The following is a 72089-nucleotide window of genomic DNA, read 5'->3' as shown; positions in this document are numbered from 1 at the left end:
AGCTTATCATGTCTCTAACTAATCTTTTACCACTTCCATCAGCTCATTCCCCACAGTTACAACCTTTTGTACCACCTACCCCACCCTATTAGATTGTAAGCTCTTCTGAGCAGGGCCCTCTTAATCCTCCTGTATTTTATTGTATTATAACTGTATTGTCTCCCTTTTATATTGTAAAGCTCTGCGTAAACTGTTGGCGCTATATAAATCCTGTATAATAATAATAATAATAATTTCTAGGTCTGTCAGAATTTTTGAAAAAAGAAGTCCGATGAAGCCTACATGCGATTGGAATAGACGATGAAAAGCTTCTGTCGGACTTTTTCTGTCGGATATTGCGCTCATGTGTACAGGGCATTAGCCTCACTTTGATATTGAAGCTATGTGTGGTCGTGTGACTCATAGGAGTTGATTTACTAAAGGCAAATAGTCTGTGCCCTTTGCAAGTACAGTTGCTCCAGGGCTTTGTAAATTAGGGGCAGCTCTGCTGACGTCTATCATCCATGTGCAAGCAAAAATGCTGTTTTTTATATTTTCCTTGCATGTGATTGTGTATTATTTGTATAGTGAAGCCTCTCCTCATTTACTGGTTGTTTGCCACCCCTGCCAAAAAATAAACCACCAGCCGCCACTGCTGTTAGACAAGACAATTTGGTTGGTTAGCAGGCTGGTCTGTAAGTTGTGCCAGGAATTTCTTTGGTTTTGTTTTGCATGCATTACCCTTCCATGTGCTGCTTGCTGCAAATCAGCATAAATTATTATTTTTTTGAATTACTATGTTACTTATTCTTCTAGAAAACTGCATTACTTTGCTGTTGCTATTCCCCTAACTGTTGATAAGGGAAACAACATTTCAGAGGTCTGCATTATGGCAGTGACATTTGAAGACACTGGGGTTGATTTACTAAAAGTGGAGAGTGCAAAATCTGGTGCAGCTGTGCATGGTAGCCAATCAGCTTCTAACTTCAACTTGTTCGATTAAGCTTTGACAATAAAACCTGGAAAGTGATTGGTTTCTATGCAGAGCTGCACCAGATTTTGCCCTCTGCAGTTTTAGTAAATCAACCGCACTTTCTGCTAAAAAATAGGGGATCTTAGTTCAACCTAGCTTTTCAGCTTCACCAAATTTTGAACATGGTCCGACATTTGCCCATGAAAAGGCACTGTCTAAAAAGCTGGGGATTGTAATGCTTGTGTCCTCTGAATTGTTGTACACTCTGCTGAAGATATGGAATATATAGTATAAACTGCAACTCTACTTTGGGAAACTGAGGTTCCCCTTTATTATATTGGGCAGCACAGTGGCGTAGTGGATAGCACTTTCACCTAGCAGCAAAAAGGGTCACTGGTTCAAATCCCAACCATGACACCATCTACCTGGAGTTTGCATGTTCTCGCTGGGCCTGCGTGGGTTTCCTCCGGGTATTCTGGTTTCCTCCCACACTCTAAAGACATGCTGGTAGGTTAATCAGATCCTGTCTAAATTGACCATAATATATGTATGAATGTAAATTAGGGACCTTAGTTTGAAAGCTCCTTGAGGGTAGGACTGATGTGAATGTACAATGTATATGTCAAGCACTGCGTAAATTGATGGTGCTATATAAGTACATGAAATAAATTAAATAAAATAAAAAATTATATTACCTGTTCCATACATAAGTTATTTAAATATGAAATGATTGTGCAGCATATACTGGATAAGCAGACATAACTCTGTGTGTCTCCTAAGTATTACATGAAAAGTCTTTTTTACATCTTAATAAACATATACAAGAGCCATCAATTTTCACACAGCACCGCATCTTGAAAGGCAAAATTTTCATAATATTTACTCCATAACTGTTGAGTGCAGAATGCAGACCCACAGATATCTGAAAGACCATATTCATCAAAACCCCATGAACAGATGGCTTCCCAGTTTGCTACTTTAAGTAACATAAAATGCAATGTGAATGTCATTTTGATTGCACTGAATATCCGATGTATTTTTATTCCATAAATTTGTTAGGAGGAAATCTGCAAAACATTATTGTCTTGTTCCAATATAACCTTATATTACTGTTCACATTTTATGCTTCTCTAGTGACTTAATAGTCTCCATACAATATGTTTTAAATGGTGTCTAAAAAGTGCTTGCTAATTTTAACTAATTCTTGCTAGGAATATGAAATACTGGGTCTGATTTATGGAGGTCATAAGCTTACTCACAGGCCATCAATCTCGAATGATACAGCAGAGATACCTTTTATTGATTTACTAAAGGTAACCATGTTGTACATGTGTCTGAAAGTCATGTTAGTACTTGGCAATAGGGTTATGCAAAAATGATACAGGCAACTAAATTTATATATACTTCTAGACTTTTTCGGCAATAATTGATCTTGTATCGCCACTTACACCTCACGATTCTCTCTGTTGGCCAGCCAGAAAAACTATTTCATGAAAATACCAATAAGGTGGCTCAGGAGGCTAAAGGTTTGGGTCCAAATTCAGTTGTCTGTGGATAGACTAATCACTTTAAAGTGGTTTTCACTGATGGTAGCCTCTGCTTATGACTTTTTTTTTAATGTTATGTGCTTCAGTTGAATTGGCCAGAGTCTGCCTGACTGGATCTAAATTGATATTTAGTTTAGGTAGATCCTCATATTACATAATTCTGTTAAATCTAAAGGAGATTATACAAAGGTTGTATAGTCAAAGTATAGCATGTGTGGTGAGTTTTTATTATGTAACTATCTTAAAATAGAGATCTATTATAATATAGTTTCAACATGACAAGCCAGGGAGGGATTTAAGCGATTGGAGGAGAGGAATTATCTCTGGACCTTTACTTTCTGAGACTCAATTTCCCCACTAGCAGTGGACTGGGTTAAGAATGAATCTGTCCTCTAGGATAGTTTCTGCCCTCCCCCAATCAGTGAACTGGATTGGGGAGACATGGAGTCATCTGCCCCTGGTACGATCTCTGTGATGTAATTTCCTACCCTGAAAGGAGCCATCAAAATAGTAATATAGAGGAAAGTGTTGTGTGTGTGCACCCCTGTGCAGGTTGCCAGACCAGAGATTTAACAATCATGGGTTGGGAGTAAATATACTTAAAGTGGATGTAAACCCGATACATGAAATTTGAGTTGGGCACATACAGTATCTCATGAAAGTGAGTACACCACTCACATTTTTGTAAATATTTTATTATATCTTTTCATGTGACCACACCGAAGAAATTACTCTTTGCTGCAATGTAAAATAGTGAGTGTACAGCTTATATAACAGTGTAAATGTACTGTCCCCTCAAAATAACTCAACACAGAGCCATTAATGTCTAAACCACTGGCAACAAAAGTGAGTACACTCCTGTGAAAATGTCCAAATTGTGCCAAATTAGCCATTTTCCCTCCCCGGTGTCATGTGACTCATTAGTGTTACAATGTCTCAGGTGTGAATGGGGAGCAGGTGTGGTAAATTTGGTGTTATCGCTCTCACTCTCTCATACTGGTTACTGGAAGTTCAACATGGCACCTCATGGCAAAGAACTCTTTGAGGATCTGAAAAAAAAGAATTGTTGCTCTACATAAAGATGGCCTAGGCTATAAGAAGATTGCCAAGACCCTGAAACTGAGCTGCAGCACGGTGGCCAAGACCATACAGTGGTTTAACAGGACAGGTTCCACTCAGAACAGGCCTCACCATGGTCGACCAAAGAAGTTGAGTGCACATGCTCAGCGTCATATCCAGAGGTTGTCTTTGGGAAATAGACATATGAGTGCTGCCAGCATTGCTGCAGAGGTTGAAGGGGTGAGGGGGGTCAACCTGTCAGTGCTCAAACCATGAATACCAACATGTACTGTGACATACTGAAGCAGAGCATGATCCCCTCTCTTCGGAGACTGAGCCCAGGCCAGCAATCCAACATGATAACGACCCCAAACACAGCTCCAAGATGACCACTGCCTTGCTAAAGAAGCTGAGGGAAAGGGTGATGGACTGGCCAAGCATGTCTCGAGACTTAAACCCTATTGAGCATCTGTGGGGCATCCTCAAATGGAATATGGAAGAGGACTCCAGTGGGAACCTGTGAAGCTCTGGTGAACTCCATGCCCAAGAGGGATAAGGCAGTGCTGGAAAATAATGGTGGTCACACAAAATATTGACACTTTGGGCCCAATTTGGACATTTTCACTTAGGGGTGTACTCACTTTTGTTGCCAGCGGTTTAGACATTAATGGCTGCGGCTGAGTTATTTTGAGGTGACAGCAAATTTACACTGTTATACAAGCTGTGCACCCACTACTTTACATTGTAGCAAAGTGTAATTTCTTCAGTGTTGTCACGTGAAAAGATATAATAAAATATTTACAAAAATGTGAGGGGTGTACTCACTTTTCTGAGATACTGTATATCTGCGGTGTTTTCTTATCTCTCTTCAAAGCTCTATGTCCCGAAGCTGTCCCCTGCCCCGTTCTTCTGTAATCAGCCTGATAACTCTTGACAAGTTCTCTGTCACATTTGATAAAAGCAGCCTGAGTTTTGTGTTGGGGAGGATGCTATAAATAGATTAGCAGAGCCCTGAACGATTCAAGGGACAGAGCTGAAAGTCTCTACCTATGAGGAGAGAGGGAAGCGAGAGAGTGTGTATGCCTTTTCTCCAATCAACTGTCTTGGCTATATTCCCAGGCTTCATTGCAGTGCTAACCAGGAAGAGAAAATCTGCTAACACCATGTGCACTTTCTAAACAGTATAGAAAGGGGAAGACAGCACATGTAAAACTTATATAGGGAGATTTGTTTCAGCTTTGTGTATCATCTGAGGCTGTTCAATTCACTTGGTATATGTGAGGGTTTACATCCACTTTAAGGTCTTATTTTATTACATGGTATAATTATTATTATTAAAATAATAATAATGAATATTTATTACTTTTTGCGATTCGGCACTGCGTCATTTTAACTGACAATTGCGCAGTCGTGCGACATGGCTCCCAAACAAAATTGACGTCCTTTTTTCCCCACAAATAGAGCTTTCTTTTGGTGGTATTTGATCACCTCTGTGATTTTTATTTTTTGCGTTATAAACAAAAGAATAGTGACAATTTTGAAAAAAACACATTATTTTTTACTTTTTGCTACAATAAATATCCCCCAAAAATATATAAAGTGCGCTCCTTTCTCAAGCTACCTTGAGAAAGGAGCGCGCTTTAAGGGTAGCTTGAGAAAGGAGCGCGCTTTACTGCGCATGCTTTGAAATGCATCACTTTACGGCAGTACAGCCACTATACTGAACTCTGCACTCCAGCCCTCTCTGTGACTGTCCAGCCGCGCTCTAAGCCTCGTTATGGATCCCCCCCGAATACCGGAAGTCTCCTGTGGATCAGGATGCCAGCAGCATGGAAAAATAGAGCCTAATACCATCCAGACAGCAGAGATCATTTGTGACTACACTGAACTCCCCTGCGCTTGACATACAGATTTGTACATGTGAGTGTTTTAATGCATCTTTGCTATTAAATTTAAACAGTCTTACTAAGAGGCACCTGTTGCTTTGTTTCCTCTCTTCACATATCTGGAGTGGCTTCAACTCCCCCTACAAAGCTGCCCTGCTAATACAGACTGCGCATCTTCACATAGAGCTGTATATGCTCAAAGGACTATCATATGAACTTGCATTGCTTATCACCATACTATAACCTGCGCCACTTACCTTTGTTGTTTTTAAAAGATAAGCTTCTCTGCTTCCCATCCTCAGCAGCTTAGAGAGACCGCACCTGATGAGGTACAGGTAGCTGGGCAAATAATCTGCAGCCAGGTGAGAGGACCTCCACTGTCAGAATCCGCACACACAGTAATCCAGGTGCTTTAGATTCTTATAGAGACATGTTACTGAGCCACAGAGACATTGCAGTGAGAAGTCTATGTTTGTGCCATTTTCATAAACTGTTTTGTATTATTCTGTAGTTTATACATGATCTTTGCTATCCTGAACACGTTTTGTATTATTGCTTCTACTTTTGCACCTGTATAGTAAAAAAGTTAGTTACACCCTGTCTGATCATTTGGTTGATTACCTATTCTAGTAAACTGTCACAGGGGGTGGTGAGACAGTCGTGTAGTCAGTGCAGCACAGAGCTGTCTTTGTTCACTCCCAGCAACTGGATAGGAAAGGTAAGCATATGTGGCTGAGGAGGACAAAATACATTAAAGCAGAGTTTCACCCAAAAGTGGAACTTCCGCTTTAAGTACTCCTCGCCCCCTTACATACCACATTTGGCATGTCATTTTTTTGGGGGGGAGGAGTGGATGCTTGGTTTTGAGTGGGACTTCCTGTCCCACTTCCTGCTTCTCCCTACGGGCTGCCTAGGGGGAGAGGAGGAGTCGTCTAGGCGGCCCCTCCCTCTCTGCAATCTTTTGGGACAAGTGACAGGTCTCAGAAGATTGCCTGTCCACTGGAAGAGAGCAGGGCGACTCTCGCATGTGCAGTGCACGCCCGGCCGTAAAGCCGCAAGCTGTCACGGCCAGGTGCCCACAGTTTCAATGGAGGCGCCAAGGAGAGGAGGGGGAGAGGTGCGATGCCCTGTGCGGCCACATCGCTGGACCGTTGAACAGGTGAGTGTCTGTTTATTAAAAGTCAACAGCTAAACTTTTTGTAGCTGCTGACTTTTAATAAACACAAAAAGCCTGGAACTCCGGTTCATGCCACAAAAACGCACTCCAGAGCTGTTCTGAAAGGGGGTTTCTGCATGCGTGTTTTTAACACGTTTTTGGTGCATTTCTGTTGTGTTTGTATACGTTTCCGGATGCATTCCAGATGCTTTTTTTCTTCTTTTTTCCTGTTTTTTTTTTTTTCACTATACTGAAGTTCAGTGCATTTTTGATTCATTCCGGTGCATTCCAGTGTGTTTTTGATGCGTTCCAGTACAGTCCCGTTCAGGAAAAAAACGCAACATATGCTACTTTTTTTTTCCGGAACTGGAACACCCTAAAACTGACTGCACTGGTGTGAACTACACTATTGGAAACCATATAACCTATTTTCCATGCATTTTCGATGCAGAAATTAAACGTACTGGACTGCATGTGGTGTGAACTAGCCCTAAAGTAAAACTTTAGCAAAAATAAATAAAAAATTCTAACGGGAAAATGCTAACCTCAGTAAACACTGCCTGGTCTCACAAGGTCACAAATTACTTTATGTTGTACACTGAGCTGTGGATTGGGATACTATTTTATATTTAGATGACAAAAAAAATGGAAGGAAGAAAAGAAAAGATAAGAAAAGAATAGAAAAGAAAAGAGAAGAAAAGAAAAGAAAAGAAAAGAAAAGAAAAGAAAAGAAAAGAAAAGAAAGGATAAGTAAAGAAAAGAAAAGAAAAGAAAAGAAAAGAAAAGAAAAGAAAAGAAAAGAAAAATAAAGACAGGTATATCACTCTATGTAGCATGTCTCTATTTTTCAGCCTCAGATACAAGACAGTGAGTGCTAACCTTCTGTCATTCATGCCTCAGTGACAAACAGCCATGTAATTGAATTTCTTTAGTATTGGGTTACAGTTCAAATCATACAAAGTACTACAATATATTTATACCACACAGAACAATAGCTGTGGTAGTCTTAAACAGGGCTGTGCCAGAATTTCTAATGCCAAATAAATTTCTGAGAATTGAAATCATTTGGTGACAGATTTCATGATTAAATGGCAAATGTTATTGCTACAAGTTGCGAACATGTTGTGAAGATTAAACCACCTGCACTATAAGCTACAAACCCCACAACAGATCCCCTTATAAAGAAATCATTCAGGCGCCTAAAGCCTCTGGAGGCTAGTTGGAGTTGGGCAGATGGTCTGAAAGCTTTAGCAAGTGAACAGATTCCTAAACAAATGCTTGGAATTTAGTGTTACCATTGCTGGAAACTCACAGATTGTTCATTCTCAATGTGTGAAATATATTTGAAATAAAGTCACACTTTGTCTTCTTGAGAATAAATTATTAACGTTATTTCAGGTCTTTAAATTAAACAACAATTAATAGACATACCAGAAATATTAAAGAACATAAGGATTTCATTAAGAAACATAACTATGACAAGAAAATAGATATTCACAGAAAATTGCAAAACAATCAACCAAATCTATTTACTGCATAGATGCTGCTTTTTACTTAAAATTGTATCTGGGCATGTTAACTATTGGATATTAGTTTTACAGTAATTAGCAAAACTAGGCTAATGGAATACCTTTGGGCTTGTTCTCAATAAAAACATACACTATATTGTCAAAAGTATTGGTAGGCCTGCCTTTACACACACATGAACTTTAATGGCATCCCAGTCATATGCCCTGTACACACGATCGGACTTTCCGACAACAAAACCGTGGATTTTTGTTCAAAGGTTGTTGGCTCAAACTTGTCTTGCATACACATGGTCACACAAATGTTGGCCAACAATTACGATTGTGGGAACCTGGGAACGTGGTGACATACAAGACGTACGTCAAGCCGAGAAAAAGAAATTTCAATAGCCAATGCGGCTCCTTCTGCTTGATTCCGAGCATGCGTGAACTTTTGTGCGTTGGACTTGTGTACACACGATCGGAAATTCCGACAACAAACTTTTGTTAGCGGAAAATTTGAGAACCTAATAGCCAACATTTGTTGACGGAAAGTCCAACAACATATGTTCGATGGAGCATACACAAGGTCGGACTTTCAGCCAACAAGCTCACATCCAACATTTGTTGACGGAAAATCCAGTCGTGTGTAGGGGGCATTAGTCTGTAGGGTTCAATATTGAGTTGGCCCACCCTTTGCAGCCATAACAGCTTAACTCTTCTGGAAAGGCTGTCCACAAGGTTTGGGAGTATGTCTATAGGAATGTTTGACCAATCTACCAGAAGTGCATTTGTGAGGACAGACACTGATATTGGACAAGAAGGCCTTCGTTCTAATTCATTCCAAAGGTGTTCTATCAGGTTGAGGTTAGGACTCTGTGCAGGACTGCCAAGTTCCTGCACCCCAAACTAGCTTACCCATTTCTTTATGGACCTTGCTTTGTGCACTGGTGTACAGTCATATTTGAACAGGAAGGGACCATCCCCAAAATGTTCTCACAAAGTTGGGAGCATGAAACTGTCCAAAATGTCTTGGTATGCTGACGCCTTAAGAGTTCCCTTCACTGGAACTAAGGAGCCAAACCCAACCCCTGAAAAACAACCCCACACCATAATCCCCCCTCACACCAAATGATTTGGACCAGTGCATAAAACAAGGTCCATAATGACATGGATGAGCGAGTTTGGGGAGAGGAACTTGACTGGCCTGCACAGAGTGACCTGACCTCAACCCAATAGAACACCTTTGGGATGAATTAGAGCAGAGACTGCGAGCCAAGCCTTCTCGTCCACATCCGTGCTTGACCTCACAAATGCACTTCTGGAGGAATGGTCAAACATTGTAAAGGCAGGCATCCCAATACTTTTGATATTATAGTGCACAATGCCTTGAAAAAGTATTCATACCCCTTGACATTTTCCACATTTTGTCATGTTAAAACCAAAAACGTAAATGTATTTTATTGGGATTTTATGTGATAGAACAACACAAAGTGGCACATAATTGTGAAGTGGAAGGAAAATGATGAATGGTTTTCCAAATTTTTTACAAATAAATATGTGAAAAGTGTGGCGTGCATTTGTATTCAGCCCAACATTTACATTTTTGGTTGTAACATGACAAAATGTGGAAAATTTCAAGGGGTATGAATACTTTTTCAAGGCACAGTGTATATCATATTTTCTGGGGGGTTTTCAATGTAGGCAAAATACAGAAAAATGTAAAAATAAACTGTTTTTAATAGAACTTGGTCCCACAAGTTCTGCATGCTATGTTTTATGTACACTCTCCTGTAGCTTCCCATTCGAGTTGGCTTAAATGAGATCTTCAAACATACATTGCATTGTGAAATTTTTTAAAATGCATGGCATTGCACCTATGAACTGTCATCTTTCACGATCACAATTCTTGCAGAGGAAAGCTTTCATGACTTATGATTTTGCATCTTGTCATGGATGCAAAATCATGAGCCCAGGTTAATATAATTGGTAGATATCTCATCTCTTGGCTTCCAAAGTATATCAATTTCCATCACATTCAACCTCTCACAAATAGGGATGAACTGCCCTGGGTTCGAATTAAGCCAGGTTCAGTAAACTTTAAAGAAGTTTGGATGCCAAGCTTGAGCCTCATTGAAACCCATGGGAGCCAAATCTGTTCAAAAATTACCATTTTCTGGGCTTATAAACAAGGGTTGTCAAAAAATAACATGGGAGACTGCCCTGGGGAACATTTACCAATGCAAAAAAAAAAAAAAAAAATGCCATTCAGCTGGGAGTTATATATATATATATATTTTTAAATACTTAAAGTGAAGTGAACTTACAGCAGAACTTCACCTGCTTGTTTGCACCCCCCCCCCCCCCCTCCACTGCCACATTCAGCACTTTTTGGAGGGAGTGGGTTTTGACAGGTACTCACTCCCACTTCCAGTCAGATGTGTTATGATGATCTGAGCCTGACGTTCAGCCTCCCCTTCTTCCCCAGCAGCCTTCTGGGACACATCACAGGTCCCAGAAGACTACAGAACCATTCACAAAGCACAGAGCGACTCGCACATGTGCAGTAGGAAATAAGCCACAAGACTTCACTTCCTGTTTTCCTTACTTGCTATGCCAGCCCCCGCACCCAAATCCGATTGAAGAATCAGCTCGGGTAAGGACATCACTGGATCCCTGGACAAGTTAGTGTGCTTATATTAACCTCCCTGATGGTATGATCATGTCAGATTTTTGCATCTCAAAGCGGTATATTGTTTCGCATGGAAATTTGGCTTTTTATATTGTAGGCCTGTAATTCTTAGGAATAGCTCACTTAAATCTGTCCAAACAAGAGTCTAGTAGACATCCCAGGTATGATAATGTTTGAAACACGAAATCATAAATTACAATATAGTAAATAACTAGTAATAATTATAACAAATAATAATGTAATAATACAAAAAATGTATTCAATAATGTAATCAAATTAAAAACACTGAAATTTGCTCAGTTGCAGAATTGTCGCTATTGATACTTTCAGTGTTTGATGACAAATTTCCCCACAAATCACTATCGCTCAATTCTGCAAGTGATTCTAATTTATTATCGCTGTTTTCTAGCTGGTCTAAAACTGCTTTTGACGTAAAGGGACATTTTTTGGTTGCTATGGACAATCTCCAGTTTCCAAGCAGAAAGAACAGTATATATCATATAAAACTGCAGGCAGAGCACTGGACAAACCACTAGGGACAAAAGGGAGGTGAAATAATTTGATACAGTAATGTAATCTGTAAGATTACAGTGTACTGTGTGTGTTATGTTTTTTTCACTTTTTAAATTTGCCGCTGGACTCTGTCTCTGTGCTCACAGGGAACGGAGCCCTGCACAGTGATATATTGAGCGGAGGACACAGCCCTTAGACACAGCGGCAGGACATCGCAGGTTCCTGGGGACAAGGTAAGTAACTTTCCCTGGATCCTGCGATGCAATCCTGGGGTTACCGCTTTTGGTAATGAAAATTCACCCCGAGCCACACTCGGGATTACCACCAGTGAGGTTAAAAGTCAGCTACAGTATTTGTACCTGCTGATTTTTAATTTTTTGGGGGGGAGCCTAGAGCTCCTCTTTAAAGTGAAACATTAAAAATGCCCAAGTCCTTTAAACAAAATGCCTGGGGGTGTCTGCCTCCGAAAGGGTGCATCTTTGTGATCTACAGAAAGTGGTGCAGCACCACTGACATTTACAAAGTAAAAAAGTGTTTTCAAAATATTAACAAATAATGTTTCCCAACTGGCTGCATCACAAAGACCCTCCAAAAGGTCTGTGCTGTGTGTTTTGGAGGACCGTTGGAGATGTCTGTGTGCTGTTTTTATTTTTTATTTTTTTTTACAGTAATTAAAGAAGCTGGCAATTTGCAATACCCAAAGGTTGGGACTTTAAATGAGGCACCTCCTACACTGAGACTTGGTACTTCCATCCCTGTTTAATTAGAAAATAAGGGGAATTGGGACTTTAAATGAGACTTTCATTGGGTATCGGATAAGTAAATCTAATTATCTAATAAATTATATATACATATATATCATAGCAGAGAGTCCCAGAGAGAGCCGGGAAAAGTTCTGTTTGGGTTTTATACGTCTCCCAGGCTCCTCTCATATACATTCAGGGATCTCTGATCCATGCTCCAGTTCGGGTCTTGGTCCTCTCCCCAGGCCAATTTAAACTCACCTGAGACAGACAGCCAGTGCTCTTGGCCTGGGAACCTCAAACAACAGGTTGGTAAAAGCTATTAAACTGTGTATGTGGAAGCTGACAAGCTGTAGGCTTGCTCAGCCTGGTAGTTACGATCTGTAGACATTGTATAGTTACTGCTGTGACACAGCTAGGTTTTTGTTTGGCTATTTTTGTTCCTATTTGTTTTTGGAACACTGTACAGCACCTGTATATAGACTTGTATATATCACAAATAAACACCGCACTGTTTGTCACTACCTCAATGGATTTGGTATCTGTGTCTGAAATACTACTCATCCCAGGGAGCTTTGTACCTGCTACCTGTCCCCCAGGTTACAATATATACACACAATTCGCTCTGAACAATACCACCTCTTATATGTCATCATTCCACGTGTGTGTGTGTGTGTGTGTATGTATGTATGTATGTATGTATGTATGTATGTATGTATATTGTGTAGTAGTCAGAGTCTTCACTTGGAAATGCGATAATCCTAACTACCAAGACCTGAGGTGTGCCTTGGCCTGGCTGGTCAGTATGCCTAAAAGAGGGCATACCCTGAATGAATAAGTATGAAATGTAAATGAATTGATGAAAGAGTGGGGGAACGGGTGGGTGGGAACCCAGAAATGAACCAACAAGGATTTAATGGAGGAGGAGGAGGAGGAGGAGGGGTATATATAGCCCTCAGACTCCTCCTACTAATATAGGCTAGCCTGCGGCCAGCCTTCTAACTTGTAGTCAGAGTCTTCACTTGGAAATGCGATAATCCTAACTACCAAGACCTGAGGTGTGCCTTGGCCTGGCTGGTCAGCATGCCTAAAAGAGGGCAAAAAGAGACACAAAGTAGGTGTGATGTGAAGCTACAATGAAGGGTCAGCAACAACCATCAGTCCAGAAAATAGCAAATGCCCGGATGACTATAGGAAGGAAGGGGGCGTATGTAACTGCTAAAACAGGAGGATTTCCAGCGCCCCATGTACCTGATGATAAAGAAGGGACCCCCTGTTCGGGACCTACAAAAGTTGCCTCCGATCCTGACGGATATCCAGAAAAGGGGTTTAGGATATGAGCCTAATTAGGAAAGAAACTTGGACATGAGAATGAACTGTTTGTAGTGAGAGGACGCATGGGGAAAGGGAGAAAGAGCTGACCAGAGGAATATTGCAGAGAAGGACATGTACTTGATCTGACACCGTTACTGTGGTACAGTAATATGACCACCAACCCCTGGCTTGTCCATCTATACTAACTATGGGGAAATTGTAAGCGTAGTAAAAGGGGAACTGCTTAAGTCAGGAAGTCTGACCGTTAACTGGTAGCCGGCCAAAGAGAACATCCCTGACAAACTCTGAATATGCCTAACCTGGCATAGAGAGGGTGAGCTGCAAAAATGCACAGGCTGACAGGAGTTTGTAGGGGCCTGAAATGGTGGTCACCTTATAGATACTTGATAGTATTGGCAGATGAGGCCAAATTGCAGAGGCAATATGCAGTGAAAGCCCAAGACATGAACCTATGAAACCTTCCCACCCTTGGTAAAAGCCCACAGAATACTCTGGATAAAGAACCATGGGCAGATTGAACACCTGTGACAAGGCTAGCCCCCAGTACCACATGCCACTGTGAAGAAATTCCAACACCACCTGCCGGCGCCCTGAGAAGAGCAGGAGCCGGGGTCGCAGCTGACACCTCCGCTCTAGCCGAGCGGGCTATGAACCCCTCCATCCTGACTAACAATTGTATCATGGACTTTGAGAGCGCATTGAGTACCGCATGAAAACAGGAATAAGAATCATGCATGGAAACATATAATGCGCTGGTGGATGGAAGATGTTGGGACGGAGTTGGGAATAACAACCTAAAAAGTACTGCACCCCCAGGCTTAGGCCAGGAAAGGAGTACACCAGTAATAAAACTCAGCTATGAGTTTGGTAAGGTTTCACCCCTTGATGATGATGATGGACTGCTGCCATGCACTGAACCCTCATGCGGCGTAGGAGAGATGAATGTGTCTTTTAGCTTCTGAAACACGCGACATGCCCTAATCCAAGGAAACACAAACTAGAGAGATGAGAACAGACAACCAACAACACCCCATATGTACCTGACAAGTATGAGGATGTAGGTGCAGAAATGACAAGTGAATGTGAACCTAATGACACTACCCTAGTGTATGCAATGAGTGAGCCTGAGCCACCTGCGGCGCCATGTCAGGTAATTAAAAACGAACACTCAGGGCTGAGGTACCCACAGACCGTGGTGGGTAGTAGTAAAGGTGTAATGGTGAACGTGCATGTGTGACGTATGGAATATGGGCGAGAAGATTGTGGGACGACAATCAATTAAAAACGAAACCTCAGATCGTATGGATCCGTAGACGTGACAGACCCTGGATGTGAGCACTAGCTAACAGAACTGCTACGACAGGGATGCTACGACAGGGATGCTACGACAGGAATGCTACTACAGGTAGCAAACTAAAACCCTCAGGGCTAGCGTACCCACAGACCGTGGTGGGTAGTTGTACAAGCATAATGAAATGAATGTGCATCGTAAGATGTATGTTATGAGCGAGGAGATTGTGGACAACAATCATGGACATGAAACCTCAGCCCATATAGAACTGTAGACGTGACAGATCCTGAAATGTGAGCACTGCTAACTAAACCCAGGTGTACGAAGAACACTGAACGAAAAGGTACGATGACATGGAAACAACGAGGATGAAACGGCTATTAGTGTATGCCATGGCTGTATGGCACCGGCAAGCCACGACAGAACATGCTGGACATGACTGCTATGACAGAAATGCTATGACAGAACCTGATGGACATGAACGCTATGACAGAAAAGCTATGACAAGACAAACGCAAAGACAGAAACGCAGACCACGCTGGCAAGAACCGCTATGACAGAACATGGCAAGACAACCGCTGAGGCTGGACCCGCTCCGACTGGACCATGCAGCGACTGGATTGCGCTGCGATTGGATCACGCTGCGACCGCACCGGCTATGACAGAACATGCTGTGACTGGAACACTATGACTGAACACCTTGTGACAGCACCTGCTGCGACGATGCCCACTGACTGTGATACGCTATAACATCCCTCCTCCGACAGAACACTCTGTACAGGAAAGCTACGACTTGACACGCTGAGACTGACCACGCTAGGACAGCACCCATGTGACAGAACATGCTACGTCTGGCATGCTATGACTGAATACGTAGTGACAGCCCCGCTAAGACAGAACACGCTATGACAGGAATGCTATGACTGCAAACATGACAGCACCCGCTGAGACTGAAGAGCTAAGACTGAAGCACTGAGACTGAAAATACTGTGACTGAAATGCTTTGACTGAAAAAAACCGCTGTGACAGAACCTGCTAAAGCGGAACCGTCATGACAGAACCGCTGACCATAGTGACAACCTGCTGTGGCAGACCTGCGGACAGAACCGCTGAGGACAGAACATGCTGTGACTGAACACACTATGACAGGAACACGGGCAAGGAAACGTGGAGCTGAACCCCCCCAACCAGCCCCCCTTCGTTGGATCCCAATACCAAACAGTACATACCTACGGGATGGATAACAGAAAATATTTATTAGTGCAGTGAGAGAGGTGAGTGAGCGGGTGCTCCCCCCCCACGTGAGCAACGGGAGAAGCATGCGTGCAGCCCCCTGGTGAAACCAGATCTGCACAGGTTGAGCTGGCGAGCGCCTCACACATGTACATACACCTGGACATGTAGGTCTGTACACCTGCATCCCCTTCTGTTCTGATGCTGATGATCCCACATGAATCCGGGGTGGACAAAGAAGACAAATAACATTAAAGTAAAGCAGCCTCCCAAGTATTCGCCAAGCCTTGCTTACAATGAATGTGATCTTTATATGAAGCTTATAAATTGTCATTTACCATTACCACAAACCATACTCCGGCATAGTACATCTTCTATAAGCCTCGCCAGTCCCGTCACACCACATCTGCATTACTACAGTGTTTAGGTGTAATTACACACTGTGTTCATTCTGCAGCGATGCCAATTGTAGGGAGAGAGGAGCAGGTGGACGGCCGAACATCCCCCACGCCCGACGTGAGCATCGGGAGAAGCGAGCGGGTAGACCCTCATGGAGCCGGAACTGCACAGGGAGAGGAGCTGGCGAGCGGCCAGACGAGATTACACCCCCCGGCGTGAGCACCGGGAGAAGTGGGCGGGCGCCCCTCACATGGAACCGGATCAGCACAATGAGGGTAGCAGACGGGCGGCCGAACACCCCCCCTGGTGTCAACACTGGGAGAACCGGGTGGGCAGCCCCCTCTTGAAGCCAGATATCCCTGGGATGATGAGAAGGTGGGTGGGCGGGCGGTTTCCCCGGTGGTGCCCGGCGTGAGCACTGAGAAAGGAACCGCCGCCGCCACCACTGTAGCAGCCGACCTTCACTCTGCAAGGATCCGGAAGTGACGTGAGTGGGCGTAACCCTAGCAACGAGCCAAACCTCCACCCCCTTCTCAACCCAGAAACTATCCAACGATTTAATGGAGGAGGAGGAGGGGTATATATAGCCCACAGACTCCTCCTACAAATACAGGCTAGCCTGCGGCCAGCCTTCTGACATATACACACACACACACACGACAAAAAATGTGTGTATAGTCCCCCCTCCAAAAAAAAAAAAATAGAACCACACGCACAATAAATAAAGTGTGAGGTCCCCCAGGAAATCCATACTGGATGCTTAATTCTGGTATGGTTTGTAAGAGCAATCCCCATGCAAAGAGAACAAAAGAAACTTTGGGTCCCCCTAAAAATCCATACGTTTAATTTGAGCATGCAAAACCTGGCTGGCCAAAAAAGAGGGGTGAGCATGAACCCCCCCAACCATACCAGGTAACATGCCTTCAACATAGGGAGGTGTCTTGATGAGGTTGAGGAGCATGTTGATAAGGACATCTCTGGCCTGGTAGCTGTGGGGGATGTGGGTGGAGGGTTTATCAGAATCTTTAAGACCCCTTTAAAAATAGGGGGTTCCCCAGATACCACCCCCCATGTGCTTCATTGTAAATCCATCCTCAATCATCATGTCCACCACCTGCCACTCATCCATCACTCGCTGAGGATAAAACCCGGTGCACACAACTGATACCGATGCTACACTTTGCCAAATTTCAGCTGCCTGATTTGTCGTCAGCTATATAAGGGAAGGGATGGTGACATTATTTGACATAACATGGCCATATTGCACTTTCCAGTCTTTAGTAAATCATCCCCAATATGTATGCGGCACCAGAACAAAAGTTACAGAAAGAGAAAAAAGTATTATTTTGAGGTTATTTACATTTCTCTTCTGGCTTCTTTGTATTTGTAAAAAACAGTATGGGGACCTCTAGTGACCCCATAACCCCCCCCCCCCCAAACACAAACAGACTTATTAATGATGCTTAGCTCTGCCCAAATGGGCTAAAAGGTTAACCAGGAGCTCATTCCTAGTTGTAGGAAAAGAGTCTAGCCTTTTTATTTTTAAATTCCACTCTTGATTCCACTCATTTACCATGCCACCATTTACTATGCAGTTAAACATTAAAAATGTCACGTTCTAAACAGCACAATATGTTGTATTTTTTCAGCACAATATGTTGTATTTTTTTGCAGGATAGTTCAAGTCAGTAAAAACTGTTTCAGAGCAATCCTCTCGTATCGTTTTAGCTTGTCTGTCAGCAGGAAAAGACCTTATGTTTATACAAGATGGACAGCAAGATGTTCACAAGGGTAAACGGTGAGATGTCCTGCTGTGTTTTCTCAAATGGTGTGCTTCTTAGCTGTGCTGACTTGTAAATATTTACTAACTCATTGCTAAGCCAGAAACTTGCATTCTGTGTATGCGCAGAGTGCACAACTCTCTGTGCCATCTTCCTTTTTGGCAATCCATCAGAACCAGAGGAAAGCTGTTGACAAAAAAGTACAAGAAGTCAAGTACAAATGAGTGCAACATTTACATCCGAACAATCTGTGTACATTTTCAATCTGCTTTGTAAATAATCTGCAATAAACAAGATGAGACCGTGTTTACTTTTTAAAATATTTTTCAACTTGTACATGATTGTGCGGTTTTTTAAAATTATCTTTTTAGATTCAAAGTTTAATGCAATCCCTTTTTCAAAAGCAATCTGGAAACATTCTTAACTTTTTCCTTAAGGTTAGGGCTACACAGGCGATTTTTGGAGTAGGTTAATTGCATTACTAAAATCTCATGAGATCAGTTTTGTTTCAAATCCAATCAGCAAAAAAATACAAGCCATGCACATGATAAAGTCTATAATTAAAAGATAACTACACCTTTTCCCAATTAAAGGATGACTACACCTTTTGCAAAAAAAAAATAGAAAAAAAGATCATAATAAATGCACATATATTTGCAGGAAAAAAATATGCATTTATGCAATTCCAGGCTCCTTCTGTCATCTCCCTGTCGTACCGAGGAATGGACTTTCAGTTACAGAGCTGGAGGTATTGTCATTGGAGAATTACAAGTCCATCTGCCACAGTGGAAGACAGGAATTGTAGTTCATTCATTCACAGATCTCTGTGAATGAATGATGTGGCTGTGTGGGTTATTTGGGGGTGTGGGGTTCCATTTGCATAATGTTAAATGGTATACCCTGAATGTAACATGGAGCAAAAGGTGGAGGTAGCCTTTAAGCAAAAAGTTTTTGGATTGTAGCCCTAAAGCTGTCCATGCAGCACAAATGGATGTATCTGCAGTGCTGGCTTTTGTATTCTAACCAGTGGTGGCGTTCCATTAGGGGTGCAGGGACACCGCCCTCTAATCCATGCGCCCAGCCCCTAATCTACATGCATGCCGCCAGATGCATAGATTTAAATGTTTTTGGTTTTTTTTTTTTCGTTTTTGAAGCACATGATTAAAGCCTGAGGCTCTAATTGGCTTAAAAAAAGAGTGGACTTGGGGAGCAGAGCACTGCGCCCTGAGCTTACCCAGTTATGTGACATTAATAATGTCTTCCTGCTTCTCCTCTCAGCCAATCAGAAAGCGGGTCCTGAGGCCTGATTGCCCAGGGAGTCTTAGGACTCCCGGCCAATCGGGTCTCAGGACCCACTTCCTGATCTGCCAGGAGGAGAAGCAATGGCCCGGCTCTTCCCTCGACAAGCTGCAGCAGGAGGAGGGGCAGCTTCCAGGATCCCTAACCCAGATCCAGTACCACCTTCTAAGGTAAGGACTTGGGTGGCCACCTTCCTGTCTGACCGCCTTCCTGCCTTCCTGTCTGACCCCAAAAAAAATTGAGCACCAGCCGCCACTGACTCTGACAGCTGGTATCAGTGGCCTTCAGAATACAAGAACAACGGCTGCATCTGATTGGATGCAACTGCTGTTTGTCCAACAATTTTCTACCGAGCATCTTTGATATTTCAAAGGATGCTGGGCAGGAAGGTGTCATTGGAAGAAATGGGAGAGTGAGAGTGCAACAGAGGACCAGGAATGTGATCCTAGTTTAAATGTTTGGTTTTCTTCAACACAGGTAAGTATTAAATCTCTTAACATACTAAAACGGTAGTAAACTTTCTCCTATAAAAAAAAATGTTTCCCTGCAAGGTAGAATCATAATTTGCTAGTATGCATCACATGCTAGCACATTATAAGAGACTTACCTTAAAACAAAGCCCACCAGTGGCAAACTATTACCGCTGATAGGGCTTCCATCTTCACCTGGTCTTCCTTCTGGGTTCGCGGGCTCTGGTCTTTTGAATGGCTGAGCCCCGATGACGTCACTCCTACGCATGCTCACAGGAGTCACTGCCGCGGCACAGAGCTCTGAAGGGACAGCATTAGTATGGTGCCCCTTCAGAGCGCATGTGCCAGTGACGTCACCGGCTGCTGCTCACTGGAATATCTCCTAAATAGTGCACAGTTAGGAGATATTCATTTTACCTACAGGTAAACTTGTAGGTAAAAGTAAAAGAAAAGAGTTCACTACCACTTTACCTCTTATATATATTTTTTTTAATCACAGCCATGTACGTTTTGGCTTTAGTGTTTAGTGCAGAAAAATCTCTGCCACACATATAAAAAAAAAATATTAAAAAATAAACATTGAGTGGAAATATTCATGTTAATAAAATCCACAATGCTTTATCTATACCCAACAAACACCACTCAAGCTTCTTATGCACAGTAAAGCATGACATCTATTATCTGATAAGATCTATTGCTCAGTTGGACTCATGAGTCTTAACAGACGTGTGCAAAACCCCACACGATTATTGTCAGATAATATATGTTGATAGGTTATGATATGTACCTGTTTTACTACAAAAGGCAAATCTCCTTCAATATAGATCAGGTCAAAGTAATCATAATATAACATCTCTTCCCCTGTTGGCAAGCATTGTGATTGTTAGGGTTTTGAGTACATTTAGATTTATATGCTACCTTGATTGTGCAATGACAGACTATTACAAATAAATTGTAAACACAAGTCCAGTGAAATGTTAGATTTTGTTACACAATGTGGTTGATTTACTAAAACTGTAGAGTGCAAAATCTGGTGCAGCTGTGCATGGTAGCCAATCGGCTTCTAACTTCAGCTTGTTCATATAAGCTTTGGCAATAAAACTTGGAAGCTGGTTTCCATGCAGAGCTGCAACAGACTTTGCACTCTCCAGTTTTAGTAAATCAACCCCAATATCTTATTCAAATACCTATACACTATATTGTCAAAAGTATTGGGATGCCTGCCTTTACACGCACATGAACTTTAATGGCATCCCAGTCTTAGTCCGTAGGGTTCAATATTGAGTTGGCCCACCCTTTGCAGCTATAACAGCTTCAACTCTTCTGAGAATGCTGTCCACAAGGTTTTTGAGTGTGTCTATGGGAATGTTTGACCATTCTTCCAGAAGCGCATTTGTGAGGTCAGGCACTGATGTTGGACGAGAAGGCCTGGCCTGGAGGAACTTGACTGGCCTGCACAGAGTCCTGACCTCAACCTGATAGAACACCTTTGGGATGAATTAGAGCAGAGACTGTGAGCCAGGCCTTCTCATCCACATCAGTGCCTGACCTTACAAATGCGCTTCTGGAAGAATTCTCAAACATTCATAGACACTCCTAAACCTTGTGGACAGCCAGAAGAGTTGAAGCTGTTATGGCTGCAAATGGTGGGCCAACTCAATATTGAACCCTACGGACTAAGACTGGGATGCCATTAAAGTTCATGTGCGTGTAAAGGCAGGTGTCCCAATACTTTTGACAATATAGTGTATATTTTGGTGGCTGTAATTTATTGTGCAGCACTTTTTTAAGAGAAAAGTGTCAAAGTCATTAAATCGTGTTTTCATTAAATTGTGGAGTTATATGTGCATTAAGGAGTCAAGTCATCCGGAAACTTTTATTTTGGTTTATGATAGATCCAAGAAATGTAAATCTGAACTCCAGGAAAAAGAGCTAAATACACAGATGAAACACATACTGTATAAGAGTTGTTTTACCTGCCAAAGAATTTATATGGCTGACCATCCAGTCCTAAAATGTACCCCTGACTTTTCTCTGTTGCAGAAGTAATGTTATACCGGAATGCTCATTTTGGTTGTTGAGCTGAATAATTCGATGGAGGGTAACTGTAGCTTGATGTTTACTAAACAGGTGCAAAGTTGGAAGCAATGACGTAAAACAGGTTCAGGATTTCAACGGGCATACATACATAGTTACTAAGGTTGAATAAAGACACCAGTCCATCCTAAGTGAGTGTGGGTGCGCATCCACAATTGTCCCTATCCCTGTACATTGTGTCTCATTAAGATGCTCATCTATTGTAATATTATTTATTTAAGGTACCCATATAGCGCCGTCAATTTACACAGTGCTCCACACATACATCGCACAACCACATCGGTCCTTACCCTCAAGGAGCCCACAATCCAAGGTCCCCAACTCACATTCATATACTAGGGCCAATTTTGGACAGAAGACAACCTACCAGCATGTCTTTAGAGTGTGGGAGGAAACCGGAGTACCTGGAGGAAACCCACGCAGGCACAGGGAGAACATGCAAGCTCCAGGCATGTAGTGTCATGGTTGGGATTCAAACCAGCGACCCTTTTTACTGCTAGGCGAGAGTGCTACCCACTACACCACTGCGCTGCCCCAAAATAGTAATATGTAAGCTGCATGAACATAAACTTTTCATAGTAATGTCTCTGTGGTTCTACTAGGGTAGCAGGTGGCTGCATAGCATCATGTCTTTGTAAGACTCTAACAACAGAGAGTCTAGTTGATAATCACTACTTAAATAAAACAGTACAGAGCAGAAACAGCTACTTGTACCTATCCTCATAGACACAATCCCTCACAGTGAAGTCCAGGGAAGCTCTGGTAGCACAGAATAACAGCTGGAGGGATCCAAGGCCCAAGGACAAAGCACCATCCCACTGGAATACTCTAGTACAGGGATCCTCAAACTACGGCCCTCCAGCTGTTGCAGAACTACACATCCCATGAGGCATTGTAAAACTCTGACATTCACAGACATGACTAGGCATGATGGGAATTGTAGTTCCTGAACACCTGGAGGGCCGCAGTTTGAAGACCCCTGTGTCTAGTATCAATTAGGGAGGGGATCTCCAGAGTAGCTAGGTCTTCTGACGAAACTATGTGCTATCATGTTCTGGCCAGGCTGCCAGGTTTGAAAGGCCTCTTATCTGGCTGTAGATCAGTTGCCTAGCTACCTCTTCCCTATCAGGTGTGGACTTTCTGAACTGCTCAGGGAGGGAAACTGAGAAATTTATACTACCTTGTAGACATGTGCACACTGAAATATTTCGTTTCGGAATTTCGTTTTCGTCCGAAAAATTTATTTACTTACTCCCGAAATCCGTTTTTATTCATTTAGTTTTTCATTAAAAATTGCATTCGTCTGAAAATCCAAATCTGTCATTGAAGGCTTATGGTGTCTGTCGAATGTTCAAAGAAGATTCGATGGAGCAGCTAAACTGTACATGTACATTTCCGGTCAAATTTTCCACCTACAAGCTAGCTGTAGTAGAATTCTAATGTTGTATGACTAATTAATAATTAAATAATTATATTTATTAATTATTTTACTAGTCAACCAACATTAGAATTTTTCTATAGCCTATGGGCAGATGCATTTGACAGGAAATGTACGACTGCAGCGTCGTACAGTTTAGCTGCTCCGTCGAATCTTCTTAGAACTTTTGACAGACACCATAAGCCAAAGATTCGACAGTGATATGTTTTTCGTTGCTTTGTCGAATCTTCGTCGTTCATGTTGAATGGTCTACTCTACCCCAACAGTCAGCCAACTCTCACATTCGTTTCTCAGTCTCCAAGTGCAATGGTGGGCGCGGCATCTGACGTTGTGTCAGATATTGATATGGCATTATAATATAGAATCTATAATAACCGCTTCAGCCCCGAAAGATTTTACCCCCTTCCTGACCAGAGCGTTTTTTGCGATTCGGCACTACGTTGCTTTAACTGACAATTACGCGGTCGTGCGATGTGTCTCCCAAACAAAATTGACGTCCTTTTTTCCTCACAAATAGAGCTTTCTTTTGGTGGTATTTGATCGCCTCTGCGATTTTTTTATTTTTTGCGCTATAAACAAAATAAGAGCGACAATTTTGAAAAAAACGCATTACATTTTGCTATAATAAATATCCCCCAAAATATATAAAAAAAACATTTTTTTTTCTCAGTTTAGGCCGATCGTATTCTTCTACATATTTTTGGTAAAAAAAAATCGCAATAAGCATTTATTGATTGGTTTGCGCAAAAGTTATAGCGTTTACAAAATAGGGGATAGTTTCATGGCATTTTTATTAATAATTTTTTTTTTTACTAGTAATTGCGGCGATCAGCGATTTTTTTTGTATTGTGACTGCGACATTATGGCGGACATGGCGGACATTTTTGACACATGACTATTGTCATTTATACAGCAATCAGTGCTATAAAAATGCACTGATTCCTGTGTAAATGACACTGGCAGTGAAGGGGTTAATCACTAGGGGGCGGGGAGGGGTTAAGTCAGTACTAGGGAGTGATTACTAACTGTGGGGGGATGGGCTAGCAGTGTCACTACACTGATCACTGCTCCCGATGACAGGGAGCAGAGATCAGTGACACTTGTCACTAGGCAGAACGGGTATCCCTACGGCGATCGAGTCAGTGGGACCTGCGACCCGACTCAAGGAGCTCCCGGCCGGCGGCGCGCACCCAATGGTACGGCGGGAAATTCAAATGGACTTACCTGTAAGTCCATTTGCCCAGCCGTGCCATTCTGCCGACGTACATCGGCGTGTGCTGGTTGGGAAGGGGATAATAAATCACCCCCCCCCCGACAACACAGGCAGCCTCTGAGGCTATCACAACACTAGCAACACTAGTATCACTATCAAGTTCACAACACTAACACAATAGCACCAGATTATTATGAAGAAGTTAAGTTGAACTGTAGCTTGCTTCACTATTGTTCTGCTGCTGTGCTTATGTTTAATTGCTAAATAATTCAGGTTCTCTGACAAACGGACCAGCTAAGATTGACTGTCTTCTGGTAAATGAAAGTAAGTTAGCTGTACGTGTGTACTTAGTTCTAGCTATTTTCGGCCAATAACATTCATCATCATCATTATTTTTATTTTACTTCCCCCACCCAATTCCAGCAGCGATCTTTTCTCTCTATATCGAATCTTTTCTCTCTGAAGAATAATGTAGAATAATCTTGGACTAACAGAGTTAAGGTCAGGCACATTCGACCACAGGTTCGATAGACACAGATTGTTGTTGTCAGCGTCATGTCGAATCTCCTATCTATATCAAACTGTTGTCGCAACGAAAATGAAAATAAAGATTTGTTAATGTCGGATCGTATGGTTTTCGTATTCTGCACTTTCGTTATCGTTTGTACAAACTTTCTGGCCGAAGCTCTGGCACCATTACGGGTCAGAGGCATATCCACCATTGCCTATTTGGATGACCTTCTCCTGTTTGCAGAGACGCCCGGGAAGTTGTTAGAAAACCTCAAATATACGCAGACGTTCTTAGAGAGTCTAGGTTGGCTGGTAAATTTGGAAAAATCCAACCTACAACCCACTCAACAAATAATATACCTGGGGTATGTCATAGACTCAGCGCAACAAAGAGTGTTTCTTCCCAAAGAGAAAATAGAAAAAATTCAGAGGGAAGTAAGCATACTATAAGCCAGCCTACCATGTGCCATAAGGCAGATAATGTCAACGCTGGGACTGTTAACATCTGCAATCCCAGCGGTACAGTGGGCAGGCCTACATTTCCGGCCACTGCAGATGTTCCTGTTAAAGATATGGGATCATAGGCAGGAATCCTTAGACACCAAGGTTCTATTGCCAGCAAGGGTAAAAAGAACCTTATGGTGGTGGAGGAGAACAGAGAACATAAACCAAGGACGGCTGTGGAGCCTACCCATTTCCTGAATCTTAACCACAGACGTGAGCGGTTTAGGGTGGGTAGCACATCTAGGCTCTCAGATAACACAAGGGACTTGGGAAAAGAAGGAGAGGAGGAGATCATCCAACTGGAAGGAATTGAGAGCAGTATGGTATGCACTTCAAGCCTTCCAGAAAGAGTTGAGGGGTCATCATTTACAGGTCAGGTCCGACAATTCGTCAGTGATCGCCTATATAAACAAACAGGGGCGAACAAGAGGTGGAACCCTGTGGACCTTAGCAGAGGAAATCTTGGAATGGGGAGAAGAAAACATACTCTCATTGTCAGCAGTCCACTTGAAGGGGGATTTAAACAAAGTGGCGGATTTCCTCAGCAGGAAAAAAGTGAGAGAAGGCGATTGGGTGCTAAAGCAGGAGGTATTCGAGCAGATTGCTCATAAATGGGGAATACCTCAGGTGGACTTGTTTGCCTCAAAGTCTTACAAGCCGTGGTCCCGCCCTAGGGGTAAGTGCTCGTTTATCCTCTCAGGTGGCTGTCCTGAAAAGACGATTAGGGGAAAAAACGAAGTTACAGTAGGTGACTGCGATATTGTGTCAATCTCGCCGCATTTCTCAGCGAGATTTGACACTTGCGAGCCCCGTCGCAGGGGCCAGCGCCGAGATGGCTCACTCATCGGGAAAGGAAAACTTTGTTTTCCTTCCGCGGTGAGTGACAGGCAGTGCTGACAGCTGTCTGGTATGAATCCTGAGGCGGGAACACCGCGCCAAATTTTAAATGAAAAGACTGGCGTGGGTTCCCCCCCAGGGGCATACCGGGCCCTTGGGTCTGGCATGGATTGTAAGGGGAACCCCCTACGCCGAAAAATCGGCGTGGGGTTCCCCCCCAATCCATACCAGACCCTTATCCGAGCACGCAGCCCGGCCGGCCAGGAAGGGGGGTGGGGACGAGCGGGCGGCCCCCCCTCCTGAGCCGTACCAGGCCGCATGCCCTCAACATGGGGGGGTGGGTGCCTTGGGGGAGGGGGGCGCCCTGCGGGCCCCCCCACCCCAAAGCACCTTGTCCCCATGTTGATGAGGACAAGGGCCTCTTCCCGACAACCCTGGCTGTTGGTTGTCGGGGTCTGCGGGCGGGGGGCTTATCGGAATCCAGGAGCCCCCTTTAATAAGGGGGGCCCCCCCAGATCCCGGCCCCCCACCCAGTGTGAATGAGTTTGGGGTACATGGTACCTCTACCCATTCACCTAGGGAAAAGTGTCAATATAAAAAAAAAAACACAGTACACAGGTTTTAAGAGTAATTTATTAGTCAGCTCCGGGGTCTTCTTCCGACTTCGGGGGTCTTCTTCCGACTTCTCCCGGTGTTCGGCCTCTTCTCCCGGTGTTCGGCCTCTTCTCCCAGTGTTCGGCCTCTTCTCCTGGGCCCCGCCGCTATCTTCTTCCAGCTCTATTGCCAGCGAGGGGCCCGGTCTGCTGCCGCTGTCTTGTCGCCGCTGTCTCGCCGCCGCTGTCTTGTCTTTTTCTCTTCTTCCCCGATGTTGACACGACGCTCTCTCCGGCTCGAATGCTGTGTGCGAGCTGCGGAGCCATTTATATAGGCGGTGACCCCGCCCCCTTATGACGTCATGGTCCCAGCATGCTCAGGGACTCTGGGGCCCCGCCCCCTTATGACGCCAGAGTCCCTGCACATGCTGGGACCATGACGTTGTAAGGGGGCGGGGTCACCGCCTATATAAATGGCTCCGCAGCTCGCACACAGCATTCGAGCCGGAGAGAGCGTCGTGTCAACATCGGGGAAGAAGAGAAGAAGAGAAGAAGACAAGACAGCGGCGGCGAGACAGCGGCGACAAGACAGCGGCAGCAGACCGGGCCCCTCGCTCGCAATAGAGCTGGAAGAAGATAGCGGCGGGGCCCGGGAGAAGAGGCCGAACACTGGGAGAAGAGGCCGAACACTGGGAGAAGAGGCCGAACACTGGGAGAAGAGGCCGAACACTGGGAGAAGAGGCCGAACACTGGGAGAAGAGGCCGAACACTGGGAGAAGAGGCCGAACACTGGGAGAAGAGGCCGAACACTGGGAGAAGAGGCCGAACACCGGGAGAAGAGGCCGAACACCGGGAGAAGTCGGAAGAAGACCCCCGAAGTCGGAAGAAGACCCCGGAGCTGACTAATAAATTACTCTTAAAACCTGTACTGTGTTTTTTTTTTTATATTGACACTTTTCCCTAGGTGAATGGGTAGGGGTACCATGTACCCCAAACTCATTCACACAGGGTGGGGGGCCGTGATCTGGGGGGCCCCCCTTATTAAAGGGGGCTCCTGGATTCCGATAAGCCCCCCGCCCGCAGACCCCGACAACCAACGGCCAGGGTTGTCGGGAAGAGGCCCTTGTCCTCATCAACATGGGGACAAGGTGCTTTGGGGTGGGGGGGGCCCCCGCAGGGCGCCCCCCTCCCCCATGGCACCCACCCCCCCATGTTGAGGGCATGCGGCCTGGTACGGCTCAGGAGGGGGGGGCCGCCCGCTCGTCCCCACCCCCTTTCCTGGCCGGCCGGGCTGCGTGCTCGGATAAGGGTCTGGTATGGATTGGGGGGGACCCCCACGCCGATTTTTCGGCGTAGGGGGTTCCCCTTACAATCCGTGCCAGACCCAAGGGCCCGGTATGCCCCCGGGGGGAACCCACGCCGGTTTTTTCATTTAAAATTTGGCGCGGTGTTCCCGCCTCAGGATTCATACCAGACAGCTGTCAGCACTGCCTGTCACTCACCGCGGAAGGAAAACAAAGTTTTCCTTTCCCGATGAGTGAGCCAGCGCGACATGCACAGTACCCTGTTGCCGAGAACCAGCGCGATGGTATCGCGCTGGAAACACAATCTCGCGGTCAGGTACTGTACGTACCGGAGTCTTTCAGGACAGCCGGGTACCCACCCAATTGTGTATTAAGACATAGAGATTTCCTTACAGGAAATGTGATATAATGAATTATGTGTATCATATGTTCTTGTGTCTCCCCAGCGGACTGGAAGTGCTCTTTAAAGAACTGAGGAGCCAGCAGGGGAGGAGGAAATTTATAGAAGCTGGCGTGGTATTTCCAACAGAGGGGAGGAGCCAAGGTCTCTCAGGTGGCTGTCCTGAAAGACTCCGGGAAAGAACGTTACCGGTACGTAACTTCGTTTTTTTCTTTTATTTCTTTTCTTTACATACTGTCAGTGTCCCTGATCACCGTCACACCAGTTATATGATACTGTACTGTATTGGTGACAGTATGTAAAAAAAAAAAAGCGTGAATTTTTAAAAAAAATATTTATTTTCCAAAAAAAATGATTAAAAAAATCACAATTTCAAAAAACGTTCCATGCGTCTTACTAAATACCTTGGACTGTCTAATTTCCAACAAGGGATCAATTGGGGGATATTTGTACTGTCCTAAAAGATGAGTGCCTCAAGAAATGAGGTAGGCCATCAATACATCAGATATATAACATAGTTTGTGGACTCTATAACTTTCCTACAGCCTAAATAATATACACTGATTTGGGTTATTTTCACTAAAGAAATTTAGCAGAATACAATTTGGCTTAAATTTATGAAGAAATATTTTTTATTTGCTAAATTTTTACTAGAAATTAAGAAAAAGCCGTTTTTTTCGTTTAATTAACAACAAATAAAAAACCCAGTGGTGATTAAATACCACCAAAAGAAAGCTCTATTTGTGTGAAAAAAATTATAAAGATTTCATATGGGTACAGTGGGGCATGACTGCGCAATCGTCATTCAAAATGCGACAGCGCTGAAAGCTGAAAATTGGCCTGGCAGGAAGGAGTAAAAGTGCCCAAGTCTCCCTTAAATCTGCCTCACTGCTCTATTGAGAAATCTACCCCCCCCATTATATTGTACATACAGTATAACTGATAGGGAACTCTCTGGCAAAACTGCTAAACATTAACCAGTTGCCGACCGCCTAACGCAGATATACTGCGGCAGAATGGCATGGGTAGGCAAAATCATATACCTGGTACGTGATCTGCCTCCGGGGGGCGCATCGTGCCCCCCCCCCGGTGCCCGAGGTGGTCGGCTTCGTTGTTGAAGCGATACAGGCTGAGGGGGTGGCCACTCATTCGTGGCCACCCCCTCGCGATTGCTCCCCACGAATGAAAATCTTCCTCTGCTGCTGTAATGTAAACAGCGGCAGAGGAAGTGATGTCATCTCCCTCGAGCCGGTCTTTTCGTTCTGGCGCTGAGAGAAGACATCAATGTGAGTTGTACCAACACTACACTTTCAGTAGAACACACTAGGCACATTTTTCACCCCCCATCACCCCCCGATCACCCCCCTTTACCCCCTGTCACAGTGACACCGATAGCAGTTTTTTTTTTTTTTTTGCATTGGTGTCAGTTTGTAACAGTTATAAGTGGTAGGGCAGTTAGGGTTAGCCCCCTTAAGGTCCAGGGTACCCCCCTAACCCCCCCAATAAAGTTTTACCCCTTGATCACCCCCCTTCCCCAGTGTCACTAAGCGATCGTTTCTCTGATCGCTGTATTAGTGACACAGGTGACGCAAGTTAGGGAGGTAAGTATATAAGTTCGCCGTCAGTGTTTTATAGCGACAGGGACCCACATATACTACCTAATAAAGGTTTTAACCCCTTGATTGCCCCCTAGTTAACCCTTTCACCAGTGATCACCGTATAACTGTTACGGGTGACACTGGTTAGTTAGTTTGTTTATTATAGTTTCAGGGCACCTGCCGTTTATTACCTTATAAAGGTTTAACCCCCTAATCGCCTGGCGGTGATATAAGTTAAGTTTTTAGGGTCAGATAAGGTCTGCGTCGCCCCAGGCAGCGTTAGGTTAGTGCCAGTACCGCTAACACCCACGCACGCAGCATACACCTCCCTTAGTGGTATAGTATCTGAACGGATCAATATCTGATCCGATCAGATCTATACTAGCATCCCCAGCAGTTTAAGGTTCCCAAAAACGCAGTGTTAGCGGGATCAGCCCAGATAACTGCTAGCACCTGCGTTTTGCCCCTCGGCCCAGCCCAGCCCAGCCCACCCAAGTGCAGTATCGATCGATCACTGTCACTTATAAAACACTAAACACACATAACTGCAGCGATCGCAGAGTCAGGCCTGATCCCTGCAATCGCTAACAGTTTTTGTTGGTAGCGTTTTGATACAGTCACTAACAGTCAGGAGCTTTTTTGCCTGTGAGTCTCACTAGTGTACCACTAAATTTAGAGCCCAAAATGGCAAATCAAAGGTACACTAGTGAAGAGGTCTACACGTTTCTGAGCATCACAGATAGTGAAGAGGAAGTCACTCATCTGTCAGATTCAGGCTCAGAATACGATCCTGTAAACGACAGCGGCCCAATGACAGATAGCTCTGACGACGGAGTTGTGGTCCCTGCGAAGGTCAGGCGTAACCAGACCCCAATCTTCTTCTGTCCTTGAAGTACAAGAACCGTAGGTCCCTCGTATGGAGCAGAGAAGTACTAGCGCCACTATTCCTTCTGGTGGACTGGCAAGCACCAGCGGCCTAGTACACCCTGGTCGTATATCCAGCACTGCAGTAACACTTGGTGACATGGTGAGTCCCATAAGTGCAGTTCAAGCTGGCGAGGTGGCAAGCACAAGTAGTGTCCCGCTGCCACCAAGAAGACGAACACAGGCCCGTCGTGCCCATAGTGCCCTTCCTGCTGCATTCACCAATTTGAATTGGGAACCCACCACTTCTGCAGCACCCGTACTTCCCCCATTCACTGGCCAACCCGGCATTCAGGTTGATTTTACGTCACTGGATTTTTATTCGCTGTTTTTCACCTAAGATCTCTATAGATCTATTGTGGACCAAAGCAATTTGTACGCTGGTCAACACATCGCCACTATTCCCCAGTCCTCCCTTGCCAGAGACTGGAAACCAATTACGGTTTCTGAATTTAAGCTCTTTCTGGGCCTTTCCCTCAACATGGGCATAAATAAAAAGAGTGAGTTGCGGTCATATTGGTCCACTGATCCAATTTACCATATGCCTATGTTCTCTGCCTCCATGGCCAGGGCACGATACGAGCAGATTTTGCGGTTCATGCACTTCAACAACAATGAACTCTTTCGTCCTCGTGGAGACCCTGAATACGATCGGCTCTACAAAGTTCGGCCCCTCGTAAACCACTTCAGCCAATGTTTTGCAGACTTGTTTACTCCCCATCAAGTTGTCTGCGTTGATGAGTCCCTGATTAAGTTTTCTGGCCGCTTGTCATTCAAACAGTACCTTCCCAGCAAGCGTGCCAGATACGGGGTCAAGATGTACAGGGCCACAGGCTATACATGTAGTTTTATGGTTTACAAGGGCAAAGATAGTCACGTAGAGCCGACAAACTGCCCTGACTACATAGGAAGCGCTGGCAAGATTGTGTGGGACTTGGTGTCACCCTTATTTGGAAAGGGGTACCACTTGTACGTGGACAATTATTACACGAGCGTGCCACTTTTTAGTCACCTTTTTGATCATCAAATTGGAGCATGTGGCACCGTGCGACCTAATCGCCAGGGCTTTCCCCAGCGTCTTGTAGATTCCCATCTTAGGCTGGGGGAGAGAGCCTGCTTGCAGTGTAATAATTTGCTCGCTATGAAGTGGAAGGATAATAAGAATGTTTTCGTTCTTACCTCACTTCATGCAGACACGACGGTCCAAATTACTACGGCGACTGGTGTTGTGGAGAAACCCCTCCGTGTCCACGAATATAACAAAAATATGGGAGGGGTGGACCTCAACGACCAGTTGTTGGCGCCGTACCTAGTTGCCCGTAAGGCCAGACGCTGGTACAAAAAAGCGTCTGTTTATTTATTTCAATTGGCTTTGATGAACGCTTATGTGCTATACAGAGCTTCAGGACGGAGTGGATCCTTCCTTAAATTCCAGGAAGAAATCGTCAGAGCCCTTCTGTTTCCAGACGGTGCTCCACCTCACCTTCCCCAACCAAATGCAGTAAGCCAGCTGCATGAGAGGCATTTTCTTTATGTCCTCCCGAGTACCCCTACCCAACGAGCCGCCCAAAAAGATGTCGTGTCTGCAGCAAGCGCGGATTTAGGCGTGACACCCGGTATTATTGTCCCTCCTGTCCTGACAATCCTGGTCTTTGCATTGGTGAATGTTTTGAACGCTACCATACACTAGTTGAGTATTAGTGTAGGGTACAGCACTGCACAGACTAAGACACACTTTCACAGGGTCTCCCAAGATGCCATCGCATTTTGAGAGACCCAAACCTGGTACCAGTTACAAAAGTTAAAGTTACAAAAAAAAGTGTAAAAAAAAAAAATATATATATAAAATAAAAAAACAAAAATAGTTGTCGTTTTATTGTTCTCTCTCTATTCTCTCTCTATTGTTCTGCTCTTTTTTACCGTATTCTATTTTGCAATGTTTTATTGGTTTTTTTTTTTGGTTTTTTTTTTACCACTCAGTAGTATATTTTCTCTGGGAATCATTTTTCAGTTGTCAATAATTCAAACTGTGTCCCATTTTTCTTCACATCATCGTGGTGGCGATAATTGCAATTTTTATACACCTCAAGACCTGGTTAGGTGGGATTTCATTAATCAATTTACCTTTTACCTATAACCCTCCACCTCCCCTTCCCTCCCACCCCCCCGAGACCGTACCTCCCCGAGACCGTACCTCCCCCCTGCTCCCCCCCTCCCATTGATATCTTTACTTCCTCCTTTCTTTTGCCTACCAGGCCCTCTTTACCTTTTATCTTAAGATCTCTCTTGCTTCCTACCTAGGATGCCCATATCTCGGCCGCTCTCAGGGATCTTTTGAATTCTACCCATCTTCTCCATTTTGTCTCAAAGGCTCTCATTTTTGTCCCTTCACTGTACCTTAGATATTCTAGACTGTATATTTCGTTAATTATATCATACCAGTCCCTCATTGCAGGTCTTCCTGTCCTTCTCCAGTACTTGGGCATCCATAAGATGCGGTATTAAAGTTCTCTGATAAGCTTTATTGGGCATTTCGCTCATATGAAATAAACAAACCCAGGGGTCATCTTGAACATTTATCCCTGTTATATCTTTAATAAGTCCCCTCACTTCACTCCAGAATATTTTAATTGTCGGGCATTGCCACCAGATGTGAGCCATTGACGCTATTTCCTTACATCCCCTCCAGCAATATTGTGGAGGTCCGTTTTGAAATTTGTTCAAACGTTCCAGGGTCAGGTACATCCTGGCCAAACATCTGAAGTTCAACTCCAAGATTTTACTGTTGACCGACGTAGCTGCTGTTCTGCTTAGGATCAATGACCCTTCTGGGGCAGTAAGTTTTCTTCCTAGCTCCTTCTCCCATTTCTGTATAAACGATGGGGCTTCTGTGTTCCCCAGGCCTATCAGCATTCTATACGTCTGGGAGAACCCCCCTTTGTTATCTTTGGCCAAACACATTTTCTCTAGTGGGCGTAAGTTGTCCCTCGATCTAATTGGTTGTGGGAGGGTTCTTATGAACTGATTCAATTGGCTGTACCGCCAAGTGTTTATAACTAACAGTTTTTTTTATCCTTTAGCTCCTGATATGTACATATTTTATTATGTTGCATTACGTCCTTTAAATGTATGTTCTCGTTTCGTAACCACCCCCCAAACCACTCCCCTACCCTTGGTGCAAAATAATCTGAATCCTTGAGTGACATTAGGGTAGAATTGTAACCCCACTGCTCCCTTTTGTGAACGTTATCCCAAATTCTAAGTGCGTGTTTAGTGATCTCATGTGTTTCTTTACCTAGTTTCCTTAAGTGTGGTGGGATCCAAATTATTTTATTCAGCTTAGTGTCGCTAATTTCCTTTTCCATTTTTACCCAGTGTCTATCTGCTTTACTTTTTGCCCAATCAACTACTCTGGCAAGACCTATGGCCTCGTAGTATTTACGGACATCTGGTGCTCCCCATCCCCCCTTACCCCTAGCCTTTGCTAATTGTGTAAACTTCAATCAAGGTGTTTTCTCCCTCCAAATAAATCTTAAAAAAATCGAGTGCAATTTTCTAAGGTACGCCTGCGGGAGCGCCACTGGCAACATCTGCATTTTGTAAGTTATTCTTGGCAATACAATCATTTTAAAGATGTTAATTCTCCCTATCCATGACAGTTGTCTTAAGTGTAATCTCTTAAGTTCTTGCTTTATTTCGTTGAGAAGTGGTAGGAAATTGACATGATAGAGCGTCTCTTGTGAGGTCGTAATTTTTATCCCTAGGTATTTTAGTACTTTTTGCCCCCCATATAAAGGGGAAGTGTTTTTGATATGAGTGATCTCTGGTTTTGCTGGTATTAAGGCTTAATGTTTCAGATTTATTTGGATTTATTTTAAAATTAGAAAGCTTTCCATACTCTAGTAGGGCTGTCATTATGTTTGGGAGAGATATCCTTGGACGCGTAATATAAAGCAGGATATCGTCCGCAAATGCGGCTATTTTATATTCATCCCGACCTATCGTTACTCCGCTGATATCCGGGCACTTCCTGATCTTTTCTAGTAATGGTTCTAGAGTCAGCACAAATAGGACAGGGGAGAGCGGGCACCCCTGTCTGGTCCCATTGTACATATCAAAGGACTCCGACATGATTCCATTTATCCTTACTCTCGCTGTAGGTCTAGAATATAGTGCCCCTATCCTTCTGCGGATCTTAGTCCCAAAACCCATCTCCTCTAGTGTGCCCATCATGAAGTCCCAGTCGACTCTATCGAACGCTTTTTCAACGTCTATTGATAAGAGTAGGCCTGGGGCTCCACTTTTCTTCATATGTTGCACCGTCAGGAGGGTCTTAATGCTGTTATCCCTCCCTTGTCGCCCTGGTACAAACCCTACCTGATCTGGATGTATAATTCTTTCTATTATTGGTTTTAATCTATCCGCAATTACTTTCGCGTATATTTTCGTGTCCACGTTTAGGAGGGATATCGGCCGGTAGCTTGAACATAGTGTGCTATCTTTACCTTCCTTTGGAATGATAGCAATATTAGCTGCCAAAGCTTCCTTTCTCATTTCTCCCTTGTCCCCGGCGTCATTCATGTAAGAGCACATTTTTGGTATCAGGTAATCCTGATATTTTCTGTAATAGAGCACCGTCAGTCCATCCGGACCTGGGCTTTTCCCCAATTGCATCCCTTTGAGCGCTTTTCTCACTTCAAGTTCCGTATATGGGGCTTCGAGGCTGGCTTGTTCTGTTTCTGTGAGATTGGTTAAACCACTATCTTTTAGATAATTTTTAATTTTCTCTTTCTTTGGTACTGATATTTTTATTTATAGCATACAGCTCTCCGTAAAACTCCTGGAAGGTCCCTGCAATGTCTTTATCTTTATAAACAATCTCACCTGTTTTAGTTTTGTATTTTATCAATATAGTTATTGTTTTTCTTTTTGCTTAGGGCCCTGGCCAGTAGCTTTCCGGGTCTGTTTCCTCCTATATATCTTTCTTTTTTGACCTGATTGTATATCTTACGGTTCTCCAATTCTATAAGCTCACGCATGGCCTCTCTGCTCTTGTATAAGTCCATCATTATCTCCTTTTCCCCTGTTTGCTTGTGCTGTTGTTCTAGCTTCTGAATGTTTTCCTGTAGGGCAAGTCTTTCCTTGGCCTCCTTTTTTTTTCCTTTCTGTGCCCGCCTTTATTAAAATACCTCTAATGTATACTTTATGGGCCTCCCATACTACGGCCTCTGGTGTTTCCCCCACCGAGTTAGTTTTAAAGTAGAATTCAATTTCCTCCTTAATGCGCTGATCAATATCTCTATCGTGTAGTAGGTCCTCATTTAGTTTCCAGCCGCTAAAGGGGGAATTCTTTTTACCTAGTTTCCACTTGATACTTACTGGGGCATGGTCGGAGAATGTTATTGACCCTATTCTTGTGCCTTCTATTTCCTCTATGTACCTGTGTTCTACCAAAAAAAAATCTAATCTAGAGTACGTCGAGTGTACGTGGGAGTAGTAGGAATAGTCTCTCACATTTGGATGTTGTAGTCTCCAGATGTCTAACAATTGACATTGGTGCAGTTTCTTTTTAAGCTTGTTCATCCATATCCCTCCAGTCCCACGGACCCTCAATGTACTATCTTTACCTGGGTCCAGACACATATTAAAGTCTCCTGCAATGATGGCCCTCCCTCTCTTGAAGCTTTCAAATTTTGAGAGAGTGCCCAGCAAATACCTTCCAGGGTTGATGTTTGGGCAGTAGATATTTGCTAGCGTACATTCCGTCCCGTTGAGATTGCCCCTGAGAAACAGGAACCGTCCCTCGGGATCAATCATTCTCTCTTCTACCCTAAATCTGACATCCTTAGCAAACCCTATAGCTATGCCTTTTGAGCCTTTAGTTGGAGAATCCCCATATTCCCATTTAGGAAAGTCCCTCGAGCGTATTCTCTGGTTCTTGCCCACATAGAAGTGTGTCTCCTGCAAAAAGATGACCTCTGCTTTGAGGAGTTTCAATTCTCTCGTTATATTTGCACACTTTATGGGAGAGCCCATCCCCCTCACATTATATGAGATTAAATTTAGCGCAGTCATCTTGTTATTATACCCCTATGCGGGCAGAACCTCTCTTCTAGTTCTAGGAAGCGGGGAGCAGTACCATACGTACAGGTTTCTCCCCCCCTCCAACCCTAGACCCTCCCTTGCCCCCCCCTCTAAGCCCTGTCCCTCCCCTACCTCCCACCTGTCCTCCCCCCCAACCCTCCCCACCCCCCCTTTTTGGGGTTACATACCATCTCATGGTCCCATTAACCGAGGCCCTGCTCACTCCTCCCGGTCCCTCGGTTCTCCCCTTAGAGGTTGAGCTCGGGGGCACCATCCCTAGATCGACCTGCCTCCCCCAGGGTTCCCGGTTCCCCTCTCCCTCTTCCCCACCCCCCCCCTGAGCCCCCGCCCCCCTGCCTTCTCCACACTTGTTTTAATAGCTAATCCAAGAGTTCCCTTTCTATGTTCGTGATACAGTCTCATGTCTCTTTTTTTACTGATCATTTCATTTTGATAACTGGTATCCAGGTAGGGGTCCCCTCCCTGCTATCTTCGGTTCCAGATCTCTCCCACCATCCCGGGATTTCCACCAATGGTACTTCCAGGCGTTGGCAAAATTTTTGTGTCTCTTCAGGGAACCGCAACGTCGCCGAGCGACCTTCCTTGCGTCCAATCAGGCAGGCTGGGAAACCCCATGAGTATTGGACATCGTTTGCTCTAAGCTGAGCCAGTAGGGGTTTGAGAGTTCTTCTCCTAGCCAGGGTCTCTGAAGAGAGATCAGGGAAAATCTGTAGGTTTACCTCTCCATAGTTCACCTGCTGGTTCATTCTTATGCTAGATTTAATCCTTTCTTTATCATGGAAGTTGTGGAATCTGACAATTAGGTCCCACGGGGCGTCCCCCCTGATCTCCGCCGGCTTTCTTATCCTGTGGGCTCTTTCTAATTTGATTTTTGGTCTGTTGCCAGATGGATCTAATCGGTCACCGAAGATTTGGTCAATTATTTCTTGTAGGTTCTCTTTACCTCCTTCTAACTCAGGCAGGCCTCTTATCCGCAAGTTCTTCCTCCTATTACGGTTCTCCTGATCTTCCAGTTTATAGCGTAGATTTCTTTGTTCTTTCAGGATTTCTTCTATCTGCTGTTTGAGATTTTTTATCTCTGTTCCCTGTGTGTCTGTTGTTACTTCCAGTTCTTCCACTCTTTTTAGTGTGTGGCCCATATCTTGTCGAATTGTTTCGAATTCTCCTTTGATTGTTGTTTCTAGTCTTGCAAACATTTCTGCCATCTCACTTTTTGTTGGTGTTTGATTGTCCTCCGGGAGGTCCCTTGTAGCCTCTGCTGTTATCTCGGTCCCCACTATGTGGGGGTCCATCCCCACCAGTTGTCTTCTTGTGCTTATTTTGGTTGGGGGTTCGGGGGTTTTTAGTTTGGTTCCGCCTGCCTTCCCCGGGCTCCCTTTACCTTCTTGGACCATATATTTTCTAATGGCGCCCGGGCTTACACTCATTCTGTTACTGCTGACTGTACTAACTGTAGCTGTGGCCCCCTTCCCTCCCTTCCCCTTCATTGTGCTGTATGCTCTGTGGGGCCCTATGTAGAAGTTAGTAGATATCCTACCAATGTAGCTCGTGTTATATTGTGTGTGACCAATCCTCTCAAATACTTTGTGTGGCCAGCCAAGGAGTAATTTTCTTCTAGGATCCCAACCTCTTTAGGTCGCCTTCCTAAATTTCCCTGGCGTGCACCCACACCCTATATTCACACTCTATAACGCCTCTTATTTTAAAAAATCAAGAGCAAAAAAGCGCGGTAAGATCTCCCATAGACATAAAGATAAGAAGTAACCCTCAGTATCGGTCAGAAAAAGGGGGGTTTTTAACCAATATCAGTCCCACTCCTTCACATGAGTCCTAGTCCTGATTATCTTCCAGAGTGTATATGTCCTCTGTACTGACAGGTAATACAAACGCTGCAAAGCTGAGTAATATAAGTTGTCACTCAACGGATAAATTTGGTTTACTTTTGCTTACTTTCTGATCCCTTAAGGGGGGTAAACCTGCCAGTTGCTTTCACAGTGATACAGTAAACACTTGAAACACTTACTCCCTCGGTTGCTTTTGCATTTTATAAGTTCCAGTCCTGGTTATCTTATATCCTGTACAGTAACACGTAATATAGGTGCTTCAGGGGTAAGTGACCTAAGTTATCGTTCCACGGATCAATTTTGCCTACTTACTGAGCTCTCTAAACCCTTACTGGGGGAGGAAATCTTGCATGATACATTCACAGTGAAACCCTCTTCCCCTCCATTGCTTTTGTGCAGTATGGGTCCCGACCCTGATTATCTTCCGGGTTCTATATATCTTGTGCGACAACAGATGATACAACTGCTACAGGTATAGGTGGTATAAGTTATTCCACAGATTATTTTTGCTCACCTTCCGAACCTTTTCAGGGGGGGGGGGAAGTCCTGCAGGTTGTATTCTCAGTAAAGCACTTACCCCTTCAGCCACTTGTACGATCTTACCCAGTTTTTTCTGGAGCGCAGACCTTTTTTCCACAAGGTCTACGTGCGCCTGACTTCCTGTCCGCTTTTCGGTTCGGCGCTTCACTGTAATTCACCGGCGCCTGGAGACCGTCTCCCTCATTCACTCCCTGGCATGTTTACTTGCGCCCGGAAAGCTTCACCTCCGCTGCGGGGTCCGTACCCGAGATGTCTGCGGGATTGTAAATGTTTGTACAGCGCGGGCTGTCAGGCTCTGGAGCGGGGGGCGTAAGAGCTACAGGGGGGGCGGGGTTGCTCCTGGCCTCGCATCGGAGCTAGAGGGAGAGACGTCCGGCATCCCGGGATTAGCAGCCGACCCAGCTAGACACCCACATCCGGCTCCTCCCTCCACCCATATGCTAGACAATCCTAAAACTAACTTGCAATGTTTTATTGTTGTTATGTTTTTATCATGTTTGCTTTATAGGTATGCAATTTTTTTATACTTTACTGTTTACTGTGTTTTATTGGTAACCATTTTTTTGTTTTCAGGTATGCCATTCAGCTGCAGAGCAGATTTATTTATCTTGACAGCAACAGCGTTTGCTCCCACAATACATAAAGCCGTGACTCCAGTGCTGTCGGAGGTGATTTCACCACCACAGTTACATACTTCAGCATATATGCCGAAGCGTGGGGGCAGCAGTGGGTGGAGGAGTGATTTGCTCCTACCTTTTGCGGGAGGATGCCCCCATGCTTCGGCATATATATATTTTAGGCACAGGTTGCGTTAAATGTTTTATTTTTTACTATGTTTTTTTGTATTTGCTTTGCAGGTATGGTAAGTCTTACTGTTATACTGTAATGTTACTTTGTTTTATTGTTAACCATCATTTGCTTAGCAGGTACGCCATTCAGTTGCAGCGTGGATTTATTTATCTTGACAGCAACAGCGTTTGCTCCCACGATACATAAAGCCGTGACTCCAGTGCTGTCGGAGGTGATTTCACCACCACAGTTACATACTTCAGAATATATGCCGAAGCGTGGGGGCAGCAGTGGGTGGAGGAGCGATTTGCTCCTACCTTTTGCGGGAGGATGCCCCCATGCTTCGGCATATATAAACGGTGCATGTATGCTCATCATTAGAAGTGGGTGGATGAAGGGAGGTATTCTAATGGTGGGCATACCCACCGATCAATATCTTTTTTTCGTTCAGCCCACAGGCTGCATGAAAAAAAAGTTTACAATATATGCCCAACAAGGACCAGCAACATACTGGTATGTTGCTGGACATTGAGTGGTTATACCAGAATGATGCCTGCAGGTTTAGGTATCATCTTGGTATCATTCTTTTCAGCCAGCGGTCGGCTTTCATGTAAAAGCAATCCTAGTGGCTAATTAGCCTCTAGACTGCTTTTACAAGCAGTGGGAGGGAATGCACCCCTCCCCCACCGTCTTCCATGTATTTCTCTGGCTCTCCTGTCCCAACAGGGAACCCGAGAATGCAGCCGGTGATTCAGCCAGCTGACCATAGAGCTGATCAGAGACCAGAATGGCTCCAGTCATCTCTATGGCCTAAGAAACCGGAAGCTACGAGCATTTCATGACTTTGATTTGGCCAGATGTAAACAGCACCATTGGGAAATTGGGAAAGCATTTTATCACACCGATCTTGGTGTGGTCAGATGCTTTGAGGGCAGAGGAGAGATCTAGGTTCTAATAGACCCCAATTTTTTCAAAAAAGAGTACCTGTCACTACCTATTGCTATCATAGGGGATATTTACATTCCCTGAGATAACAATAAAAATGATTAAAAAAATAAAAAAAATGAAAGGAACAGTTTAAAAATAAGATAAAAAAGCAAAATATAATAAAAAAAAAAAAAAAGCACCCCTGTCCCCCCCTGCTCTCACGCAAAGGCGGACGCAAGCGTCGGTCTGGCGTCAAATGTAAACAGCAATTGCACCATGCGTGTGAGGTATCACCGCGAAGGTCAGATCGAGGGCAGTAATTTTAGCAGTAGACCTCCTCTGTAAATCTAAAGTGGTAACCTGTAAAGGCTTTTAAAGGCTTTTAAAAATGTATTTAGTTTGTCGCCACTGCACGTTTGTGCGCAATTTTAAAGCATGTCATGTTTGGTATCCATGTACTCAGCCTAAGATCATCTTTTTTATTTCATCAAACATTTGGGCAATATAATGTGTTTTAGTGCATTAAAATTTAAAAAAGTGTTTTTTGCCAAAAAATGCGTTTGAAAAATCGCTGTGCAAATACTGTGTGAAGAAAAAATGAAACACCCACCATTTTAATCTGTAGGGCATTTGCTTTTAAAAAAAATATATAATGTTTGGGGGTTCAAAGTAATTTTCTTGCAAAAAAAATGTTTTCATGTAAACAAAAAGTGTCAGAAAGGGCTTTATCTTCAAGTGGTTAGAAGAGTGGGTGATGTGTGACATAAGCTTCTAAATGTTGTGCATAAAATGCCAGGACAGTTCACCCCCCCCAAATGACCCCATTTTGGAAAGTAGACACCCCAAGCTATTTGCTGAGAGGCATGTCGAGTCCATGTAATATTTTATATTGTGACACAAGTTGCGGGAAAAAGACACATTTTTTTTTTTTACACAAAGTTGTCACTAAATGATATATTGCTCAAACATGCCATGGGAATATGTGAAATTACACCCCAAAATACATTCTGTTGCTTCTCCTGAGTACGGGGATACCACATGTGTGAGACTTTTTGGGAGCCTAGCCGCGTACGGGACCCCGAAAATCAAGCACCGCCTTCAGGCTTTCTAAGGGCGTAAATTTTTTATTTCACTCTTCACTGCCTATCACAGTTTTGGAGACCATAGAATGCCCAGGTGGCACAACCCCCCCCCCCCCAAATGACCCTATTTTTGAAAGTAGACACCCCAAGCTATTTGCTGAGAGGTATAGTGAGTATTTCGCAGACCTCACTTTTTTTCACAAAGTTTTGAAAATTGAAAAAAGAAAAAAAATGTTTTTTTCTTGTCATTCTTCATTTTCAAAAACAAATGAGAGCTGCATAATACTCACCATGCCTCTCAGCAAATGGTTGGGATGTCCAGTTTCCAAAATGGGGTAATTTGGGGGGGGTTGTGCTATCTTGGCATTTTATGGCCTTCGAAACTGTGATAGGTAGTGAGCAGTGAATCAAAAATTCACGCCCTTAGAAATCCTGAATGCGGTGATTGGTTTTCGGGGTCCCATACGCGGCTAGGTTCCCAAAAAGTCCCACACATGTGGTATCCCCGTACTCAGGAGAAGCAGCAGAATGTATTTTGGGGTGTAATTCCACATATGCCCATGGCATGTTTGAACAATATATCATTTAGTGACACTTTGTGCAAAAAAAAAAAAAAAAAATTGGTCACTTTCCCGCAACTTGTGTCAAAATCTAAAATATTCCATGGACTCAACATGCCTCTCAGCAAATAGCTTGGGGTGTCCACTTTCCAAAATGGGGTCATTTGGGGGGGTTTTGTGCCATCTTGGCATTTTATGGCCTTCAAAACTGTGATAGGTAGTGAGGAGTGAAAGCAAAAATTTACGCCCTTAGGAATCCTGAAGGCGGTGCTTGGTTTTCGGGGCCCCGTACGCGGCTAGGCTCCCAAAAAGTCCCACACATGTGGTATTCCCATACTCAGGAGATGCAGCTAAATGTATTTTGGGGTGCAATTCCACATATGCCCATGGCCTGTGTGAGCAATATATCATTTAGTGACAACTTTTTGTAATTTTTTTTTGTCATTATTCAATCACTTGGGACAAAAAAAATGAATATTCAATGGGCTCAGCATGCCTCTCAGCAATTTCCTTGGGGTGTCTACTTTCCAAAATGGGGTCATTTGGGGGGGGTTTGTACTGCCCTGCCATTTTAGCACCTCAAGAAATGACATAGGCAGTCATAAACTAAAAGCTGTGTAAATTCCAGAAAATGTACCCTAGTTTGTAGACGCTATAACTTTTGCGCAAACCAATAAATATACGCTTATTGACTTTTTTTTTTTACCAAAGACATGTGGCCAAATACATTATGACTAAAATTGAGTTTTCATTTTGTTTTCAAAATTTTCGGTCTTTTTCCGTTTATAGCGCAAAAAAATAAAAACTGCAGAGGTGATCAAATACCATCAAAAGAAAGCTCTATTTGTGGGAACAAAAGGACGCAAATTTTGTTTGGGTACAGCATTGCATGACCGCGCAATTAGCAGTTAAAGCGACGCTGTGCCGAATTGTAAAAAGTGCTCTGGTCAGCAAGGGGGTAAATGCTTCCGGGGCTGAAGTGGTTAACCATTATTAAGGAGTCCATTTCTTGCTGCTGAACTGAATTCACTCATAAAATGCAGGGAAATTAGATGTACATTTCCATCTATTTTATGCGTGTTTTAACGCACGTTGAATTGCATTGATCTGCGTTTTAGCGCACTTGTAAAATGCAGCTCAACATATAGACACATTAACCACTTAAGCACCGGACCATTTGGCTGGCCAAAGACCAGAGCACTTTTTGCGAATCTGCACTGCATAGCTCTAACTGACAATTGCGCAGTGGTGCAACATTGCACCCAAACAACATTGACGTGCTTTTTTTCCCCACAAATAGAGCTTTCTTTTGGTGGTATTTGATCACCTCTGCGGTTTTTATTTTTTAAGCTATAAACAAAAAAAGAGCACCAATTTTGAAAAAAACGCAATATTTTTTCCTTATTGCTATATTAAATATCCCCAAAAAATATATAAAAACATTTTTTTCCTCAGTTTAGGCCGATACGTATTCTTCTACATATTTTTAGTAAAAAAAATCGCAATAAGCCTATATTGATTGGTTTGCGCAAAAGTTATAGCGTCTACAAAATAGGGGATATGGCTTTTTTATTAATTTTTTTCCCTCCCCGTCTTTCAGGACAGCCACAATGAGAGACCTTGGCTCCTCCTCTTCCTCTGGAAACACTGCGCCAGCCCCCATAAATTTTCACCTCCCCCTGCCAGCCTCAGTTATTTGTGTTTCCCGCAGTGGGGAGACACTGCGCTGGAACCAGGCCTAAGTTCAGTGAGAGGACTGAGGGCTATACAATTTTAAAAGTCCCTAGAAGGAGACAGGGGTTCTCCAGGGCAGCGGCATGGTACTCACCAGCCACAGTTTCATTTGCCCCCCCCGGCTTCGCCGAGCGCAGTTGGAAGTCCGGGGGGCCCTCTATCTCAGTCACAGTGCTGTTGGCAGGAATGCATCTCTGTTCCCCCTGTGCAGTGTACAGGCCGCAGATGGAACCAGGCGGGCCGGACGGCGGGTGACGTCATTTCCGGTGGGGTGGATGTTTTTCCTTTGACCCGCGACTTCCGGTTCCGGGTCACAGGGCTGGTAGGGGGCTGGGCTGAGGCTGGAGATGAGTCGATTCACAGCACAGGCAGTGAGAGGACTCTACAGGCAGCACCACCAGCATGTCAGAAGCCGATGCTCAGACAGCGCTCAGCGATGCCAGCTCCAGCCATCCCAAGGTAAGGCCACCCTGGGGAAGAGTCCTCTCTTCCTGGGATTTCCCTCCCCCACAATGGTTCCTGTAGAGGGGGTGGGAGGAACCCCTCTAGGTGGTCGGGGGGGACCCAGTACCTTATCTTTAGAAGGAACTAGGTACTCCCCATGGTTGTATTTCTGTGTGATGTCTATTGGGATGCTGATTGGTATTTAATTCACATGTATTTCAGAAAACTACTGAAGAGAAAAGAGCCACGCATAGCTCTAAGAGAAAGAGCTTCAGAGCAGGAGACAAGGTTAGCGGCATCAGTTAAAGAGTTGTCATCAACTTTTTTAGTCCTTCAAAACCCTGTTTGAGGGATTACAGCTTCCCGTTACTCCCTAACCTGCATCGCAGAATACAACCCCGCCCCTTGCACAGGGCTCTGCATCATCCCAACCCAGGGCCATTGCTTCGGCAGAGGAAATTGCGCGGCCTTCCAGAGAGGAGGCTAGGGAGGAACCAGACAGTGCTACCTCTGGTTCTCAGGATGAATCAGAGGGAGAGAACCGGGAGTCCAGGAGACCCTCAAGATACAAACTGTCCCTTGATGAGGTAGAGGACCTTTTGGGGGCAGTCTATACCACCCTGGGTATCCAAGTAGACAAAAAACCCTTATCTCTCCATGACCAAATGTATAAAGGCCTGGGAGAACAGAAAAAGAAAGTGTTCTTAGTCCACGAGGTCCTGGTGGAGACGGTCAAATGGAATGGCAGGATCCTGAGCGGAAACCCTTCTTTTCCAGATCCCTGAAAAGAAGATTTCCGTTTTCGGATGTCCTGGCGTCAATCTGGAGCAAAAACCCCACACTGGACGCAGCATTCTCGCAAGTTTCCAGAAAAACTGATCTGGCCTTCGAGGATCTAGGGGCCCTCAATGATACAATGGACAAAAAGATTGACTCCCTTCTAAAGAAGACCTGGGAATCAACTTTGGGAAATTTGAAACCAGAGATGGCAGTCACAGTGGTGGCTCATAATCTCGAACATTGGCTTACTCAGATTCAAGCCCATATTGAAGCAGGTACGGCAAAAGAGACAATTTTGTCATCCTTTCCGACTATTTTACGAGGAGTAGCATATATAGCGGATGCTTCTGCTGAGTCAGTTCGCATGTCTGCCAGGACCGCTGCACTAGCCAACTCAGCCAGAAGGGCCCTCTGGCTCAAAACATGGCCAGACGACAATGCCTCTAAGATTAAATAATGTGGCATTCCACTGACGGGGGGACCTCCTATTCGGCCCAGGTCTGGAAGCGGTATTAGACCACACAGTCAAAAAAGCGTTCCCAGTGAAATGAAAGACTCCAACTCAAACCAAGAAGGGGATTCGTCCGCAGAAAAGAGTACCCCCCAAGCCTGAAAGGGAAAAGAAAACTTGGGGCCAAAGGGGTAAGGGCAGGGGAGGAGCAATTTTTTTCACCCTCCTGACCAGCCCCGTAAAAGCCAATGACTCAGTGATCACAGTGGGAGGAAGACTGGGGGCCCTCCTTCCACAATGGGAAGCAATTTCCCCCAACCAATTTATCCTGGGGATAGTAAGGAGGGGGTACAGTTTAGAATTTACAGAGCCCCCTCCACATCGAAGCCTAGTGACACTTCTCCCCAGATATCCAGCAAAGGCAGAAGCTGTCCTGGGAGCATTAAAGGAACTACAGTAACAAAATGTGGAGGGGCGTGGCTTGACGGCTCGTGCGGATGGCTGCTTAGATCCACAGATCCGCAGTATACCCAGCCACAGCGACATACACAGCGGCTCCAGAGGAGAAAACACTCCACAAGCTGCCTAATTGTCCCTACACAACAAGCGACCATGCTGAAGAGGAGGAAAACATCCACACTCCCCAGGAAACTGACGGATTACTACCCCTCACCCAGCCTGACGAGCGGCCAAAATGGCGCCAGCAATGGCCGGGAAACAACAGCGCGGCTCTCCTCACATCTCAGCCAGAGCCCCGCGCTGTCTCAGGAGCTTCACCAACCCTCTGACTTACAGGGTGAGTGTTCTCCCCCTGATTCACCCACGACATCCAGCCCTGCCAAGACTAGGCTCAGAACGGCTGAGCCTCAGCAGTCCCCGCCTGTCACAACTCCCTGCCTGTTCTCTCTCCCCCCTCCGCAGCAATCATCAGTGTTAGATACCTTTCCTGCCTCAGACCAGCCATTGTCTGAGAATACTATGAAGAATATGTTACTTTCTCTGAGGTAAACACTGTACAATGATCTATCTACTGCTGTCTCCTCTTTATCCATATCAGTAAACCAGCATGACCAAGCTATTACACAAATGGAGGCTAAAATGGGAGACATGCTTTCTGCCCATAATGAGCTGGTGGATGGCTTTGGGGATCATGAAGATGAATTACAACTAATCAATCTGAAGCTCGCAGATTTGGAAGACCGTTTCAGACGGAACAATATCAAATTTCGCAATATCCCAGAGTCAAAACACCATCTGATCTAACACAATTTCTACAGTAACAAAATGTGGTTTGCAGGGTTCCAAAAGGGGAGGAAGGGAGGGGCTTCTATTCATACGTTTTTGTGGTAAGAAAACCCTCAGGAAGTTATAGATTAATTCTAAACCTGAAACCGCTAAACAAATCAATTGCTTACAAAAGGTTCCGGATGGAATCGATATTCACAGTCAGAGCGCTGCTACCCAAGGACTGTTATATTGTGTCATTGGGTCTCAAGGACACCTACCTCCACGTGCTTATTGCGGAAACTTTTCAAAAGTACCTGCGCCTAGCCGTGAAGGTGGAGGAAGAGGCCATCCATCTGCAGTTTCAGGCCTTGCCATTCGGCCTATCCTCATCACCCCGAGTATTTACAAAGGTTATGGCAGAAGCCATGGCTTTTCTGCGGCTCAGGGGAGTATCAATTATCGCATACTTGGACGATCTGTTCATCTTCGCAGTTTCTCTAGAGCAGCTAATCAGAGATCTGGAGCTAACAAAACAAACCCTGATAGGACTGGGATGGCTGCTGAATCTGGAAAAGTCCAGTTTAATTCCAACTCAGAAAATCTCCTATCTAGGACATCTGCTGGACTCAACCCAAATGAGAGTTTTTCTCCCAGTGGAAAAAATATTAAAGGTGGACAGAGCAGAAGCTTCCCTCCTAAACAACCAGCAGGTATCAGTAAGGACAGCAATGTCAACCCTAGGTCTATTGACATCTGCCATCCCAGCGGTCCAGTGGGCAGGCCTACACTTCCGTCCCCTGCAGGCCTTGGTTCTAAAAGTGTGGGACCACAGCCAGGAGTCATTGGACACCCTGCTTTCAATTCCCCGTGGGTCAAAAGATCCCTCTGGTGGTGGAGGAAGCAGATACATCTGTCACAGGGGCACCTGTGGATCATTTCTGCATCCAAAGTGATTACCACAGACGCAAGCAGCAGAGGCTGGGGAGCACACTTGGGTTCTCGGCTGGCACAAGGGACGTGGGGAATAGAGGAACTCAAGAGATCTTCCAACTGGAAAGAACTAATAGCAGTTGGATTGGCATTAGAAGCCTTCAGAGAGGAACTCCTGGGCCAACATATTCAGGTGCGTTCGGACAACTCCTCGGTCATTGCTTATATAAACAAGCAGGGTGGCACAAAGAGCGGAGCCCTGTTGAGCCTAGCAACAGAGATTCTGAGCTGGGTAGAAGCCAACGCACTTTCCCTTTCAGCAGTGTTTCTAAAGGGGGAAGAGAGGGGGACTTCCTCAGCCAGAAACAACTGAGAGAAGGCGACTGGGTCCTCAATCAGGAAGTCTTCAACCTTATAGTCAGGAGATGGGGCCTCCCAGAGGTAGACCTTTTTGCCTCAAGCAGCAATGCAAAAACCCCATGCTTCTTCTCACTAAATAGATGATAGATGGGAAAACGCGCTAGGAGTAGATGCTCTGACTCAAAGCTGGCACTTCAAAACTTGCTATGCCTTCCCACCTCCGATTCTACTTCTGGCTGTATTCGCTTCTCGGCCTTTTGGCTAAGATCAAGTGTAGTATCGACTTTAGCCCTTAGGGGTGTCTCTGCTTCACAGCTAGGACGTTGAGAACCACTTGTATCTATCCAAGCTAATTGGTCCTTGTGGGGTACCCTCTGCTCGGCCTGGTAGGATCGTTGATTAAATTCAGCTTCACCTACTTGCTGCTATTGGGTTAGAGGCTTAGCCCCCACAGGGAACGAGATTGCGGTCTTCCCTCCTCCCCACTCCGCATTACTACCTCCGGGCAGTAGATGCTAGAGCCTTTTTAAAGGCTACGAAAAAGAGCGAAGACGTCGAGGAACCAGAAGGAAGCCGCCTAAGAAACATCTGAAGCGACATCCAAATCCTTGACGATGGGGAAGAGCAAAAAGAAGACCGGAAAAGAGAAGAAGAACCCCGTTCCAGCCACTTCCTCCAAGCCCGGGAATGCCGCTGCCTCAACCCCCGCCCCTACCCCGGCCGGCACCAGCCGACCAGGACCAGCCAAGCCAGACCAGCCTGCAGACGGGCTCCCAGCTTTGGAGCCATGGATGAAGCAGACGGTCGTGCTGCAGCTGAAGGAGGTGGACGGAAGAGTCCCCGACATGACCCCGGAGATCTTTGGAAAGAAGATGATCCTGGAACAGGGGTTCAGCAAAGCGGAGACGCTTTCTGTGCAGGCCTTCACAAGAGGTATATTCTTTATAACTTTTTTGTCGTTCCAGGTCTGCAGAAGATACTGGGAGATGGTGAAGACCAGTGGTCCTGAATCCCCTTTCCGGAAGTTCACTGCGAACTGCCCCATAACACGGGACGAAAAGCGGGTGACAGTGGCCATGAGGAACCCCCATACCAGTGGAAAGGACATAGCCACCTACCTCCAGAGGTTCTGCACCGTGGTGAAGGACCCGATCCAAATCTTCGATGCCAACGGCTTCTGGATAGGTAAGTGGTCTGTGCTCTGCAAACTGAGGAAAGACCCTTCGGGGGACATCCAGCACCTGAAGCCTTTCTTCTCCCTGGGATCCTCCGCAGGAATCCTCTTCTACCCCGGCATACCCTACAACTGTAACAAGTGTGGGCAGCCGGGACACATAGGGAAGGATTGTACAGAACTTGCTTGCAAGTTCTGTAGGGTGACAGGCCACGAGACCAAGGACTGTCCGAGGTCCAAAGCCTGCAACCTTTGCGGACTGGCAGAGCATGTCTTCAGACACTGCCCCCAGAGAACCCGGACCTACGCTGGAGCCGTAAGCCAGGGTAAGCCATCCGGGAGAAAGCTGCCAGAAAAACCAAAAGAACCTCGAAAGGCCAAAGGTAAGTCCACCCCCGCCCCACCAGCCCCTGCCCCTCCCACCCCCTCTGTGCCGGAGGAGCCCCTCCCCACCCCCCCCCCCCCACCTGTCCTCCCTGGAGGACTTCCCCACCCTCCCACCCCCCTCCACCCCCACCAGTGGCCCAAGAGGAAGCCGGAAACGTAAGCCAGAGAGCCCAACAGCTGAGGAACCCGCCACCTCCACCAAACGGCCCAACGGGGTCCAACGCGACAGCGAGGGACCCAAGCAAGTAGTGGAGGACCTAGAGTCTGCAGGAGAGGAGGAGGAAGGGGAGGAGATCGTGGTCGACCCTGAGCATGACCTCCCCCCCAACGTCCACATCAGCCAGCAGATGATGGAGTCTGTCCTTGAGGAGCTGGGCCTGGCCCAGGACACAGGACAGGCAGAAGACGCAACGGAAGAGCCACCCCCCCCCTCCGGGGAGGTAAGTTCGGACCCTTGTTAACTAGACCCTCATACCCTTTTTCATTATGGCTGAGATCTCAATCTTTTCCATTAATGTGAGGAGTATCAAGGATACATCTAGAAGGCAAGCGGTCCTGACCTTTCTTTCAAGTCAGCAGAGTGATGTCTACATGCTTCAGGAGTGCGCCCTTCCTCCCTTGAGGAGGTACACTCATCTGTCCTCCCAGTGGACCCTTGGTCCCTCCTACTGGTCCGGGGGTGGCGATTGCAAGTCTGCAGGTGTAGCCATTCTGGTCAGGGGTGGGCGTTTCACGGTTGACTCTATCCATGAGCTAGTCTGCGGCCGTCTTTTGGTCATAGACGGCTCGTGGGTGGAAGAGCCAGTTAGGCTCATCAACGTGTACGCCCCCCCAGACAAGAATGCGCGGCTGGAACTTTTCCAGACCCTGCGGACCCAACTCGTCACCACCAGAACAGTAGTGATCGGCGGTGATTTTAACTGTCCGATCGAGGAGGATGGGCGCAGCTCCAGCATATACGCAAAACTTGATGCTACTTCTAGGCTGCTCAAGGAGATGATCTCGGAGGCCTCCTTGCAGGACGCCGTGGGATCCATAGGGAAAGGGACCGTGAACTATTCGTGGTGCCGACCCGATGGATCTGTGCGTTCCAGGATTGACTTCGTGCTCACTTCAAGAACAGTCAAGCATCGTGAGTTCTCCATGGTCCCCTGCTTTTTCTCTGACCACAGGGCTATTCACTTTCAGGGTGACCTGGGCGAGGGCTTTGCCCGCGGACCGGGTTCCTGGAAGCTGAATATCACCCTGCTGGAAAACGAGGAATTGATGGGGGAACTCCGAGAAGCCTATGCCACCTGGACGGAGGAAAAGAGATTCTTCGGAAGGGTAAGTGACTGGTGGGAGTTTGTGAAGGTTAAGCTGCGTAGCTTCTTTCAGGCAAGGGGACGCCAGCGTGTGTGTGCCAGGAAGAGGGAACTCAGGAGACTGCAGCGTCAGTTGCAGTCCCTGCAGGACCTTCAGCACTGTGGCTGGGACGTTAGGCAGGACCTGGAGGACACCAAGAGAAGCCTGAAAGGACACTTCGAGGAAGAATCCAGGCACATTGTCTTCCGTGCCAAGGTGGAGAATCTTGAGAAAGGTGAGAAGTGTAATTCTTTCTTTTTCAGGAAACTTCACTCAGGACACACACCCTTGTCGGAGTTACGCGACGAGACCGGAACACTCCAGAAGGGGAAGAAGGCTGTGATGCAAGTGGTCAGCGACTACTACACCAACCTCTACTCCCCAAAAGAAACGGACACACAGGCGGCCGACAGGTTCCTGTCAGGTATCTCTAACCAAATTGATCCTGCAGGTTCATCAACCGTCAACGCCCCCTTGGTGCTGGAGGAGCTGCACTCTGTCGCTAAATCCTTTAGGCGAGGCAAGACCCCGGGCTGCGATGGTCTCCCAGTTGAGCTCTATGTAGCACTGTGGGATCTCGTGGGCCCGGACCTGCTCGAGCTGTACGGGGAGATGGTGGTGGAGGGCAGAATGCCTCCGTCACTGAGGGAGGGGATGATCACGATTTTGTATAAGCGGAAGGGGGAGAGATCAGATCTTAAAAATTGGCGTCCGATCTCTCTGCTGAACGTGGACTACAAAATCCTCGCCAAGGTCCTGGCCAACAGGTTGAAGTCTGTCATCGGACAGATCATCCACCCGGATCAGACTTGCGGCATTCCTGGTCGCAGGATTGCGGACAGCCTTGCGCTTGTCCGGGACACGGTCCAGTACATTCATGGCCGCCGTGTGCACGCGGCCCTGGTCAGTCTTGACCAGGAGAAGGCCTTTGACCGTGTCTCCCACGAGTTTATGTGCAGAGCTCTGCGCAGGTTTGGTCTTGGGGAAATGTTTTGTTCGTATGTAAATGTAATGTACACTGACATTTCTAGTTTGGTGCTGGTAAATGGCTGGAAAACTGACCCCTTCCCAATTTTGTCTGGGGTCAGACAAGGCTGCTCTCTCTCACCTCTGCTTTTTGTTTGTTGTATAGAGCTCTTCGCCCGAAGCATCAGACGGAACCCAGAGATCAGAGGGATAACCGCACCAGGACCGGACAGACGGGAGGTCAAGTGCTCACTCTACATGGACGACGTGACGGTGTTCTGTGCTGATCGGCGCTCCATCGACACACTCGCCCAGACCTGTGAGGACTTCGGCCAAGCTTCAGGGGCAAAGGTCAACTGCGGGAAGTCAGAAGTCATGCTCTTCGGAAAGTGGTTCCTGCCTTCTTCTGCACCAATTCCTTTCAGCGCCAAGACGGACTTCATCAAAATTCTTGGGGTCTGGTTTGGAGCTGAGGGCGCAGCCCTGAAGTCCTGGGAAGAAAGACTGTCAAAGATGCGACAGAAGTTTGGACTTTGGAGCCTCAGAGAACTCACCATCGAAGGAAAAACACTGGTACTCCGCAGCGAGATCCTCCCTGTGTTGCAGTACCTCGCCCAGGCCTGGCCCCCTCGGGCTAACACCTGTAAGGCCATCACCAGGGCGGTGTTTCACTTCATCTGGAGCTCCAAAATGGACAGAGTGAAGCGGGCGGTTATGTTCAAGGATCCCCTCAAGGGCGGTAAGGGAGTGCCCGACATCGCTACACTATTGAGGGTGTGCTTTGCTTGTAACTGCATCCGCAGGACATTGGTGGACAGAACTGTGGACTCTGGTGGTAACTCTATGTCCCGTTTTTTCCTCCTGCCTCTATGGAGGACCCTGGGCTGGGACAAATGGGACAGCTCCATCCCCTACAACTGGGACACCCCTTGGTACTACTTGGACACCTTCAAGTTTATTAAGGAGCTGGGGCTACATGGAGTGAAGCCCGACTTGTGGAAGCCAAAAACTATCCACAAGTTGATCAGAGCATCGGACATTGTTGAGACTGTTCCAGGCCTCCCTTCAGCCACTTGTAAAGTGGTCTGGAGGAATGTTTCTTCAAAGAGACTCACCAACAGGCACAAAGATCTGGCATGGATGGCAATCCAAGGGGGGTTGCCACTCAGGACATTCATGCATGCCAGAAACCTGTGCAGATACAGGCACTGCCCCTTTTGCATCATCCAGGAGGAAACTGCTCTGCATGTTTTCTGGGAGTGTCCCTTTGCACAGGACCTGTTGAGGGCCTTGGAACCGGAACTCAAAGACTTTATGCCACAGACTGCTATCACACACTTTGGTGTGTTGAACGGACTCTTCTGTGGAACTCATTCACAGGAGGACATTGACGGTGCCTGGCGGGTGCTGTGCTGCTTTAAGGACGCTTGATGGTGCGCCAGAAAGCGCCTCATCCACCAGCGGGAGAGGATGTCCATCGAGGACTGCCGCAGACTGGTTCACAGTCTGCTCAGAGACTATCACTTGATGGACTTCAAGGAGGAAGAGGAGGTCTGAAGATTTCCCCATTCCCCCGCCCTCCCACCCGTGTATCCTTTGGCAGTTCAAATAAAGCTTCGGGCCTGTGAACTCTTTTACTCCCTCCCCTACCCCACCTTCTCCACCCCCCCCCCCCCCCATCACACCCGTTGCCCATTTGAATGTTATCTGACTGTATGACCGGATTTTTTTGTGAAATTGTTTTGAAGTACTGCTTTCAGGGTAATGCGGCGTCATGCATGATGTGATGTTTCGGGGTATTATTACTCTGCACAACACATTAGGCATCATACCGCAGGATGAATGTAATTTATTTGTATGCTTGGCAATGTACTGTTATGTAGTGTATTTATGCGCCGCGTCGCAGTACTGAATGTACCCTGTTTAAGTATTTGTTTTTTGTATATTTTCTTGCAAAATAAAGTATACATTTTCTACTTCTGGCTGTATTAAGAAAGTTTCAGTTGGAAAACACCTCTCTAATCTTAGTGGCTCCCCACTGGCCCAAAAGGGCTTGGTTTTCGATCCTCAAGCAGTTGGCAGTGGAACCCCCCTGGCTCCTGCCATTTCAAAAGGATCTCCTCTCACAGGGCCCAGTGCTCTGTCCCCAGGTTCATCGCTGGAACTTGGCTGCCTGGCTTCTGAAGAGGAAATACTAAAAACCAGAGGTTTCTCTGACCAACTAGTAGCCACCCTCCTTAATAGTAAGAAGGAGGAGACGCACCGAATCTACCAAAAGGTTTGGGGGCGCTTTAGAGAATGGTGTTTAGATAACTCCTTTAAGGTGCAGAACCCTATAGCAGTCCTGGAATTTTTGCAATGTGGAGTGGATAAGGGACTAGCTACCAGTACCCTAAAGAGCCAAGTCTCAGCGCTTAGCACGTTTTTGGAGAAATCCCTGGCCATCAACCCCTGGGTGGTCAGATTTTTTAAGGCTTTAGCAAGAGAAATGCCAGTGCTTGGTCCTTCCTTTCCTAAGTGGGACCTTTCCCTTGTCTTACAGGCCCTAACGGAGCCTCCCTTTGAGCCTTTAGAAGTTTGTGCTTTAAAGGACTTAACTTACAAAACTGTTTTTTTAGTGGCAGTGACCACTGCTAGGAGGGTCAGCGAAATTGAGGCTCTTTCAGTTAGACCCCCCTTTTGTGTTATTTTTTCGGATTGTGTCGTTTTTAAGACTGATCCAGCTTTTTTACAGAAGGTGGTTTCTAGATATCATAGAGCCAGGAGGTAATTTTGCCCACCTTTTGCCCTAATCCCTCAAGTGATAGTGAATTTAGGTGCCATACTTTGAATGTAAGGAGATGCATCCTACAGTATTTAGAGCTGACAAAGTCTTTTAGAAAATCAGACTCTCTATTTATTTTGTTTGGTGGAGCAAAGAGGGGGCAAAAGGCGTCTAGACGCACCATCGCCAGGTGGCTCAGGGTAGCCATTAGCCAGGCCTACAAATTGGCAGGTAAAGAGGCTCCCATAGGAATTAAAACACACTCTACTAGGGCTATGGCAGCTTCACAGGCGGTAAGAGCTGGAGCAATGCCAGAACAGATTTGCAAGGCTGCAGTATGGTCCAGTTATACCATGTTTGTGAAACATTACAGAGTGGACTTGGTATCGGCAAATGAGCAGACCTTTGGGCGAAAGGTTCTGCAAGCCGTTGTCCCGCCCTGAAGTGGTAAGTGTTCGTTTATTCTCTCATTGTGGCTGTCCTGAAAGACGGGGAGGGAAAATTAGAGTTACGCTTACCGGTAACGTCTTTTCCAGTAGTCTTTCAGGACAGCCATGGTTACCCACCCGAATTTTCATGGCAGGTCTTGAGAAAGACCTAAAACGCAGGCACAATAGTAATATGTGATGTTATGTTATTAATGTGTTTTTGTGTCTCCCCAGCTGACCGGTGGTGCTCTAGAAAAAACTGAGGCTGGCAGGGGGAGGTGAAAATTTATGGGGGCTGGCGCAGTGTTTCCAGAGGAAGAGGAGGAGCCAAGGTCTCTCATTGTGGCTGTCCTGAAAGACTACTGGAAAAGACGTTACCGGTAAGCGTAACTCTAATGTTCTTTTACTAGTAATGGCAGCGATCTGCGACTTTTATCGGGACTGAGACATTATGGCGGACACGTTGGATAATTCTGATACATTTTAGGGACCATTGGCATTTTTACAGAGATCAATGCTATAAAATTGCATTGATTACTGTAAAAATGTCACTGGCAGTGAAGGGGTTAACCACTAGGGGGCAGGGAAGGGGTTAAGTGTATCCTAGTACATGTTCTAACTGAAGGGGGAGGGGACTGTGCAGGGGACATGACAGATCATCTGTTCATACTCTGTATGAACAGACGATCCGTTTGTTCTCCCCTCAGAGAACTGGAAACTGTGTGTTTACACACAGATCCCGGTTCTCAGTGTGCATCGAGCGATCGCGGGAGCCCGTCGGTGATCACGACCGCCGGGCACTCGCATCGGCTCCATAGGCGAGCAGGGGGCGCGCATGCGCCCCCTAGTGGGGTACTGACGTACCATGATGGCGATTCGCGCAGCCGAACCATGTTGCCGCAGTTTATCTGTGGCGACTGGTCGGCATGCGGTTAAGAAACAATTCAAAGTGTGTTAAGACGCACATAAAATAGATAGAAATATATGTTCATTTTTACTGCATTTTACTCCAAATCAGTGTGAATTCAGCCTTATTTGTATTATAGAGTATGCAACAGAAAGTGTTACAATGCCCCATGGGGGGGGCAAAAACATCCAAAATCCCAGGATGGATGGGAACACAGTTTGATTCAGCAGTAAACACCCACCCTCCAAGCAGTTAGTTATAAGTAGCCTGTGGCTCATGCCGTACAGTTTACAATTAAAAACAGTGGCATATAACCTGAGATTATCTAAATAGTTTGGTCCTTTGTAATCTGATTAAAGTTCTCCATTAAACATTTTCTGCATGTACTTTTCCAACTCCAAAAATGTAAAAAAGAAATAAATATATACTGTATATAGCCATATAAAACATAATACGACTAGTGTGATTCTTGTCATTATTGGAATTTTCTTTAGGAGAACCAATAAATGTAAATTGTTATTAAAAAAAAATGTTAATATAATCTCAAGTTATATATGGAAACGTTTCTGGTGCTTATAAAACTGATTATATAAAACAGCAGCTTGATTGTGGGAAGAGACATTTCCCAGACACAGCTGTATTCCTGTTCATTATTATTAATCTTCTTTTTAGAGTTGTAGTGCATGGGCAATTTCAGCAATGTTCCACCCAGATGAATGTAACCTTTTTACCATATAGAAATGAACAGGGAGCTGGAGGAAGCCACCACAGTTTTTGCACTGTGTCTTTATTGGTAAGTGAGCGGAACCAGCAGTATGATATGTGGCTGGTCACAAGATGCACCATTTTCTTCCTTGTTGGTCTTCTTCTGGGGGTAGATGGTCCCAGCTAACACAGAGTGGCACTGATGGGATGTGCAATGAATGCACTTCAATTGCAGGGTGTCATGTTAAGGGGGCAGGGTCATGACACCCCATACACACAGGGGAGGGATTTACTGAAAGTAGAGAGTACAAAATCTGGTGCACCTCTGCATAGAAACCAATCGGCTTACAGGTTTTATTGTCAAAGCTTAATTGAATGAGCTGAAGTTAGAATCTGATTGGCTATCATGCACAGCTGTACCAGATTCTGAGTGCTCCAGTTTTAGTAAATCTCCCTCAAGTCTCTCCTCTTTCTTCCTCATTCTTCCCAGTCTCCCTCAACTAGAATGACTGAGTGCCCCCTGAGGTGGAGAAGAGGCTAATGTAAGGGAGCACTGTCAGGGGCCAGCTCCTGATCGTAGGTGAAAATTGAAGGGTTTAAAAAAAATGAGTAAGGCTTTAAAAAGATTGTATATCGGTTTTGTTTTTCATTTTTTATGGCTACAAAATATTTAATTTCTTTATTCAGGTAAGATATTAAATATTTTCTATGCTTATATATAGCCAGTAAGTGGAATTCTTGGCTTTCAATATATCCCGGTCTGACAAAGGCTGTTGTTTAAAGAATTCAATAGCTGAAGCTGAAATTTACACACATAACAGAACCAGAACAGTGATTATTCCCCTTCTCTTTTGCTGTGGAAAAATTGCTCTATCTTCAATTGTAATTAGTGAGAGGGAGTCTTAAAACAAACTGCTACTGCTGTGTCCCCTCTTCATAGAGTCCATAGTGCTGTTTGAATTCTGTCATGGGTACGCCTTGTATTCAATAATACAAGGACATTACATAAATAGTAAGAAAACAGATGTAAAGCATCAGTATAAAAACTTATAGAAAATGTCATTGACTCAAACTGTTATAAGTTGCAATTAAATGTGAAAACCCCAGTGCGCAAAAAGAATGTAACTCAGCACTGCTCATCTAATTTGAGGTGTCATATTTGTTCCTTCTCCATTTTTTATTAAATTGCAACATCTATGGGTTTGTCTTTTTTACTGCATTCAACATTTGTGATTTTGATTAGTATTAGATTTTGTTACTATGTATCTTTTTTCTATGGTGCCTTCTGGCCTTTCTCTATAGCTGGTTCCATGTTTTACCTTTAGCTATACGTAATATGAAGGGGTGAAGTTTGAGTTTGTGAATGAGCTATTTAAGTGCCGGAATGATTTATTACCTTTGTTACAACTGAGGCCCTATATAGTTTGAAATGCATTTACTGTAACTTTTTTAAGTTTTTATCTAAAAAGGAAATTGGTAAGCTGCTGGTTTTATGGCAAGTACCATAGCTGTCATACCTATCCTTGGTTTGTTACTTTGAGATTCAGGTCTGTTATCCCTCTTCACTGCATGTATGTATTAGCACATGATCAATGACACCTTGTGCGTACCGGGATGTGGGTAAGCAGTCTTACTTTTGCCCCTGTTAATATAAATGTGTCGTTTGATTGACATATTGGTCTAAACACTATTACCTTTTATGTCTTTGACCAATTATATTGTCATTGATCATGTGCTAATCAAATTACAGATACCCTCCTGATGAAGCGGAATTAGTCTGCAAAACTAGTTGAGATGTTATCCGTGATCAACTATCCCACTGTGATCTTCCCCATTTGGGGAGTATTATCTTGGTGATACACATGGATTGTTACCAATGTTTTTAATTTGTAACTGATTTTTTTGTGTTACTAATCATGTATCAAGAAACTTTTGTATTCTTTTTTATATGTGCTTACAAATCTACATCTACCTTCTTTGTACTGTACCAAGATAGTCCACTTGCCCTATTTTTTTGGGGGAGGCCTGGTTGGGGACCAGGCTCCCGATCTCTTTATCTCTGATGCCTGGAGATTTTAACACGCGAGTGAGAGATTTCACCTTTTTCTCTAGACGCCATTTGACTTTTTCCAGACATGTTTTTTATTGGTCAACGTATGTTACGGAAGGTCTCATCCGCCTCGATTCATGATATTACGTGATCCGACCATGCTCCTATTTCTCTAGAGAGGAGAATGAGCGCACTTCTCAAATGTTACATTCACCACAGTACCAACCCATTTTCTCAAAGCATCTGCAGGATTTATTTGTCAATAATGCTGGGTCAGTAGAAAAACCGTTTACACTATGGAATGCCCATGAGGCATATATGATGGGCGTATTTATTCAAATAAGTGCTACAGAAAAGCGCCATAGAAATCAACAACTAAGTTACCTTTTACAACGTATTCATGATTTAGATACACAAACAGAACAGGTAAACTCTTGACAAAAAGACTTGCTGCCCAGAGATCCAAAGCAAAAATTCAGTTCCTCTTTCATCTGACAGACAAGCATAAAATAGTCAACCCATAGGATATAGCTGACTCATTTGCCAGTCACTACAGTTCCGTATACAATCTAAAAGACGACCCTACCACTGTCCAACCCTCAGACTCAGCGATAAGAGATATTCTTAAACTTAAACTACCCTCTTTAACCCCTATGCAACTCCATGATCTAAACTCAACATTTACTTCAACAGAAATCTTACACACAATACATTCCCTACCTAATGGCAAATCACCGGGACCGGACTGATTTGTGTCTGAGTATTACAAAACCTTCCAGGACATTCTAGTGCAACATCTTAGACAACTATTCGATGCAGTGGCTTCCTCATCCTCATTCCCAGAGGAGGTGCTAAGAGCACACATAGTTATTATTTTGAAGCCCGGAAAAGACCCTACGATCCCCTCTCAAACTTCCGCCCTATATCACTGCTTAATGTAGATGTTAAAATCTATGCTTCTGGCAGGCAATCCTCAGATGCTACGAGACGTATGATAAATGCCATCTATTATGCTAAATCTGCTAAGATACCATCTTTGATGTTATCTATCGATGCAGAGAAGGCTTTGGACCATATACACTGGTCCTACATGTCTCATACTTTGAAAAAGTTTGGCTTCTGTGGTTTTATGTTTTAAGCTATTCATGCTCTCTACTCCAATCCATCCGCACAAGTATACACATCAGAAATGTTGTCGAGACCCTTCCCAATCATCAATGGTACCCGCCAGGGATGCCCCCTATAGCCAACTATATTTAACCTTCTTATAGAACCACTAGCTGAAATGGTCCGGTCACACCCAGACATATCAGGGCTTCTTACTGGATGACACTATTATACTATCCAATTATTTGCTAATGACATACTCTTGATACTAACTAACCCTCTTATATCTCTCCCTTCTACACATAAGGTTTTGCAACTGTTTAGTGATATATCCTATTATAAGGTGAACTTTTCTAAATCCCTTATCCTAAACATAGAAGTCCCAAAATCCCTGAAATCTTGACTGCAATCACAGCTACCATTAACATGGAGTGGTAGAGGCATCCCATACCTGGGCATCACACTATCGTCTAACCTACAACAACTTGCCAAACTAAATTGCGAACCTTTAATAGGGAAAATTTCAGGTGAACTCACCCACACTTCTCCTTAAACACCGGAGTGCAGGTGGGGCTGGCTGTATTGTCTTTGAGGAATATTTGGCAGCTATCCACTTAGGACAAACAGAGACTGGTTTCACTCGGCTTTAGAAAAACCCTGGGTGAACCTCGAGTCTACCCTAATTTAAGGAGGGAACCTTTGCCATTACATGTTCCTGGATGCCTAGAAAACCCAGAAGCTAAACACCCTCCCACCCACTATTCATAGCAGCCTTTTAGCCTGAAGAAAATGACTAGGTAATTCTCAGTATCGGTATCTCCTCCCCACCCTTCCCAATAAAACCTATGTAACTTATTATTCCCTTTTTCAACACACAAGCATGGATAGGAAAAGGCCTAAAGAATATTTCTGACCTATATAGTTCTAATTAACCACTTCCCACCCGTCCTATCGCAGAATGACGGCCGGGCGATGGTTCAGTAATCCTGACTGGACGTCATATGACGTCCAGCAGGGTAACATGCTGGCGCACGCCCATGGGGGCGCGCATCGTGGTGATCGGTGGTGCGGTGTGTCAGTCTGACACACCGCTACACTGATCTCGGTAAAGAGCCTCCGGCGGAGGCTCTTTACCACGTGATCAGCCGTGTCCAATCATGGCTGATCAAGATGTAAATAGGAAGAGCCGTTGATCGGCTTGTCCTCACTCGCATCTGACAGAAACGAGTAGAGGAGAGCCGATCGGCGGCTCTCCTGACAGGGGGGTTATGCGCCGATTGTTTATCAGCGCAGCCCCCCCTCAGATGCCCACACTAGACCACCAGGGAAGCCCCCAGGACCACCAGGGAAGTCCCCAGCATGTGGATGGCCAGGTACATCCTCCATGGCCATCCACATGCAAAAAAATGGCCAAAATATGCCAGTTCCCACAAATGGGCACTGACTGGCACATATTTACATGACAAAACAGGGATGCCCAGCAATGCCACCCAACAGTGTCATCAGTGCCACCCATCAGTGCCCATCAATGCCACCTATCAGTGCCCATCCATGCCCACCTATCAGTGCCCATCCATGCCACCTATCAGTGCCACCCATAAGTACACATCAGTGCCACCCATAAGTACCCATCAGTGCCACCTATGAGTGCCCATCAGTGCCGCATAGCAGTGCCACCTATCAGTGCCCACCAGTGCCACCTATCAGTGCCGCCTATCAGTGCCCATCATCAGTGCCACCTCATTGGTGCCATCTCATCGGTGCCATCTCATCGGTGCCCATCAGTGCCGCCTTATCAGTGCCTGTCAGTGCAGCCATATCAGTGCCCATCATTGAAGAAGAAAACGTACTTATTTAAAAAAAAAATTAACAGAAACAAAGAAAAACTTGTTTTTTTGCAAAATTTTCGGTATTCTTTACTTGTTGCGCAAAAAATAAAAATCGCAGAGGTGATCAAATACCACCAAAATAAAGCTCTATTTTTGGGAAACAAAATGCAAAAAAATTTGTTTGGGTACAGTGTAGCATGACCGCGCAATTGTCATTCAAATTGCGACAGCACTGAAAGCTGAAAATTGGCTTGGGCAGGAAGGTGTCTAAGTGCCTGGTATTGAAGTGGTTAAGGATGAGCTAAACAACCCCTGGTTCGGTTCGCACCAGAACATGCGAACAGGCAAAAAATTTGGACGAACACGCGAATACCGTTAATGTTTATGGGACACGAACATGAAAAATCAAAAGTGCTCATTTTAAAGGCTTATATGCAAGTTATTGCCATAAAAAATGTTTGGGGACACGGGTCCTACCCCATGAGACATGTATCAATGCAAAAAAAAGTTTTAAAAATGGCAGTTTTTTCAGGAGCAGCGATTTTAATAATGCTTAAAGTGAAACAATAAAAATGAAATATTCCTTTAAATATCGTGCCTGGGGAGTGTCTATAGTATACCTGTAAAGTGGCACAGTTTTCCAGTGTTTAGAACAGTACCACAGCAAAATGACATTTCTAAAGGAAAAAAGTCATTTAAAACTGATCGCGGCTGTAATGAATTGTTGGGTCTCGGCAATATAGATAAAACTAATTGAAAAAAAAACAGCATGGGTCCGCCCCAGGCCCTTTTGGTCTGGTATGAATATTAAGTGGAACCCCGAACCAAAAATGTAAAAAATAATTGCGTGGGGGTCCCCCCAAAATCCATACCAGACCCTTATCTGAGCACGCAACCTGGCAGGCCGCAGGAAAAGAGGGGGGGATGAGATAGCACTCCCCATCCTGAACCGTACCAGGCCACATGCCCTCAACATGGGGAGGGTGCTTTGGAGTAGCTCCCCCAAAGCGCCTTGTCCCCATGTTGATGGGGACAAGGTCCTCATCCCCACAACCCCCAGATCCCGGCCTCCCCCCCTATGTGAATTGGTAACGGGTACATCGTACCCCTATCATTTCACAAAGAAAAGTGTCAAAATAGTAAAAAAGACAGGAGACACTTTGGGACAAGTCCTTTATTAAAAGATAAAAAAAAAAAAATCCACGATGTAAATCCATCTCACGCCGCCCAACGAGCCGAAAAAAGAAAAAAAGAAAAAAAAAACTGCAACAGCTCAGCCTCCATGGGAGGCTCCCACCGATTGATACTTCTTCTCGGTGACAACTGTTATATAGCTGAGGGCAGGGCCACTCGGTGACATAAACGGGCGACCTCACTTTCCTCTGACGTCATCGGGCTCATCCCTAGTTCTAATAAACTTAAAACTTGGGAAACGCTGCAAAATGAATTTGGACTTTCATATAGGGAAAGTTATAAATACCAGCAAATCACTTACGCCTTAAATACTCTACCTCCTGACATCAATTTGGCCCCAGACACGACCTGGACAGCCCTGTCATCAACTAAACACCCTAGTAATTCAACTTCCCTTTTTTATAACCTCTTGCAGGGGAAACTAATATTGGTCAAAAACTCTGCCATGCTTCAATGGGAATCTGACCTATCAACACAATTTTCAGTAGCACAAATGGAAATCGGCCATCAGGTCTCTATACTGTACATCTAGTTGTATAGACCACTGGTAAATGTCTCTAAAATTAGTTACACGCTGGTACTGTACTCTCTACCGACTCTCCAAATTTGGCTTTCTTCATTCCCCACTTTGCTAGAGGAACTGTGGATCTGTTGGTGCACTACCACCAGTGGCGGCCTGTACATTGTGGGCGCACAGGTCCCCCCCCATCCATGCGCCCGGCCCCTTTTAGGACATGGATTCCTATGGCGGGGCGGGAGGGGGTGGTACTTTTTGAAGCACTTGATTAGAGCCAGAGGCTTTAATAGGCTTCAAAATAGGGTGGGCTCGGGGCGCAGAGAGTGCACCCTGATCCCACCGAATTGTGTGACAATAGCAAATTAATTTTCGCTATTTTCACACTAACCTTCCTCCCCGCCAATCAGAAGGCATGGTGTCAGACCTGTTTCCTGATTGGCCAAAGCCCCAGGCCACCCTACTGGATGCCTGGCGCTTAGGAAGAGGAGCAGAGGAGACACACGCTAGAGCAGAGGTCGCCGCCTCTCTGGTGCACTTGGAGAGGAGCTGCTGCCTGGCGGTAAGTGCCAGGGGGTCTGTCAGAGCCATGCGCGGAGGGGTTGGGGGTGCTGCCAGAGCTAGGAGCTGGGGGGGTCAGTGGGCACAAGTGGCTGCATATGATGGGCACAAGTGGCTGCATATGATGGGCACAAGTGGCTGCATATGATGGGCACACTTGGCTGCATATGATGGGCACATGTGGCTGCATATGATGGGCACAATGGCTGTATATGATGGGCACAGTGGCTGCGTTTGATGGGCACAGTGACTGCATTTGATGGGCACAATGGCTACATTTGATGGGCACAGTGAGGCTGCAATTGATGAGGGGGGGGTCAGTATTTTTCAGTTTGTTTGCACCCCCCCAAAAAATTTGAGCACCAGCCGCCACTGACTAGCATACATTCTTTGGTTTTATAATAATCTTTCCAGGTTTTGGAGGAAGATTTTCCAACTCGTTTCAGAAATAACTGGTTGGATTATAAAACCTAACCCGACTCTCGTCTTGAACTCTACATTTAGACCAAAGTTTTTTTATACCAAGATTTACATGACTGTACCACCTCTGAGCCAGAATCTCAGTCCAGGAACTACTGTAGATGCTGACCCTGGGTGATGCCTGAACAAAGATGATACCATCCTTCAGGGAGGAAAAGCAGATGACGGCATTGTCGGGGTGAGTATTGTGATATCTGTGAGAGGTAATAAATAGCCTTACACATTGTTTGCATGCACAAGACTTAAAAAAGAATATCTATTGTTAGGTGCACTTTAAAGACCTGCCCACCCACCTCTTGTGGGTTTACTGCTTTCTTCTTAATATTTATGTAAATTATTAGCACTATATTGAAGCAAAAAGGAAGCAATGAAAATGGTGGCAGGAAAAAACCTGCAGAAGGCAATTAGATTTCATTTATTTTCACGGGTGTATTTGATTTTGTTTAATAATGTTCTGTAGCTGAGGTCATACGTCCTGCTGACGTGATGAGCGATAACATGTGTGGCCTGTGCTTATTCAGTTGTGGTGTATTAGCTGCTCGGCGCACGTAAAGCCCTGAACAAATAAGAGGGCTTAAATACTTTTAAATCACACATAACTGGTAATAAATTGAAGTCTTAGGATTAAAAATAAGCCAAAGGCTCTGAAACCTCTCTGTGATCTAAGTCCCACCACTGACCTCCACTTGACTGTTTTAGTAAGCTTTAGCTAATTATTTAATTTGATAGGATAGCCTAATTTTCTGCAGCCTCTTCAGTCTTAATCTCACTGTTCCCACTGAAAATAAGAAAAAGGCTGTCTGTTTTAAAGAAATACTGCTTAATCATAGTAACTTTATTTAATGTTAGGTTATATACCCCTGATTTTTCCTTTTTTGATTGTCAGCAGCAGCACTGTTAAAATGTAGAAATTAATACTCTGTGGCTTTGTAAAATTCTAGCTATACAGGGCCCAATTTTCATATGACAAGTTGATGAGACAATGCTTGCCTTACCTAATGGCCAGTAATGAACAATTATAAATGTCATAGGTGTTTAAAGAGGCGCTCCAGTGGTTTTTGTAAGTGCTACCTGCACAGTGCTGTGTGTATGTGGGTGGGGGTACATTATAGGAGGGGGGGCAGAGGACACTTCATGAGGGCTTGATGTGACGGGGTCAGACGACACTGTTTTGGGGGGGGTACAGAACACTACTGGGGGGAGGACACTACAATGGGGGGGGGGGGTCGATGTGAAGGGGGCAGAAGACACAGCATTGGGGGGTATAGGACACTCAGTGGGAGAGGGGTGATGTGAAGGGGCAGAGGACACTGCGTTGGTGGGGGTTACAGGATTACAGAACACTACTGTGGAGGGCAGAAGACACTGCAATGGGGAGGGGTGATGTGAATGGGGCAGAGGACACTGCATTGGAGGGGGTACAGAACACTACTGTGGGGGGAGGGTGGCAGATGACACATCAGAGGGGGAGTGATGTGAAGGGGGCAGAGAACACAGTATGGGGAGGTACAGAACACTACTGTGGGGGGAGGGGGGCAGAGGACACTGCACTGGGGGGGTACAGGACACTATGGTGGTGGGCAGAGGACACTACTATGGGGGGCAGAGGACATTACAGTGGGAGAGTGATGTGAAGGGGACAGAGGACACTACTGTGATGCTGTTTTTTTATTGGGAACTTGATAGCTTATTTCTTCTTTAAACGGCGACATATAGTAGAAAATGCCCCCCCTTGCTACATGTTTTTCAGGTAGATCGCAACCTCTGAAAGGTTGCCTACCCCTGGCCTAGGCGATCTGAGCGGAAGTGAGAGCGGGTACCCGTCAAAACCAGGTGCCAAAAAAAAGTGTAATTTGTTGAAGTGGAGGGGGATTGAGGCTTTACAGAAGCGGAACTTCCCCTTTTGTGTGGAGCTCCACTTTAATTTCATAACTGGAAACTCTTGCAACCCTTTGAGTCTGCAGTTCTGCAATTGCAGTGCACAAAATTATCACAGAAGGCAAAGTATAAGTTTTTAGAATAGCCTTTCTCAGCCATGGTTCCATGGTAGTTCATACAAAATAGTAAAATGTCCTCAAGTACTTCAATGAGTACAATGATTACTAAAGCAGCACTACCGTCATTTCTTATTATGACCAGCTTTCATATGATAAATAGCACATGAGAAAAGATGAATGACAGATGGTGATAAAAGTCCAGAGAGACACAGATTGTGGTCCTAATGTGATATTGAAGATGTGCACATACCACCAGACTCCTCAAGCCGTGCGTCACACTCCCCTTATGTGTTCTAGTTTCAGGTGAGTGAGAACCCTTGATATGTTACCAACGAATGTCATCCATGTCATGGAGAGTGTCAGAGCTGTACTGGATATCCCATAGGTACGCGGATAGAAAAAAAAAAACTCACAATAGCGTAACTCTGTTTTCTTATCCTTTATTCTTCTCAAATGACAGGCTCCATAAAAACTGACAGATGGTTCCTATCTTATCAGCTTTAAAAGGCGTTATTCACTGCACAGGAGAAATACGAGATACGTGTATTAGGAAGATGGCGTCTACTGCTTACTTCCGGTTGTCTCTTCCTGGCCGTGGAACGCAAAACGTCACTTCCGGTCGCCGTAAGGTCACGCACTGACGCGTTTCATCATCACGACTTCCTCTGAGGGCGTGGTCTTATAGCGCGGTGTCCCAGTTTATATATCAATAAGTTGCAGCCTAAGCATTAACCCCTCAAGCACCAATCCGCTCATATCTATAAAATTGCACATAGACGGCCATCACTACTTAGCTTGGAGGTCATTGCATAATCTGCGTAAAGATCCACATGACTTATATACCTAAAATTCAACATAAAGCATATCTGAGCCCAGGTCGATGTATTACTCAATTAAAGGTGCATATACAATACATCTGACCCATAGCAGACTCCATAAGTAAACATGTGATTAGGTTTCTAGTGCATTTTTTAGGACCATTATAACAATACTATCACTACTGTACTTCTTAATACACATAATTCAAAACACAAAATTAACTAGGATGTATATAATAACAAAATGATAATAATAATAATAAATAATAATAATAAAATGAGCAAAAAATTTTAGATTCATATACATATAACCACTCGACGCTTATAAAATCGAAATATAACTATGTATTAAAAAAGATTTCACATAAAAGTACAAATATAAAATTCATAACATTATATGCACAGTCCCATGAATAAGGAAAGGAAACCCTGGATCCACCTGAATCAGGAACACCCGACATTACCAGGTTGTACATTAAAAATTCTGACAAGACTAAATAATTTCAATAGTATGCAAAATCCGGCAAGATAGCTACAATAATTCTAAATATGATCAATAGTGTGCTAAATTAGGCAAAATAGCTTCAATAGTTGCTAATAAAGCAATTTATATCCACATATAACTCCACATTTAACCTTTTGGGAGTAATGCCCCGTACACACGATCGGACTTTGTTCGGACATTCCGACAACAAAATCCTAGGATTTTTTCCGACGGATGTTGGCTCAAACTTGTCTTGCATACACACGGTCACACAAAGTTGTCGGAAAATCCGATCGTTCTAAATGCGGTGACGTAAAACAGGTATGTCGGGACTATAAACGGGGCAGTGGCCAATAGCTTTCATCTCTTTATTTATTCTGAGCATGCGTGGCACTTTGTCTGTCAGATTTGTGTACACACGATCGGAATTTCCGACAACGGATTTTGTTGTCAGAAAATTTTATATCCTGCTCTCAAACTTTGTGTGTCAGAAAATCCGATGGAAAATGTGTGATGGAGCCACACACGGTCGGAATTTCCGACAACAAGGTCCTATCACACATTTTCTGTCGGAAAATCCGACCGTGTGTACGGGGCATTAGAGTGTCAATTAAAAAAATCCAATAAGTTTCACGTTTGAAGAGTTCCCTAACCATTTTGGAACCTCTCCACACTGGTTTCACATGGTCTACTACCCAAAATTTCAGACCTGATGGGTCCTGATTATGATGGAGTTTAAAATGCAGCGACACATTATGATCCTTAAATCCCAGTTTTATGTTTTGTATGTGTTCTGCAATCCGGACCCTCAAAGGTCTTTTAGTACGACCCACAACCCCGCAGGGGCACTCCAAAATATAGACTACATGTGTTATATTGCATGTAATAAATTCCTTAATAACAAATTCTTTATTATTCATAGCTAATGTAAATGTATCTAGGCCTCTCAAGGGTACAGCCACCTCTCTGCATTCCTTACATTTTTGGCATGCAAAGAAGCCATCTCTGTCCCAAAATGAGGAAGGCCTAGTGGGAGGATCCAGAACCTTTTTTACTACTCTGTCTCCCACATTAGGGGCCTTTCGATAGATAAATTTGGGCACCGGAGGCAGTACTGGTTTAAGGGTTGTGTCTAAACACAGTATATGTCATTGAGCCTTAATGATGTATTCTATTTCCTTATATTGTGAATAGAATGATGAAATTAAACCCCATTCATGATCTGTATGTGTCTTAACTCACCATATCTTTCAAACACTCCTCTCGTGGGATAGCCTTTATCTCATCCACAACTGTGTCCAGTTGTTGAGGATTATAACCTTTTTCTACAAAACGATCTTTTAATATTTCTGACTAGATCACAAAATCTTCTACTGTTGAACAATCATTTGGCCCTTAGGAATATTCCTTAGCCATAAAGAGTGATGTCCACTTTGGAGGGGCAAAAAGCTATTATGGTCTGTACCTTAGTCTCCAGTTGATCATTGACCCTATATATGTCTACATCTAAGACATTTATTTGGTCTTTACTCCACTGGCTAGTTAATTTAATGTTATTGCTATTCAGAAATGCTAGATAGTCGATCAAAGATGATTCTGGCCCCTCCCAAATGAACATTAAATCATCAATGTATTGCTTATAGAACAATAGCTCCTTCCTCTTTTTTGGAAAAATGTATTTGTCTTCCCATTCCCCCATAAATAAATTAGCTATACTGGGCAAAAATTTTGCGCCCATAGCTACGCCTTTCTCTTGGGAAAAAAACTGATTATTGAACCAAAAATAATCATGGGAGAGGCAGAAATCTAGGGCATCTCTTAAGAATATTTTTTGACACTGGGGCAAATCATCTCTTTGGCTCAAAGCCCAATTGAGGCCAATAGCGCATTGTCCTGCTGTATAACTGTGTATAATGACGATATATCGGAGGTGACTAAAAAAATCTCACCTTTCTCAGTTAATTTAATTCTCTTGAAGAAATTTTTTGTATCTCTAAGGTGTGCTTTCGATGCTTTACTATGACTTTACTTTTTTTTGGAGAAATTGGTCTAAATATTGTCCCATCCTTGATGTAACTGACCCAATATCATTTACAATGGGCCTAGTGGGAGGGTTTTAAGGGTCCTTGTGTATTTTGGGGAGGGTGTAAATGGTACACCATGGTACCCTAGGTTTTTTCCACAGATTGCATTTTTTTTATCCTAAGATATGTAATGCCAGACACAGATTTATCTTTTTATCTATCGTTAAGTTGGCATTCTCCTTACTGACCACCAATGCAAAGAATATTTACTGGTCACAAATCTGAGGGAGGGTGACCAATGGGATGAATTTCCAACTGACCAACGATGTAAGGGGTATTACACTGACCACCAAGCAAGGGAGCGCTGCCCTGATCACCAATGTAAGGCAGCAGAACACTGACCGCCATTGAGGGGGATGCTACACTGACCACCTTTGTAATGGGTACTACATTGATCAACAAAGTAAGGGGTACTACAATAACCACCAGTGTATGGGGAAACTTCAATGATCATCAGTGTAAGTAGACACTTCACCGATTTATCATATATAGCAGCTCTGAGTGTCAAGTGCACAAAGTATGCCATCATCCCAAAAAGAAAAAGAAGATATCCCCCGTGGGGCTTTAAAACAGCAAAAAATTATGAAAATAATAAGTTGTTACTTGAAAGGGTTTTTTAATTAGTGGGACTTAACCGTAATGGTTAAAATAAGAGCTGTGCTACAGGAGATAACACAAATGAAGCTGGCACAAGTTTATACAATGATCAAGCGCTATAATAGGGTGATAATCCTGACGCGTTTCGACCCCGTTGGGTCATCTTCAGAGGATTGAGGCGCTGTGACAGAATTTACGTATTAGAGTTCATGGATGTGACCATAAAAATATAATATAATATATATATGTTTAACAGTATAATTACCAATCACATTGTGTTTGAGCAATTTCTCCTGAGCTTATAATAATTCTCCGACGTCTTCCCCACCGGGTCCCGACAGGGGTCCCTGGCCGTCCACCATGTCAACAGGGGAAAAGGGGGGGTTTTACTCATCCATGCGTGTCTTACAAGGAGTCACACCAAGTGGATATTTCCCAAAACTGGGGAGGAGCGTGGGGGCAAGCGAGCGACACCTGCAGCCAAAGCATCAAATAACAGACAACTGTACCATCAGTGCGTTCTGTTTAGCACGGATAGAGATATATGTATCATGTGTATGCCATCATCCTTAATTTCCTATTTATTCTTATATCTCTGCTCACTCTTCATACTATAGATCAGTGGTCTCCAAACTGTGGCCTGGCGG

At 44.8% G+C, this 72089-nt stretch overlaps 1 pseudogene; it reads left to right on the top strand.

The window, feature by feature from the left end:
* Positions 1-49293: 49293 nt before the first annotated feature.
* On the top strand, positions 49294-49462 carry LOC141130891 (U2 spliceosomal RNA; annotated as a pseudogene).
* The last annotated feature ends 22627 nt before the right edge of the window (positions 49463-72089 follow it).

This window comes from Aquarana catesbeiana, linkage group LG02 (assembly GCF_042186555.1).
Source record: "Aquarana catesbeiana isolate 2022-GZ linkage group LG02, ASM4218655v1, whole genome shotgun sequence".
NCBI lineage: Eukaryota > Metazoa > Chordata > Amphibia > Anura > Ranidae > Aquarana > Aquarana catesbeiana.
Note: the sequence above shows the minus strand (reverse complement) of the source record. Positions and strands in the feature narration are given on the sequence as shown.